General features: G+C 47.1%; 1 long non-coding RNA gene across 1 annotated transcript; it reads right to left on the bottom strand.

Annotated features, from left to right (window-relative positions):
* Positions 1-18,568: 18,568 nt before the first annotated feature.
* LOC146802309 (uncharacterized) lies at positions 18,569-70,111 on the bottom strand. Its single transcript, XR_014967728.1, has 2 exons — positions 69,990-70,111; positions 18,569-20,264 (listed from the first exon to the last, which is right to left on the bottom strand). It is a non-coding gene; the product is annotated as an uncharacterized LOC146802309 (long non-coding RNA).
* Positions 70,112-72,089: the final 1,978 nt, after the last annotated feature.

Genomic DNA, 72,089 nt, shown 5'->3' with positions numbered 1-72,089 from the left:
AAACCTGAAAAGTGTCATGATGAGGGTGGAGCCTAAATTACGCTGCTCCAATGATCCCATCTGATTCCCAGACTAATTCCGGAGTCTGCCATTCATTGACCTTTGCATGATGTGGCAAAGATTGGATGATTTCAACAGTCGGAGGTTTCAGGGTCCTTCACTTAACCTATTTCTATTTTGGGGCCTGATTACAAAGGCAGTCGGACACGTCATTTCCGGCAGGTGTCCGTCCGACAATGTGTTGAAAGTTCCACCTGCTCGATTACGATAGAACTGCCATGCCTGTGGTCCTAGAATGCCTTTTTCAACAGCAGCTTGTGCTGCGGCCCAGAAAGAGGGCCGCAGCACAAGCCTCTGTTAAAAAAGGCACCATGTGAACATCCATGCACAGTGTGCCAACAACCATGTGGTGCCTGGCGCACAGTGCATGGATGTGCCTGGGGGTACCACAGGTACCCCCCAGACCATTGTACGGGGGACGAGGCCTTGCTTGGTTGCCCCAAATTCCTTTTCTCATAGCCTGTACATGGCAGTCGGCGTGCCTTGAACAGACTGTTGGAAAAGGACATCTTGATCCCTACATCGGTACCTGCACAGGCACCGCCCTCTTTGTAGGAAATAGGAGTCCGACCGATGCCCCAACGGGATCCTTGATCCTGTCGGACGTGTCGGTCTTTCCCCCCCAACAGTCAAGCTCCGACTACCTGCATCCTAATGCAACGGTCAGACTGATAGGCTGGATGTCAGAGGGAACGCTATCAACCCCATCGCCATAATAAGCAGGCCCTTAGGTCAAGTGGTTAGATACATTTTCTTAGGTGCCTGAATGTCTTAGAATACCTAACCAGGTAGGTTCATCTTCTGGATTATGGCACACCTTTTGCAGCAGAGGGATCTTTTAGTGGGAGTTTGTTACTGTGACCTCAGAAAACTTAGATAATACTAAAGGAATATGCTAGGAATACGTGAGTCACAGTAAAGGTTTGCTACCTGAGTTTTTATCCAAAATGTCAACTGTGATGATTTGGAGAACAAACATGGTTTGTTTCTCTGTTGTGTGCCTAGTTCATCAAATGCTTTTGATACAGGCTTTAAATTATAATCTAATATTGAAACAGAAGGGTGCAATAAACAACTGCTCCATCTAATTGCAGATTTTTGACTTTATACCACTATGCAAAGTCAGTGCTCTCAGGAGAGGAAACGACAGACATGCACACAGAGGGATTAAGAGACAGAGCAGTCAGGTGTTTCAGGAAGGTGGTGTATCACCTTTGTATGTTAGAGGCAAACTGAGGCACGTTTATGCAAATAACTCTTAAATGAGCCCCCCACAATGTCCGGAAGTACCGTAAAGCCTGTCTGGCACTGACACAAAACCAAGCCTTCATCTTACTGTAACACTAGTCCCACGAGTCTCTATCTCGCTCCTCCTCACCTGCTGAAAACCGTGTCTTTAAGAAACCGGTCTAACCCACTTTTTCCTCTCCTTTTCTTTACTCGTTCACCTGTAAAATGGACCCAAAAGAGAGAAAAACACATTACTGGAAATGTCCTTTTAGGATATTTTTCCTTTCCAAAGTGTAGTCTCGGGACAGTGAAACGAAAGGAAGTCTTTTTTTTCCAAATTCCATCAAAATAGATAAAACAAGACAGTGTGGTTATATTCAAACACATTAGCGCAATGTTACAGTTTGCGAGTGAAATGCTACTTTTGTTTTCTCATCTTTCTTTCAACAGCATTGCTTTCCCCTTCATCCTGAGGCACACACAGCTCTGGAACCACACCCCAGAGAATGCAAGCTGTGAACGTGATGTCCTGGTGTTTTGCGGCTGAAAAGATTAATATCACAGCCATCGTGCCCCTCAGCTGATTTCATGATAATTTTGCACAATTTTCTTGTTACCAGAGAAGCAAGTGAATTGACACCCCAGAACACAACACTCTCGACCATCTCATGGATCGTGGTAACAGGACACACCTTTTCACTCTCTCACTCATACCCATTCACAATAAGATAACCAAGAGAGACAAAGGAAGTTTTAGAATATTTATTTAAACTATCATGCTCTAAAATGCAGTATTCTTGCCACAATCAGAGAACAAATGCATACAAAAAATACTGATAGCATAGTCAAACCATATGCGATAAAATGTCCTGTCATGTTATGAGAGAGCAATCTAAACTCCCCTCCCCTTTTACCGAAAATAAATGATTATATATCAAAGATCTCTGGGACTAGTGGCGGACCCCGTACCTTAGGATATATACAGATGGATTTTCTTCATTTCAGCTGACGTAGCAATCTTGTCTCAGAGCCCTCGTTCAGTGTTTGCTTAAACTCTTATACTCAGTTATATGACAAGACGTGTGCTCATAAAGAACAGCGGCATTGTCGTGTTATGTCTAGATGCTAGTGGCTGACTAGAGAGAAAGTAACAATGGGCATTGTTGTTTGACCTGGTCTATGGTGTTCAGACTAAATCCCAGGAAGAAAACAGAACACGAAACATGCACAGGTTTGGTGTGAAAATATAATATGGCACAAACGCAAACGCTTTTATATAGTAATGTGTGCAAAAGGAAATGCGGCCTACAATGTGCAAAAATAGTCTAACATAGGGAAAACTACAATGGGCCATATAGGAAATGTACACCCGTTTCAACTGCTATGCAGGGACGGAGGAGTAATGGGGAAGCAAATATGACATGGCCTGTCCCCCCTTTTAAAAAAAGTACCTGACCTCCAGTCACACACCACTCTCTGTGCCTTCCCTTCCCTCTCCTCCAGAAGCTGTTCTCCCTACATTCCATCTCTCACAAAGCCCAGTCAGAGCAGCCTGAAATTTCTTCAGGAGGTAGCAACAGTGAGTCATGGGATCTATAACACAACGTTGATGTCACAGCAGTGAAATGTTGCATTTAGAATGAGACATTGACGTTAAAGGTTCCCAGTGACAGCCACACATAATAAAAATGGCTTTCTCTGAAATCCTGCAAGAACTGGGCCAGCAGCTGAGAAATTCTAGCAAGGGGCAAATACCTTGCATCTGGTTTGATTCTACCCTTAAACCTTTCCCCCAGCTGTTGTTCACATCACTTACTACAGAGCTTTGTAGGAGCAACAGGATAACGTGTGGTGCTCTTACAACTCCAAACATCTATAAATATGGGAATCAATAGAATATTGGGAAAGGATGTAGCCTAACAGCTAAAGCGGCCAATCTTAAAGCTGGGGAACTGCGTTGAGTCTCTGCCGGGACTCTCAACATCCTGTGATTCTGGGCACATCACTTAATCTCCCCGTGCCTAACAAAGAATGAATGTGTCCTTCTGTAACTCAACCAGTACTCATGTAAAGCTCTCTAATACCTTTGGGTCAAGTTTGCGCTATATAAAACTCAGAGAAGAGAAAAGAAAAAGTATTTCTCTGTTTAAAAAGTTTATACCTCCAACCTCTGTGTTAATGTGGAGGGAAACAGAGTCCAGTTTAAGAAGAAAAGCAGACAGGGTCTCCAATTTTAAAGGCACAACCTGAGGCTAATTTACCACACTAGAAGCAAAAGCAGCCCCTTATTTGATATCTGAGTGTTAGAATGTGAAATAAAATAAAGAAGGGGCAGAAGGGTGCTTAGCCCCATAACCATGTCTGTTGCTACGATTACTGAAGCACCATTATTCATCCATCATTGTAGATAAACCCAATAGAAACTCAAGGATGCTACGCTTTGGAATAAAAATCTTCATAGTGTGAAATAAAGTTTAAGGGGTATATTCACAAGAACGTGTGATAACTACCGCAAGAGTAGCTTAACGCTACTCTCAACATCGCAGCCTATCGTGGGAAAATAACCCTGTGTCAACGGGGAATTCACAACAAGGTGGCCCCATGCGATAGTTTGCCGAAACCGCTGCCAATGCCCGTGATACAACCACCTCGACGGAGATAAAAACACAAACCCCAATGCCGATAAAAACACAAACCCCAATGCCAAAGTGCGATAAGAAAACAGTGACAACCAGCGCGAGGGCAGTAATACTCACGCGTAATGCGGGAAAAAGCACAAGAACAGCATACGGAAAATGCCACAGAAAAAAATACATCAACAGCGGAGTAACGCGGATGCACCCTGCCGGCTGCAGAGGACAACATGTACACCACAACATCCAAGCACCATGGGAGAACAGAACCGACAGGCACACCACATGAAAGAGATAAGTAGCAGACAAATCAGAGCCGCAGGAGCATACGCACATAAGCATAAGTGCACCTCGACATTGACAACATCCCGGTACAAACAGCAACCCCTCCACAACTGAACACAGGACACAACTGGTTCCGCAAATGTGCACAACATGGCAAATCACATCTGAAACTGCAAGAAAATGTAACATGACAATGTACAAGTACAATCTGTAACCTGCAAATATGTTTTAATCAAACATGCAATGCAATTGGACAGCTTCTATTGTCCCATGAGTGCCCTGGACGGCCACAATGTGACGTGCTCATGAGAAGTAAGTGTCGATGATGGAGTTCCTAAGGGCCATTCCTGCTGCAGCTGCAGTTGGATGTGGGCCACCTGCCCCAACGTCACCATCATCGTCCGGTACCTCTGGAACTGGGATCCATGGGGCATTGTTCGGAACACAGATGTTGTGCAACATGCAACGATCATCTTGCACACGATGTCCGGGCTGTACAGGAGCTTTCCACCTGTGCCGTCCAGGCACCTGAAACGCTACTTCAACACGCCAAATGTGCGTTCAATGATTCCACTGGTGCGTATGTGGGCCGCATTGTACTGCCTCTGGGTGGGTGTGTCCGGGTCTCAGAGGGGTGTCAACATCCAAGAGCAGAGTGCATATCCTTGATCACCTGTGACAGTGCAGGGAGAAGAGTCAATACTTGGTTTGGCAGGATGTGATGGCAAGCCCACTAATACAATGACGCATGTGCTGGCTGTGTGTGGGGTGAGTGTAAGCCAGCCCTCAGGGAGTAGCTGGTGCTGCAACAACTCCAACAGTCATCAGGCACTCAGAAATGCAATGTTAGTACAACAAGGGGGAATGACTCGAGTCGCCAGGGCTAGTGGGCCCGGATGCACAGCGGCCGACATGGGCCCACCGCCACGGGTCGCTGACCTGCGGGAGACTGAGGTAGGGTCATGAGGGCAGAGCAGGGCCTCACATGTGTCATGGGTGCCTTCCGCGGAGTGTCACCGGGGAGAATGGGAGGCCTACCCCCAGGGCATGATGCAGGGGGCACATGCCAGCTGTGTCCGGCAACATGGTGGATATGAATGCCACAGACCCAGGCCAGACACCAAGTCCGTACCTGTCTGTTGCTGATGACAACCCCAGGCCACAGGCTCAGACACCAACGATGTTCCGCCGGAGGATGACGGTCACTCATGGCGCTCAGGGTTAGTGGCACCACGTGTCGCACGCCTGCGATATGGAATTATGCCTCACTCATCGAAGGGAATCTTGTGCTGTGGCCGCTGCCACAGACTTGGGGTCACTGCCATTAAGGACTCAGGACACTGTTCCACATGTGGAACCTACTGGGTCGAAGAGGACACCGGTGGAGCATGTAAATTAGTAAGGAGTGATGGGGACCAGCGTCGGGGCGCCAGCGATGGTCTGCAGAGGGTGCAGAGGTCGCGGGACTGGGGCTTGGTGCTTGCACCGGCATGTGTTGGGCTCTCTTTGACACACAACGGTGTTGGCAGGTGAGCAGTGCGGCACTGTTGCGCTGGGATGGGCAAGCCTGGTCTGTGCATCAACATCCTGGGGTGCAGCAGATGCACAGGGTCGCAGGCCCTGCTGCTCACGACGTCGGCCTTGTGACCGGCCGCGTGGCTATGCTCTGTCAGTGACGCTGGCTTTCCCGGGAGTGGACCACGTCCTGCGCAATGGGATTTATCACCACACCTCTGCGCAGCTCTGGCGTACTCAGGGCCAACCCACTATGCTCACGCACACAGGGGGGGGATGCAGCGTGCAACACTTCTGCTATCCGTCCCACGGCCTGGGGTGACATGGTTGGGTCCACTGCTCACTACTCTCCAGTCACCAGCAGTTGTGGTCTGCATGGACATAACAGTTGTTTGCATTCCCATGTCTGTCCTGCACATCCACGCCTCACTTCTCGTTGTGTACATTCCCACTCACAGGTCACTTGCATCCTTGCACATGGCTGCATTTCGCTTCTCCACACGTTCAGCCGTTGTGTGGCTGTGCTGTCATGAAATGTCTGTGCTTGGTGCAGGGGTAGCCCAGGATGTCCATGGAGTGGTGTTGTGTCTGGTAGGTGGTCGTGTAGTTTGACATGTTGTATGTGGTTTGGTCACGTGTGCATTCCCACAGTTGTGCGTTGTGTGTTGGTAGCTTTGGGGTGTGTGATGTGTTGATTTGGCACTTACCAACAAGCAGTCCCGTTCATATGTGCCATCCTGGAAGCGCTGGTTGATGACGGACTGTCGGAAGATGAAGGAATCATGCACACTGCTGGGGTAGTTGGCGACAACATTGGTGAAGAGTCCCCAGTGGCCCACTGTTGCCTGCACATTGATGGAATGCTGATGCTTTCTGTTGCGGTAGTGGTGTGCAGTATCCACAGGGGACACAAGTGGGATATGTGTGCAGTCGATTGCCCCCAGCACGGCCGAGAATCCGGCTATGGCGTAGAAGCCTTGCTTTGTCTCCAGCTGTTCCTGTGCAGTGTAGGGGAAGTGAAGGTACTGGGGTATGAAGCGGAGGATGGCATCCAGGACAGGTGTGATGAACTTTGATAAGGCTGGCTGTGAGACCCCTCCGGCTCAGGCAGTTGTTGGTTGGAAGGTACCAGAGGTCAACAGGTGCAGCACAGCCAGCAGTTTTGTCTGTGGAGGGATGTTGGTTCTCCACTGTGTTGGGACAGCTGTGTCACAGCCTGTGGGCGATGTGAGTCATGATGCAGAGGATGGTTGCCCTCTTGAGCCTGTAGTGGGTAATGACTTCCTCGGGCGTTAGGTCTTATGAGACTGGTGCGTTTTTGATAGGATCGCTGTCTTACTCTGCGCTGCCTCTGTGGTGGTCCAGGGGGGTGGGTCCGGGTCCTGGGGGTGGTGGCGGTCCTGGGGGTGGTGGCGGTGGGTGTTGTGGCCCTGTTGGTACTCCGAGCTGCATGATGAGTAGCTCCATGGCGTCGTTTGTTCTTCGGGTGCGGCTGTGTGCGGGGCTCAGTTGCCTACTGCAGGTAGTCGTCCGTCTTTACACCTGCTTGAGGCAGGTGTTAAATACCTGCGGCTACCACAGCTTATCGCCTGTTTTTGGTTCGCTTCGCAGATCTGGCAGTTCGTTGTGAAAGTGGTGTTGTGCTTAGTTGGTGGTGTCTGCCGTGGTGATAAATTTAGGGGTAGTTATCGCGGGAATACTGGTGATATCTGCAGTTTGCACCAGCTTGTGAATGGGGTGTTAGGACTATCTCCACTTTTGATGGGTTAAGGTGGAGATAAATCGGAGATAAGTCCTTGTGAATATCTCCCTATGTTGTTTCTCAGGATCAATCAGTACATTTGTAGAGCACACTACTTACCCGTGAGGGTCTCAAGGCGCTGGAGGGTGGGCGGAGGTGCTGCTACTGCTCGAACAACCAGGTCTTTGTGCCACCAGGGATGAGGCGCAGGCGGGAGCCTGCGGGGGGAGGAGGGCCTCGAACTCGCAGCAGCAGCGAGAAATAGGAGCAAGGGACACGAGCACAACTGGTGCAGCTGTGCGGCGTGGGGAGCGACCTGCCTACAACAGGGTGAAGGGTCGTGCTGGATCATGCATCCCTGAACTGGGTGTATCATAGAGCAGTGAGATAGGTGTTTAACTTGACATTATCTCTTATAAATGTTCGGAGATGAGGGGAATGTTTGTAAAATGTTAAGCATGTTTTCTAAACATAATTTCTTGTGTATACATAAGTAAATGTGATGCAGACCTACCAAGACATATGGTGCCACTGTGTGTCACACAATATGGGCTCCCATCACCCGATGAGGAGCTGAAATTACGTGGCGAATAAAAAGGTGGCCTAGAAAACCCTGCGTGCAATGGGTTTCCAGCTCGTGTCTCCCTGCACGGCCGATGTCCATTACAGGATGTGAAAACACTGAAGAGCTTTTGCCTTTTGTTGGTGGATGTAGGGGTTAGACGTTCCTCCCAAGCAGTGCTCAGCACAAAGTCCTGCCCCTCTAAGGCCTCACCCCCCCTCCACTCTGTGGAAAAATGTTTGATTGACAGATTTGCCAATGTAAAGATAAATGGAGTGTAGAACTGTAAATGAAAATATATACACAACAAAAAGATTAAATTACACAACGGCATGATACAATTATTAAAGCCAAAAATTAGAAAAAAAAAACATTCCTTGTTAAATTTATACGGTGCCATAATGCCTTGTGTCATCTACCTGAGGAGAGAGCCAGTGGTTGGTAAAATGTCATCTTCCTGCCGGTGAACCCTCTGTTACAGAGATATTTAACCGCAGAGGTTAAGAATGTGTGATCTTGAAAGGTTGGGAGGCGTGCCATTGATACTAGTAGTAAACCCACAAACCTGTGTATTTCTAAGTGTTACCAAACCTTTGCAAGGTACATTCCAACTCTTCATATAGCCAAGTTTAGGTAAAAAGTAAATTTGTTTGTAGGGTGTGAATGGGGAGAGAACACTTTGAAAATCGGTGGGGTTGTAGATAATTGTTTTTTCTGCTACATTTGGGGTTTCTTCGCAGTAAAAAATGTTTTCTCTGTTTAGAAAAAAAATCCAAAGCATATTTAAGTGCAAATATGCTTTTGCAAAGAGTTTACGCATGCATCGATGTATTCCTGTTACAGTATTGCATGCATGTACGCTTGTAATAGTTACGTAAGCAAGATTGATTTGCACAGGATAAATGACTGTCACATTTTTCCAGGACAATGTCTGAAATACTCGGTAATTTCAAAAGCAGATGGACTTTCATCACAAATGTAGGTGTGAGCCTACAAGAGTAAATTTCAGACTTTTTTTTTAGACTTGAAACCTTAGTGACCTAAAGAAAACTCTAACAAATATGGTTTGAATCCCGTCAGTAGGGGCACTAGCAAGAAGCCCAGAAGATGGCATTACTGTTTGTTGGAAGATGGCCCTCTCTGAAGGATCACCCCAAACTTTTTGCCTTCCTCCTCCTCTTTTGGCTTTTTGTTGGCTATAGGACTCTGAGCACTTTATCACTCCTGATTGGTGTTACAGTGCCTGTGCTTCTCCCCTAAACATGGTGACATTTATGTTTACCTGATTAGCATATTTAATGTATCTGTAAGTTCCTTATAAAGTGATATACCATATACCCAGGGCCTGTAATCTAAATGCTACAAGTAGGCCTGGAGCACTGATTGTGCCACCCACAAAAGTCACCTTTCAAACCGGTCTCAGGCCTGCCATTGCAAGGTTTGTGTGCACAGTTTACTGCCACTTTGACTAGGTATTTAAAACCACTTACCAAGCCTTAAACTCCTGTTTTATTACACATAGGTCACCCCTAAGGTAGGCCCTAGGTAGCCCTAAGGACGGGGTGCTGTGTAAGTAAAATATAGGACAAGTACTTTGAAGTTTTACATGTCCTGGTAATGACCATGAGCTAAATAAATTTTTCACTGCTGTGAGGCCTACTCCTCATCGGCTAGCATTGGGAATTTCTTAAAAACACTTTTAAGCTGTAATTCCTGATTAGAAAGGAGTAACTAAATAATGTTTCATATCTTTGGGACCGTAATGATGAATCCTCTTTAGTGGTAACGTTGGTTTTGACATTATTTTAGAAATGGCACTTTTAGAAAGTGGACATTTCCCTGCCCTTAACTGTACTCTGTGTGTCTGCAGCCTGTCTCCAATACACTTCTGGGCTGGGTGACAGCTACACTTTGTGCATTCCCTATAGACAGCCACAAACACAGGAAGGTGGGGCTCATCTGCATTCTGAGTCCGCACACAAAGCACTGATTTACCACCCACAGATAGCCTTGCAGACAGGACTGGGTTGAAAGGGATCCTTGTGCACTTCAGAGAGCTGCTTTGAAGTCACCCTCTACATCAAAAGCAATTTAAGTTATAAATGCGGGGGCTCTGATCCTACCAAATCAGTACACTTCTGGACCTGGGAAGAACTCTGCTGGAGTCAAGACTGCTGTGCTGTAAGGATTGCCACTTTGCCTTGGCTCACTGTTGTGAGGAACTGCATTTCTGCTTTGCTCAGCTGCCCTGCTATCTGCTGATATCTGCTCTGCTGAGGATAAAGACTGCAACGATCTCACTTGAACCAAGAATGACTCCAAGGGCTGGCTGGCATGCCTCCTGTTTTCTGATGTCTCAGGGACACAAAAGACTTCTTGAAACTCTCTTGGTGCTGCCAGTCCTGGGCCTCAGAAGTGGGTTCTGCAGCTGTTTTCTGCAAAAACCCGACACATAGTAACCACTGCGCCAGTCTGAACTGACGCACTGCCCTTCAACGCAGAGCCTGTTCGCCGATAGCAGTTTCACAGCCTGCGCAGTCCAACGATGATGCATTGCGTGGCTCAATGACGACGCATTGCCTTTATCTGTATAAAGCTCGATGACGACTATGCAGGAACCCACTGCGTGAATCGGAACCAACCCATTGTGCACTCGACGTCGACCCTTGCTCCATATAAGGTACTTTTTTCAGCGGAACCTGCTTGAGTCTCATAACCGGCCTGTCGTCCATTGGGGTCAGCCAGAACTTTGGATTTGAACCGGTCCCTCGCAACCTCAAGTAACCTTTTGACCATTAATGACTTCTAAGCACTAGTTTTACATTTATTCTTTAAAATTCATATCTCAATTTCTACTACTTGGATTTTTGTTGTTTTTGTTTTACTCAGAGAAATATTCTTTATTTTACTAAGCGGTACAAAAGGGGGTGGTGATGGACGGAGCATCAGAACCAATCAAACACTCACACCCAGTCAACAGATCTGGGTTTAATCCATCACCGTTCTTTAGCCCACTCTGCCACCCCAGTTCAGACATGGCCATATGCAAATCAGTCTGACCCTGTGCCTCATGGGAACAGTCCAGCCCGAACTGCCAAGCCATGCCTTCCCTGGAACGGAAACAAGCTTCCTAGGACCGGTTTCTGGCATTTCAGCCGTCTTCAGCCAGGCTTGCTTGAATCCAGTGGCAAAGTGAGCAAGGGACTCACGTCTGAGCATACCCTGCCAACTTATGGCGAACAAAGCGGTACAAAAGGGGGTGGTGATGGACGGAGCATCAGAACCAATCAAACACTTTGTACTGCTTTGTTCGCCATAAGTTGGCAGGGTATGCTCAGACGTGAGTCCCTTGCTCACTTTGCCACTGGATTCAAGCAAGCCTGGCTGAAGACGGCTGAAATGCCAGAAACTGGTCCTAGGAAGCTTGTTTCTGGTCCAGGGAAGGCATGGCTTGGCAGTTCGGGCTGGACTGTTCCCATGAGGCACAGGGTCAGACTGATTTGCATATGGCCATGTCTGAACTGGGGTGGCAGAGTGGGCTAAAGAATGGTGATGGATCAAACCCAGATCTGTTGACTGGGTGTGACTGTTTGATTGGTTCTGATGCTCCGTCCATCACCACCCCCTTTTGTACTGCTTTGTTCGCCATAAGTTGGCAGGGTATGCTCAGACGTGAGTCCCTTGCTCACTTTGCCACTGGATTCAAGCAAGCCTGGCTGAAGACGGCTGAAATGCCAGAAACTGGTCCTAGGAAGCTTGTTTCTGGTCCAGGGAAGGCATGGCTTGGCAGTTCGGGCTGGACTGTTCCCATGAGGCACAGGGTCAGACTGATTTGCATATGGCCATGTCTGAACTGGGGTGGCAGAGTGGGCTAAAGAATGGTGATGGATCAAACCCAGATCTGTTGACTGGGTGTGACTGTTTGATTGGTTCTGATGCTCCGTCCATCACCACCCCCTTTTGTACTGCTTTGTTCGCCATAAGTTGGCAGGGTATGCTCAGACGTGAGTCCCTTGCTCACTTTGCCACTGGATTCAAGCAAGCCTGGCTGAAGATGGCTGAAATGCCAGAAACTGGTCCTAGGAAGCTTGTTTCTGGTCCAGGGAAGGCATGGCTTGGCAGTTCGGGCTGGACTGTTCCCATGAGGCACAGGGTCAGACTGATTTGCATATGGCCATGTCTGAACTGGGGTGGCAGAGTGGGCTAAAGAATGGTGATGGATCAAACCCAGATCTGTTGACTGGGTGTGACTGTTTGATTGGTTCTGATGCTCCGTCCATCACCACCCCCTTTTGTACTGCTTTGTTCGCCATAAGTTGGCAGGGTATGCTCAGACGTGAGTCCCTTGCTCACTTTGCCACTGGATTCAAGCAAGCCTGGCTGAAGACGGCTGAAATGCCAGAAACTGGTCCTAGGAAGCTTGTTTCTGGTCCAGGGAAGGCATGGCTTGGCAGTTCGGGCTGGACTGTTCCCATGAGGCACAGGGTCAGACTGATTTGCATATGGCCATGTCTGAACTGGGGTGGCAGAGTGGGCTAAAGAATGGTGATGGATCAAACCCAGATCTGTTGACTGGGTGTGACTGTTTGATTGGTTCTGATGCTCCGTCCATCACCACCCCCTTTTGTACTGCTTTGTTCGCCATAAGTTGGCAGGGTATGCTCAGACGTGAGTCCCTTGCTCACTTTGCCACTGGATTCAAGCAAGCCTGGCTGAAGACGGCTGAAATGCCAGAAACTGGTCCTAGGAAGCTTGTTTCTGGTCCAGGGAAGGCATGGCTTGGCAGTTCGGGCTGGACTGTTCCCATGAGGCACAGGGTCAGACTGATTTGCATATGGCCATGTCTGAACTGGGGTGGCAGAGTGGGCTAAAGAATGGTGATGGATCAAACCCAGATCTGTTGACTGGGTGTGACTGTTTGATTGGTTCTGATGCTCCGTCCATCACCACCCCCTTTTGTACTGCTTTGTTCGCCATAAGTTGGCAGGGTATGCTCAGACGTGAGTCCCTTGCTCACTTTGCCACTGGATTCAAGCAAGCCTGGCTGAAGACGGCTGAAATGCCAGAAACTGGTCCTAGGAAGCTTGTTTCTGGTCCAGGGAAGGCATGGCTTGGCAGTTCGGGCTGGACTGTTCCCATGAGGCACAGGGTCAGACTGATTTGCATATGGCCATGTCTGAACTGGGGTGGCAGAGTGGGCTAAAGAATGGTGATGGATCAAACCCAGATCTGTTGACTGGGTGTGACTGTTTGATTGGTTCTGATGCTCCGTCCATCACCACCCCCTTTTGTACTGCTTTGTTCGCCATAAGTTGGCAGGGTATGCTCAGACGTGAGTCCCTTGCTCACTTTGCCACTGGATTCAAGCAAGCCTGGCTGAAGACGGCTGAAATGCCAGAAACTGGTCCTAGGAAGCTTGTTTCTGGTCCAGGGAAGGCATGGCTTGGCAGTTCGGGCTGGACTGTTCCCATGAGGCACAGGGTCAGACTGATTTGCATATGGCCATGTCTGAACTGGGGTGGCAGAGTGGGCTAAAGAATGGTGATGGATCAAACCCAGATCTGTTGACTGGGTGTGACTGTTTGATTGGTTCTGATGCTCCGTCCATCACCACCCCCTTTTGTACTGCTTTGTTCGCCATAAGTTGGCAGGGTATGCTCAGACGTGAGTCCCTTGCTCACTTTGCCACTGGATTCAAGCAAGCCTGGCTGAAGACGGCTGAAATGCCAGAAACTGGTCCTAGGAAGCTTGTTTCTGGTCCAGGGAAGGCATGGCTTGGCAGTTCGGGCTGGACTGTTCCCATGAGGCACAGGGTCAGACTGATTTGCATATGGCCATGTCTGAACTGGGGTGGCAGAGTGGGCTAAAGAATGGTGATGGATCAAACCCAGATCTGTTGACTGGGTGTGACTGTTTGATTGGTTCTGATGCTCCGTCCATCACCACCCCCTTTTGTACTGCTTTATTTTACTAAACCAGCGTGGAGCCTTTTTGTGTTACTTTCAATGTGTTACTGTGAGTGTTATGTACAAATACTTTACACATTGCCTCTTAAGTTAAGCATTCCTGATCTGGGCCAAGCGGTCAGAGGGTGAGCATAGGTTAATTTAAAGTGTGTATCTAGCTCACCCTGACTAGGATTGTGGTCCCTACTTGGACAGGATACAATCCTCTGCCTCCCGTGATGAGGGTACTCTGATAAAGTGGCTGCCCTGTAGTGGCCTTCCTAGGCGTGATAGTTTGTTTCTTTTACCATAATTAACGGTCTCCTTCTTAATCTAGCACCAGCGATCTGCAATTACATTTACATTGTCTAATTTGGATTATCACAGAACTGGTGAAATAGAGGATTAGAAATGCTTAAGTTGTATTAAGAAATTTGTTATCATCCTATTTTAGAATACTTGGTGGACAGCTAAGGTTGCTTTATTGGACTTTGCATTTTTCTTAGCCAGGATAGTCCTGGAACAAGTGTTAGGACTAAAGATATATTAATCGCAATAGCGGACCATCTCAATCAAGTGGCCATAGTGCAAATACTTTAATAGCCCATTTGCTCATTGTTGTTAATGAAGTCCATCAACGTTCCCATTGTAATATATTACTTATAAATAGCTTTTTGCTCCCAGACCAACAGGAAAGTAGAGATTCAAATCTGTGATGATGTATTTATTAGAATTAGAAATTTCATGTAATTTGGATGGGGGGGGCTTCAGTGCCAGATCTTCAAATGTATACAGAGTGATTGAATAAGATATAACACAGACTATAGCTGATACACCCAGAGTCAGTTGCTTGCAAGTACTTGAAAAAGAGCAAACGACGGCTAAAGGTCTCCTATGCAGTGCATGCGCCCTGCGTAGGCAAGACCTAATAAATAGGTTTACTGCTTCATCACTTCCAAGGGTAGTGCATATGTCAGAATGTGTCCACACACAGGCTCTACTTCCTCAGAATCTGTTCTCACAGGGTATGGATAATCCTGGAACAACGGATGACAGGCTAAGAGCTCTGAGCCGAGGGCTTTACTGTTTTTTTTTTTTTTTTTGAATGGTTGCTATGTAGAGGGGCAGGTTCCACCAATCTAAGCTGTCTGCCCGTGACGTGTCACGGCTCTGCACCACCGGTTATTGCTGGCACTGGAGCCAAGGCCAGACTGCCAGTTTTTTCCACTGGGCATTTTCCCATGGTTTGGAGCCTTTGGGTACCGGCTTTTAGGGCAGGGAGGCATTGATGGCACCTCCATCACTTTCTATAGCAGGCTCAGCGGAGGCTACAGGAGAGGGTGAGAAAAGTCAGAGGTGGGAGTGAGAGGGGAACGGAGAAGGGCTGGTTTGAACAGCTTTTATCAGTTGCCTTTGGTTCCTAGACCAGTCCTTAATTGATCTGAAGCAACCCTAGGTCCTGACCAAGTGATTACATTTTAGAATGATGAGGTCTAAACATTGACATGAGGTATTCCGCATAAACTGCCCAGTTCTGAAAACCGTCAGCAGAATCCCACCCAACTGCTTTCTGTGTGCCATCACAGCATAAAATACTTCCCTGAGGTTCTAAAGCCAGACATCACTAGGAGTTCTACCTTTTTACTCCAACTCACGACCTAACATAGTCTTGTATGTGATCTGTTACTATATCTGCAGATGCTTAATTACTTACAGGCGTGTGAGAATGGAGTCACCTGGAGTATTCCACTGCCATGGTGTGACTGGCAAGGACAGTTGGCAGAGCTAGTGGACTGAGCATGGTGGGTGTCCCTTTCCCTGGGGAGGCTTTATTTCTCCTTCTACTTAGCCATCTATTACTAGCCGTGTTTATCTAATAAAGAGCCAACAGAGAACCTGCAGTTTCCAGTGGGTTTCTACACCACCTCTTTGGATTACATCCCTGGAGCCGGGTGAGAACCAAGGATGGAGAGATGTGAACTTTAGGAACTCTTAACAAATGTGAAAAATAAAGAAAAACAGGGGGGAAGGGAAGGGCAGCCCCACCAGTGCCATCACAATATGTGGGTGCCCAAGAAGAATAATAATCCACATTTGTAAAGCGCAAACAATCACCCGTAAGGGTCTCTAGGCGCTGGGGGCCGTCTGGAAGATAAACAAGCTATTGCCCAGAGTCACATGGTGCTGGCCTAATCTGCCGCCGACGCCGGGGATCGAGCCGTGATCCCCAGATTCCGGAGTCAGTCGCCCTGGCCGCGGGCCACACCTCTTCCTCTCTGAAGTTTGTGTAGGGAGAAAGAGCTGCAGGCCAGGAAGCCTCTCCTTGTGCATTTCCAAGAGAAATAGTGGCTGCAAGAAGTGGTGAAGCTGTTCCTAAGAGAATCTGGTTCCACATGCTGCATAGCTGCCAAGGTATCAGATTGCTTATGTGAGATATTGTCATAATTTCAGTGTAATTATGAGTGACATTCAACGACTATGAGTGACACTTTCTCGCAAGCAAAACCAAGCAATCAACTGCGCGGCAAGGAAGAAAAAATATAAGGAGTATGGTGCTGATGCTCTGCGTTTCATCGTTCTTTAGACAGGATGCTGAAGAAAAGTACCAGATAGCCTGTTTTTACTAGCAGCATGAAAGCAGGAGGCAGGTGTTGCTTACCTGACATTAATGTGCATAAACCAAAGGAGATGCCGGTTCCATTATCATGGGATGACGTGAGTCACCCAAAGTGGTTTATGAGATGTCCATCCATTTGAAAGATACTGTTTATTTTAGGTATATTTTTTCTGAATGCTTTGCCTACAGCAACTTTGTATGCATAGAGACATCTGGCTAGCCTAAATCTCGTTTTAAAAACAAGCACTGGTAATGCTAGTAGGTCTCACCTTTAGGAACTATTGGCATCGCTAATGGTTTTTAGCAATGTTGTACAGCATACTCAACACAGTGCAGCAGGGCGAAAGAGAAAAAAAGGTGCTGTGATGCAGTTCATGTGGCCACATTATTTTGTAGGTAAGGGCCAAAAAAATGATTTTATTTGCTGACCCAAGATGAAAGGGTAATTTTTGTTTTTCAAAGTAGATTAGTTTCTTTCATATATATGTGGGGAAGCAACACTGAGGGCTCAGGTGGGGGAGGCTAGATGGGCAGAAGCAACTTGGAAGGAGGGGGAGAAACACTTGCGGAGAGATAGCAATGTGGGAGAGAAAAAGCACGTGGGTGAGTGAGAGAAGCACACAAGGGAAACTGCTGGAAAACACATGCACTCTTGCGAATGCTTAAGCAAAAAGAAAAAAAAAGTAGTCCCTTAAAAGCAACAGTGGAACGACACAAGCAAAGAGACAATGATCCATGGGAGGGACAGACACAAGATGAGCAAGGCTAGCCATTGAACAAGAAGCAAGAAAATCAGCGCCAATATTGCCAACCAATGGTAAGTTATGGGCAGGCCTTCAGCCCACTATAAGCTCTGGTCGCTTGACAATGGGTCTTTTGCAACCAGATAGCTATGCTGATAGCATTGATCTATAAAGAGGTTCAGGAAACCACTTCTCCCCAGACAACCCAGATTCAACATACAGCTAAGAAGGAGATGAACTATTTTCAAAATAATCACTAAAAATTATCCTAGGCCTGAAAGCCTTTCTGTAAAATAGCAGGATGTGCAATATAGCTACATGTTCAAATAGTCAATGCATACAAGTCTCTGTTTACTACTGGACACAGTGATCGCCTTATTTCCTAATTAGCTTAATTCCTTTTATAAGCTGTAGCTGCCGTTCCGGTAGGGTGTGAGAGCCTTAACACATTAGAAAGGTTAATCTGTGGAATAAATCTGAGAAAAAGATGGCTCGATTATGCACCATCACAGGATTCCGGGCCAGTGGATCTAAAAGTACATTCCCACTGCATTCAATGTATTTAGTGAACAAATATTTAATACTCGAAAAGGCAGCCGGGTTGTAGAGGATTGCACTGCCAGGACTAGTCACAAAGGTAACAAAATATTGCCCACCTCAGATGGTCAGCTGCCACTTGACCACAAAATTAAACATTCATTCAAAGGGTATGAGAGGCAATATATATACAAGGTAAATCATATAGTATGCACAAAAAGCGAAGAAAAGAAGTCCACGTTGCTGTATGTAGCCTTAAGGTGTCTTTATTATAGATGTGCTTGGCTGGAGGACGAGACGCCACCGGATACGGCCCTCACACAGAGTTTTTTACACAACTCTGAAGAAGCCCATGTCTGGGCGAAACGCGTTGGCTGTCCACTTATGAAAACCAAGCACATCTATAATAAAGCCACCTAAAGACTACATACAGCAATGTGGACTTTTCTTCCCTTTTTGTGCCTACTATATGATTTACCTTGTATGTATATTGCCTCTCATACCCTTTGAATGAATGAACAAATATCTATCCATGTGGAACAATTGTAAATGATGGTTACCCGAGGAAAAATGCCAAGATGATTTTATTGTGTTAAGATTTTATTTTATTGTGATATTAATTCATTTATTAAAACTAGAAAATAGAAAACCGAACTAAAGCTGATATTTGATGCCAAATAATGTATCTTGTCACAAAAAGTTGGTTTTTCAGGGCAAAATTATTATATTTTCAGAAAATGCCAAAATATATTGTGAAAATAAAATGAAAAGCTGGTCTTGAAGAACAAGAATATTTTCTGAAAACAGCAAGCTGGTTTTTATGACCCACTTAGTGCATTGGTGGAAACTGACAAGCTGGTGTTCAGGGGCAAAATATGTGCATTTTTCAAAATATATTAACGTTGATAGTTGTGGGATAGCTCATGCAGAATTTGGGACACATATTGTAAACATAGGTCCTAATTAAGAGCCGCACTGTACTGTCTGCATTACATTTACCTCTACCAGCCCCAGTAACATGCAATTATAACTTCAACCCAATGGAATCGTTGATTACAAATTCCGCGGGGTTTAACACTTACATTTTCCACCTGCTCTGAGCAGATGGTAAATATATTTGGGGGCTTCTGGGTGGGGTGTACGGAGTGTGTATTCACCACGCTTTAAGAAAGAAAAAAATGGCAAGGCCTGGTAGCCAAAGCCTCGAGCAATTTCACAGTGCAACATTTCCACATGATAGAACCAGGGCTAGTGTTCATATACCTGGTAAATTCGAGTCAGGAACACTTACCACACTGCATCATTCAGCCAGAAATGCATCTGGTAATCCCACTCTGCCCAACTGGTAACCAGGACCACACTAGTATCATTTAATTGGTTCCTGAGGACACTTGCCTGTGTGTTTGGAAATGATTTCTCGTTTCCTGGTCAAGATCTATAGATTAGTAAGACATTGCTGTCTACCTGCTGTCAGAGGACTGAACATTCCATGTCAATGGAACCTAAAGCATATGGTGCTATCTGAGCCCGAATGATAACTCTGCTTTATAAGGGAATGCATATACATTTGATAATCTGAGGAACAGATTAATTGCCCAAATTGATAGGTCTGTGCCATTTTAAATTCTCCATTGCCACCAGACTGAGAATATATTTCGAAAAACCAGAATGTGAAAATGAAAGGATATGCACGTTAGAGGTGAAGGTATAAGCCTTGCGAGGAAAGGCAGAATGCCAGGTCAAACAGTTTTTAAGTGACTGTAAACACCAGCTTAAACACCTCCATGGAGTAAGAGCTGAACCTGGCAGACGAGGAGTCGTCCTTCAAAACGGCTTGGGATATCCAAGGCTTTTTGGCAACTTCTTAAAAGAAAATAATGGATATTTCACATCTGATTCCACAAAATTTGTAGTAGAACTATCAGTGGATGAGTGGGGCACGTTTCCACTTTTAATTATTCTGGTGGAGGGGGTGAGGGCACCGCAGAAGGTTCTCTGGGTGACTTCTACAGGTTCCTTCGCCAGGGGCTGAGCCGCGTCTGTTCTTTTCACAGGCCTCTTCGGAGTAACTGTTTTTTTCTTGGGACTAGGAAGTAGAAGTATATCATATATACATTCGGAAGCCTTCTTTGCGCTTTCCACTGGACTCTGGGAGATGTCAACATTACTCTCTGGAAATAATTTGATTACAGAGTTTTCTAGGTTCTGGTCTGCGTCTGCGAAACTCAAACTAGTAAAAAAGGGGGGCGAAGGATCTTCATCTGCGAACAGTTCGATTGGAGAGGTAATCGATTCAGAGAGCCAGTTAAAATCCAGGCATATTGTCGCTGTGTCTTTTACAGGTTTCTGAGATCCAGTCTTAGGACAAGCTGTGTCTGGATCCAGAGTCAACGCCTCTGTAGAGAGAGGAGAAAGAACAGAAAATTAATACGGTTACTGAAACAAGAGACCACCAAGAGCTAACCAAGCTCTCAGAATGTGCCTGCACTGACCAACATGCTATTGCGAGAACAGCTTTAAAAGCCTTCACTGTCCTTAGAACCATTCTAAACATATAGCGAAAAACAGTTTTTGACTGCACTGCTAGCCGCTTCAGGAACGGAGAACGAAAACATTCTGTATCCTTTCACAGATTAATAGAACATTCAAAGTTGTTTAAACTGTTAAAACCTATGAACTGTTTTAAAATGTAGAATGTTTTCAGCCCTCTGGAGACTAAGCAGAGGTTTTATGGTAACCCCAGCTCCAGACACAAGCATTAACTTTTGAATTTTCGGAGTTTCGTCTTCATGTGATTTCACCGCGGTCTTTCTTCATGACACATTATTTATTGCATGAATGTTTTAGGCTGTGTGATGTACACGGATGGAGCTGTCCTGAGGTGGTGACGTCAGATGTGTGACGCAGAGCCGCTAATCTCACATCAACATGTTCAGGGAGAGAGGCCAGTTGTGACCAAGAGAAGTAGTTTGGCAGAAACCAGAGGGGTCTATAGTACTATAAGAGTTCAGGAATAGGACCTACATATCAGCAAATATCTTGCACAGTGTGTATTTAAAGTCCTACTGTGAGAAGTTGGCCTGGTATATGCTGTTCACTAATTAAAGTGACCACCTTGTACCATGCCAAGCAACCCTTATGGTGTGGTTGTAAGTCAACCTTTTCGGACCAGCTGCCCTAGTGGTAGCGTAGGCTAAGCAGTCTTTCAGGCTAAACTCGTTTTGGCATGTAAAGCAAGCCGTTTTACCATATGTAACCCCCCTTTATACCAATGAAAGGACACCACACAGATATATATTCAAAATATATATGTATTTATTACTCAAAGTATCCCCTAGACTCTTTATGAGCACAGGAGCACAAATCGTTAAACAAGAAAGTATTACAATATACAGAAGTTGCACTTTATATGGATAGGCCCTGGTGGCCGCTTGAACCATATACTAAAATAGTGGTATAAGTACCACGACTAGGAAAGGAAGAAGGCCTAGGGCCTCTAGAATCGCTGGGCCTACAAGGAGCTAACTTCAGTTAGTGACCAGGAGGTCCACGGGTCGCGTGTGCAGTGAGGAAAGTTACACGCGGGCTCCCATAGGTTTTCAATGGGTGCGTAAAAGTTCAAAAGTTACTGCTAAAAGGGTCTTCTGGTTGAACTACGAAATCAAGACTTCAGATCTAGACATTAGAGATGTTACTCTACACTCGTGCACCGGAGTGCCAGCTTTACCTCACCCACAGGAAGCGGGTGCATAGGTCTCGAAGTGCGTCGGGTTTCGTCTATCTGTTCAATGGAGCCTGATGACAAAGATGCTGCAGGCAGTCGGTCCAGAAGAGATGCGGTGGATCCAAGGGTGGATCGGAAGTGTAGAAGACCTGAAAGCAGAGGGGACAGTGTTCACAGTCACTAGCCAGTGACCGGCGTGGCACCAGGTAGGTACCAGGCGATGTCGGGTGCAAACAGGTGAAGAGGTGTAGCTTGTCTCTGCAGCCACGTGGTCCCTGAAGGTCGACGACATCCAGGAGTCGGTTCACGAGCTGTCCCATGCAGGCTCTCGCTGTCAGCAGTGTCGGCGACTCGAAGGAAGCAAACAAGCCTTGGCAAAAGCAGGAGTCGCAGGAATCAAAGAAAGCTTGTGGTTCTGACCAGCAAGGTCAGAGGGGCTGCTCCTTGGGAGGGCAGCAGGGGCCAGTCTGGAGCAACCAGACCAGTGTCGTAGTTTTCAATTAGGTTCGCCAAAATGGCCACTAGCCAATGGGCCAGAGACCGGGCAGGCGCGTCGAGTCGCGAAGTGCAGAGGGGCCCCACGCAGATCGTGGAGATGCTGGAGGGCTCACCTTTGGTGCTGATGCTGCTCGGATGTTGGGCTTCTCAGGACCCAAAGCACAACTTGGAGGGATCCTCTGTCGTCGCGCTTGCAGCTTGTCGAGTGTCTTTCAAGATGGCTGGCTCCACGTGTCTCGGTGCCTCCACGGGTTCCTTCTTTGCAGGGACTGTGGATTGGGCTGTGAGAGGTCTGGAGGTCCAGTTCTTGTCAGGCTCTGGGCTCGGGCTCTGGCAGGAGGCGGCGGCAAAGCAGACATCGACTCGCTGGATGGTGCTTGCGTTAGCAAGATGGTCACTCCCTGACCACAGGGGAGATTTCCTTCAGTCTTCTGTGCAGCAGAACGTCGAAGTTCCCGTCTTCTTCTTAGTTTCAAGTTGATTCCAGGATGTCTGAAGTCTTAGGACACAGCTCCTACCTTTAAGCGGATTCTAGGGGCCGGACTACCTGCTAGGTCCCTCCCTAAGGGTGGGACCAGGAAGGGGGGTGGTTACACCCCCAATCCTTTGTCCAGCACGCCCCAGGTCCGGGGCTGGTGTGCCCCAGGACCGGTTTGAACTGGCATATGCACCGAGGCTCCTTGTGAGCCTCAGGCATGTCTGATTCTATTCAAGCCCTACCTGACCAATACACAAAATCCTGTCTGGGGTGGTGCTCGCACCTCCCCTGGCAGGAAACCCTTTGTCCACGTCTCCCAAGCTGGAAGGACTCCCAGCAGCAGGAGGGCAGACTTGTGTCTGTGGTGGCAGCATCCATTTTGTGGAGCTGAGGCTATGTCTGATTTTACCCAGGTTTCAGGATCTGTACATGTCGTGTCCCTCTAGAAGGGTGGAATGCTAACCCCGTCGCCAGAACTGGCGAGGGGTTAGTATTCCAATTCGTATGACACCTTACTCGACATGTTTTGATAAAGCCAAACCAAAGATAGCATTTAACCGCGAGGTTCATTATGCACTTAAGAGTATATGGTATGACGATATCTGGAAACGGTAGAAGGAAGTTGTTCCGACCACTGCAGACAGGCTCAGCTCATGCCAGAGCATTATCTCACATGGAACCAAGCACTCTGCCTTCAGGATTGTTAAGGCCTGCCATAGGAGTGACTTATAGGTTAACATGTGTCCCATTTAAGGTTAGGTATAGGTATACTACACCTAAGTAAGAGGTGGTTACACCAACTTACCCCAGCTGAGTGATCAGCCAGTTGTGTCAAATTGTTAGGCCAGGCCAGGGGTGGCACAATACATGCTTCAGCCCCTGGGAGGCCTTAGATACACCAATGCCCTGGGTACCTAGTGTACACTGGTACAGGGGGCTCACAGGGTGATCCAATTCCAATTGGTTATGTACCTAGAGTACATGGAGTCCATTTTAAAGAGAGAGCAGATAGGCTGAGATCCTGAATGGCAGGATCTCAGGCCAACTAAGTCGAAAAACCAGCTAGACACTAGGCAAAAAGTTGGGGGTAACCATAGTCAGATATCCACCTTCCTACACAACCCCCCCCCCCCCCAAACGAAGGGAGATAAGGCTGACCTTGACCAGGTAAGCCTATATTGCCTAAGTAGCCATATAAGGAAGAACCAGCACTGGCATGGTTACCCCCTGTCTCATGGTCCACTAAGCAATCCCTCACCCTAAAGGTATCAGAGGGTCTCCACCATAGGGAATCTCTACCTTTGGTGTGTCTTTGCAAAGTAAAAGGCTGGTGTTGAGATGGAGTACTGAAGTGAGTGTCCTCAAAGTGAGGCCTCAGCTTCCTCCAATCATCCTCCACCATGGATGCCTTTCTTTCTTTCACTGAGTTGCAGTGTGCTCTCAGGGTCAGCCTCTGGCTACCTAAAGCTGGAGGCTGGGTCCCTTTTGTGGGCTTACTGGAGGGACAGGTCAGGTTTGGGGCCCTAAGGTCCCATGTTTGCCTGTGCCCAACAGAATCCCTCTGGGGGAGGTCCCTAACTACCTGTGAGGGGGATCCCTCAGAAATGTGTTTAACCATTACCTGGCTAGGGCTACTAGCCAGGCAATCCTCATTCTTTTGATGGGGGGGGGTTCTTGTGGACAGGGGCCCTCTTGGGGGTCACTGGCCTCCCTGACCTCTGCAGCCCTGGGCTGACTGAGGCAGGGTAGAGAGATGCAGGCTACCTGCACCAGACTGGGTCCCACCTTGGAAAGGTCCACTGACATCAGAGGCTCTGCCAGGCCAGGCCTGGCTACCTCTGGGGCAGTTCCTTCACAAGGGGTGGGGTCAGATCCCTGGGGAGGCTGACCTTTTCCTAATGTCTGGGGAGAGGGAGACTTTTCTTCCTCCCCACTACTCTCTGTTTGTGTGGAGTGATCCTTAGGTTCAGGCTTCACTACACCTATGTCAGTCTGAGTATGGACTGAGACCATTACAGTCCTGCCAACCTTTTCAGGGGGGCACTCAGTTTGGGTTTGAGTTGTGACTGTCACAGCTCTGCCAGTCTCTACAGGGAAGTCTGTCTTTGCCTGGGTTGTGGCTACCACTGCCCTTCCAACCTTTTCATGGAGGAAATCTATTTGGACAGGGGTTGTGGCTGGCACAACCCCACTACCCTTTTGTGAAGGGCCTACCATTTTAGAATGGGTGTTTTGTTCAACTCCAGCCCAAGCTGAGAGTTCTAAGTCATTCCCCAGTAAGCAGTCTACAGGTAAGGTTGGGGACACTGCCACCCTTTTAGGGCCAGTGACACCTCCCCAGCTGAGCCATACCTCTGCCATGGGATGACTGTTCTGTTTGCCATCAATGTTAGTTACCTGGTAGGAGAAACCAGGCACAAGCTGCTCAGAGGGAACTAGCCTATGGGCCACCATAGTGATGCTAGCTCCAGTGTCTCTGTAGGCCTCAGCTTTTGTACCATTGATGTAGGGCTCCTGTCTGTACCTACCCAAAGTGTTGGGACAGGCAGTGAAGTTGGCAAACCCCATGCCACCATCAAAGACAAGAGTAGTTGCTGTAGGGGACTTGGCTAAGCCAGGGTCCCCCTGTGTTCCCCAAGTAAACCCACCCAAATTTCTGGGGGCACTCCCACCACCTGGGGGATTACTGCTGACAGTAATAGGTGGTGTGACAGGAGTAACTTTTTCGAATATGAGGGCCAATTATACCATCAAATACAGGGCACTTCGATGGGCAGCACCTTTGCCCCGAGTGTGGCCTGTATCTATATGGCAGCTTTTGAGGAGAGAGCCATCCACCACGAATCGAATCCCTATAGATCCAACATCCTACTGTGGAAGAGATTCATTGATGATATTCTGATTCTGTGGAAAGGTGACCTAGTCCACTGTGAGGAGTTTTGCAAATGGGTTAACACCTTAAATCCTTACCTGCGGTTTACCCATACCATTTCTGATAAACAAATCCCTTTTCTGGACCTCTTCATCCTACTGAAAGACCAGACGATGAGCACCACACTCCATCGTAGATCCACCGACAGGAACAGTTTACTACACTTTGAGAGCTACCACCCTTTAGCTCTTAAGCAAAACCTCCCTTTCGGACAGTTCCTCCGTATCAGGAGGAATTGTAGTTCACTACTTGACTTCATTAAGGAATCTGCGATTCTGACTAATAATCTCCTGCAACGGGGATATCAGAGTCATGATGTTAAGAATTCATTCAAACGTGCCCGCAATAACAATAGGGAAGGGCTACTAGAACCAAGGGAACGTACCATTGAAGACTGCCTCACATGTGTTTCTACTTACACGCCGAATTCGGCACAACTTAGAAGCACCATTAAGAAACATTGGAACATCCTCAATACCGGGTTTCTTTCATTGACTACCCCGCGGTTTGCTTTCAAACGTACTACCAATCTGAAGGACAGGCTTATACACACAAGACCAAAACCACCTAACAACATCAGACAGACCACCCTGTGGAACCTCCCTCCTGTTACGGGCCATTATCCTTGTGGCTCCTGTGTGGTATGCCCTCTCACTAAAGTTACGAAAAATATTGAATTTCCTAACGGGTTCACATGGCAAAACAGAACACACACCAATTGCAACACCCAAAATTGCATTTATCTGATCCTATGCCCTTGCAGTCTCCCCTATATAGGGATGACCACTAGATCAGTCAAAACTAGAATTATTGAACATCAGAGCAATTTTCGGTGCAACAAAGATAACACTAAAATGACAAAACATTTCCTTGATAAGAAACACTCCCCTGACTCTTTTCAGTGGTTAGTTCTCCAATCTTTCAAGACCATCAGCAAAGCTAAATTGTTCTCTCTTGAACAAAGGTGGGTTATGAGACTATCCTCGCACCTGGCAAGGTTGAATGAAGACATCCCATGGGCCAGCCTGCTGAACATGTGAACCAATTCATGAATCCAACTCCGGCTCACACACGATTAATCGTAGATGGGTAATGATACCCCTGAACGGGTCCCACATCACTGATTACCTACCTCCACACAGGTACATTTGGGCCGTTTTCCACCTTTGCATCACCCGTGACCCCCCTGTTAATGTTTGACTGTGGACAGTGTCCTCTTTTCCTCTACCGACCCCTTTTTATGACGGAATTCTACTTGCCGTTTCCGCACCTTGAATGATATAGCCGGTGACCTGCACGTGAATTTTTGTATCATGCTGTGTATTCACGTCACCAGATTCGAGGCGAATCACATGACAATCAACCATGGGTTCCGTGATGGCTTTGTAATAGTTTCATGTTACCTGTGAATTGTTTTGACACGGATAACGCTGGGGTTTTTCTTTCTTTTACACTTCTTAAAACTTTAACCTTCTTGGGTCTTCTAGCTAATAAGCAGTAATATTACGCATCTGTGATCACCTTTTAACAGCCGGGTTCTTGTTTATCGAAACCTCAGGCACGTTGCTTAGTGACCGTTTCCTTGAGATAGAACCTAATACACCACCACCTATTGGCTGATATCTCTACCAAGGAGCGTCAATAGGACGTCGACTCTAACTCTACCGGACATACGGGAGCCTATCAGAGTGGCTCTACCCTCCACACACGCTACCGTTTGACGGGTGCCGATGAGCCTCCCCTTGTGATTGGCTCCCGGTAGCTATGTCTTCTCCCCGCCAGAAACCAGGGTCGTCCACCGAGCTGGCGCGGACGGAAGATAGGTTCTGAGTCTCTCCACATCGCGGACGGCTGTGAGTATTGACCACTGTCGTGGGGGCCCGAGATACTCCTTGCCTTTTCTTTATTTTATTTTCTTGATCCTGTACTGAGGGCAGCTTTAATACGCGATTGCCATGGGGGCTACAGAGACTCCATTCTGTTTCGCTTGATCCTCCACTGAGGGCAGGTTGAATACGCGATTGCTATGACAATAGAAGGTAGCCATTATGACTATTTAAATCTTAAAGATACCCTTTTATACCTTTATCTCACCTCTAGATGCCATTGATTATCATTTTTAGTGAATTTAACCAGGTAACAGTGCCATTCCAAGATAACAATGTGTAAGCCTTTATTGCACATACACGACATTGTTGATATACACTCTATGTACGGGTGCTTTTGTGTCCACAGAACACTGTACTATTCAGTGTTAATGTTCAGCGCCTGCTCGCTGGAAACGGACGCCCTGAACACCAGGGTGAGTTGTCTTTCCTCTTCAGGCTTTACATATTTTGGCATTTTTTTAACATATCATTTCTGCAACAGCCCTTATCTGACATAAGTAATATGTCACTTGAGTCACTAAGAAGTTTGTTTGCCACTTCTTACCATGTTATGTACCTACACATCACTTATACTGCATGACACTTTCTTGGGTGCAGTTTATGAGGCGATTTGACTTTAGATTGTTTGCAGCAAATATGTCTTTATGACTTGTGTGTTTGTCCCTTTGTCTTCTCTTTTACAGGCATTACTATCTTAATTTTAAGTAAACCACTTATTAGGGTGCTGTATCAGTGGTAAGTATTAGTTGCTACCACCACCAATAAGTGTGTGAACTTTTTTGGTCCTGAAGAATTGCAGTCTATTTGACCAATGCAAGAAACATGTTGACCACTTGAGCGTAATTCAGACACCCTCACTGGAAGATTACGCATGTTTTTGTTTTTAATTAAGAGTGGGACCTTTCTTATTAAAACTTGTTATTTAGGATCTCCACTACTTACTTTTAACACACTTAGTCTCACACGCACTTCACCATAGGGCCCTCACTTGCACTCACCAACCGGCAATGAAGGGAATAAAGATCTCCACTAAAAGGCGCCTTTAAGGTCGCCGATCGGGGATTGCAGCACCGCCCCGATTCGGAGCAGACCTGAGGATGAAACTTGACATCTGGGCCACCTGCTGACGATACATGACAGCGAGTCTGCTGGGTGTGTGAGGGTCTCTTTCCTAAAGGAGGAATCTCCTCCTGACTCATACAATTTAATAACCGTTGACAGCCTCTGTAGGAACAGCATACCCTTATACTTTTAGGAGTAATTGGAGGAACAGTTTTGTTTTTAGCCTTTGGGCAACTGCTGTCAGTTTTCCAATGCCCAGGAATTTTACATTCATGGCAGTACGGCTTTTTACCTGTGGTAGAGGAGGGAGCTTGGGACCCACCACCCTGTGTGCAGTTTTGGGGCCCTGAGGAAGATTTCTCTTTTGTTTTATCCCCACCCTTCTCTTGAGGTTTGGTGGTATCTTTCTTTTGGTCACCACCCTGATTTTTAGGCCTGATCCTGGTCCTGACCCATTTATCTGCCCTCTTTCCCAATTCTTGGGGAGAGGTCAAATCTGAGTCTACCAGGTGTTGATGGAGGAGCTGGTTTTGACAGTTACTTAAAATCTGTTCTCTCATCATCAAATTGTACAATCCTGTATAATCTGAAACCTTACTTCCCAGCAACCAACCCTCCAAAGCCTTAGTGGCACATTCAATATATTCAGACCAGTCCTGAGTCTGTGTCTTCTGGGTATCTCTGAACATTAACCTGTACTGTTCAGTGGTTAAGCCTAACCCCTCAACCAGGACACTCTTCAGGGTTCTGTAGTTTCTGACATCCTCCTCTCTAACAGTGAGGAGTCTATCTCTGCCTCTACCTTCAAAGGAGAGCCATAAGATTGCTGCCCACTGGTCTTCAGGAACCTGCTGCACTTTGCAGGCTCTCTCAAGAGCAGTCATCCACTTGTGGATATCATCCCCACTTTTGTGGGGGGCACAACCTTGGACAGGTTCCTATTATCAAAGACCCTATCTTTGTCCCTAGGGACATTGCTGCCACCAGTGGGTATAGACCCACCCTCTCTAGGTTGCCGAGCCTTGCTCAGTTTCTCTTCCATCAGGGCTACTTCTAGCTCCTGTCTCCTGATCCTCAGCTTGGCTTCCTTCATTCTGGCCTCATGCTCCCTCCTCTGAGGGCTGGTCATCCTTCTTCTGGAATGACCCTGAGAGCCTCTAGAGGCATGAGAGGCATTAGAGTCACCTGAGTGATTCCTCTGTCTCCCAGACCCCTGGTTAAGTCCACTGGGGAGATCCAATGGGGGGACCCCATTGTCTTTCCCAAATAGCCTTAGGTTAGCTGGGCCAAGTATAACACTTGGCACTGGGCTAGTTCTCCCTTCATCCTCACTACCATCAGTATCAGTACCCTTATCACTTTCATCCTCTGTAGTCTGATTCTCATCTAAGGGGTGACTATTGGAAAGGAGTACTTCAGTAGCATCTTCAGAAGGGGGGCCTCCTGTTCCAGTCCCTGAGGGGCCTAACTGGGAGGCTTTCTTGAGAGCTCTCTGATCTTCATCAGCTTGTAAGAGTTCTCTGAGTTCAGCAGAGGTAGGGTTCCTGGGCTGTTTAAGGCCCCTGATATTTGCCAACTGCCTGAGCTCATTTTGGTTTAGGGTAGCAAAGATGGATGGTGCCCTCTGGGGGTCACTCTCGACAGAGATGGGTACATTGGACCCCTCTGCCCCAGCCATTGCTCTTAAGTGTGGGTGGATGTGTTGCAACTACCTACACTTGGGTTTTCCTACCAAACCTATCTAGTAGTTGTAGTCAGGGTGTGCTACTCCCTTTGCTCTACAACAACTAAGTTCAGTAGAACTTAAGTATATAACTTATCTTGTTTTATATGTACCTACAGGTACCTGTGTGATCTTTCAATTGGTAACAAAGAGATTACAACGGTAAAACACAGCAAGCTCAAATCCCATCCGCTGCTCACCAATGTGAGAAGTTGGCCTGGTACTAATTAAAGTGACCACCTTGTACCATGCCAAGCAACCCTTATGGTGTGGTTGTAAGTCAACCTTTTCGGACCAGCTGCCCTAGTGGTAGCGTAGGCTAAGCAGTCTTTCAGGCTAAACTCGTTTTGGCATGTAAAGCAAGCCGTTTTACCATATGCAACCCCCTTTATACCAATGAAAGGACACCACACAGATATATATTCAAAATATATATGTATTTATTACTCAAAGTATCCCCTAGACTCTTTATGAGCACAGGAGCACAAATCGTTAAACAAGAAAGTATTACAATATACAGAAGTTGCACTTTATATGGATAGGCCCTGGTGGCCGCTTGAACCATATACTAAAATAGTGGTATAAGTACCACGACTAGGAAAGGAAGAAGGCCTAGGGCCTCTAGAATCACTGGGCCTACAAGGAGCTAACTTCAGTTAGTGACCAGGAGGTCCACGGGTCGCGTGTGCAGTGAGGAAAGTTACACGCGGGCTCCCATAGGTTTTCAATGGGTGCGTAAAAGTTCAAAAGTTACTGCTAAAAGGGTCTTCTGGTTGAACTACGAAATCAAGACTTCAGATCTAGACATTAGAGATGTTACTCTACACTTGTGCACCGAAGTGCCAGCTTTACCTCACCCACAGGAAGCGGGTGCATAGGTCTCAAAGTGCGTCGGGTTTCGTCTATCTGTTCAATGGAGCCTGATGACAAAGATGCTGCAGGCGGTCGGTCCAGAAGAGATGCGATGGATCCAAGGGTGGATCGGAAGTGTAGAAGACCTGAAAGCAGAGGGGACAGTGTTCACAGTCACAAGCCAGTGACCGGCGTGGCACCAGGTAGGTACCAGGCGATGTCGGGTGCAAACAGGTGAAGAGGTGTAGCTTGTCTCTGCAGCCACGTGGTCCCTGAAGGTTGACGACGTCCAGGAGTCGGTTCACGAGCTGTCCCACGCAGGCTCTCGCTGTCGGCAGTGTCGGCGACTCGAAGGAAGCAAACAAGCCTTGGCAAAAGCAGGAGTCGCAGGAATCGAAGAAAGCTTGTGGTTCTGACCAGCAAGGTCAGAGGGGCTGCTCCTTGGGAGGGCAGCAGGGGCCAGTCTGGAGCAACCAGACCAGCATCGTAGTTTTCAATTAGGTTCGCCAAAATGGCCACTAGCCAACGGGCCAGGGACCGGGCAGGCGCATCGAGTCGCGAAGTGCAGAGGGGCCCCACGCAGATCGTGGAGATGCTGGAGGGCTAACCTTTGGTGCAGATGCTGCTCGGATGTTGGGCTTCTCAGGACCCTAAGCACAACTCGGAGGGAGCCTCTGTCGTCGCGCTTGCAGCTTGTCGATTGTCTTTCAAGATGGCTGGCTCCACGTGTCTCGGTGCCTCCACGGGTTCCTTCTTTGCAGGGACTGTGGATCGGGCTGTGAGAGGTCTGGAGGTCCAGTTCTTGTCGGGCTCTGGGCTCCGGCTCTGGCAGGAGGCGGCGGCAAAGCAGATGTCGACTCGCTGGATGGTGCTTGCATTAGCAAGATGGTCACTCCCTGACCACAGGGGAGATTTCCTTCAGTCTTCTGTGCAGCAGAACGTCGAAGTTCCCGTCTTCTTCTTAGTTTCAAGTTGATTCCAGGATGTCTAAAGTCTTAGAACACAGCTCCTACCTTTAAGCGGATTCTAGGGGCCGGACTACCTGCTAGGTCCCTCCCTAAGGGTGGGACCAGGAAGGGGGGTGATTACACCCCCAATCCTTTGTCCAGCTCGCCCCAGGTCCGGGGCTGGTGTGCCCCGGGACCGGTTTGAACTGGCATATGCACCAAGGCTCCTTGTGAGCCTCAGGCATGTCTGATTCTATTCAAGCCCTACCTGACCAATACACAAAATCCTGTCTGGGGTGGTGCTCGCACCTCCCCTGGCAGGAAACCCTTTGTCCACGTCTCCCAAGCTGGAAGGACTCCCAGCAGCAGGAGGGCAGACTTGTGTCGGTGGTGGCAGCGTCCATTTTGTGAAGCTGAGGCTATGTCTGATTTTACCCGGGTTTCAGGATCTGTACATGTCGTGTCCCTCTAGAAGGGTGGAATGCTAACCCCGTCGCCAGAACTGGCGAGGGGTTAGTATTCCAATTCGTATGACACCTTACTCGACATGTTTTGATAAAGCCAAACCAAAGATAGCATTTAACCGCGAGGTTCATAATGCACTTAAGAGTATATGGTATGACGATATCTGGAAACGGTAGAAGAAAGTTGTTCCGACCACTGCAGACAGGCTCAGCTCATGCCAGAGCACTATCTCACATGGAACCAAGCACTCTGCCTTCAGGATTGTTAAGGCCTGCCATAGGAGTGACTTATAGGTTAACATGTGTCCCATTTAAGGTTAGGTATAGGTATACTACACCTAAGTAAGAGGTGGTTACACCAACTTACCCCAGCTGAGTGATCAGCCAGTTGTGTCAAATTGTTAGGCCAGGCCAGGGGTGGCACAATACATGCTTCAGCCCCTGGTAGGCCTTAGATACACCAATGCCCTGGGTACCTAGTGTACACTGGTACAGGGGGCTCACAGGGTGATCCAATTCCAATTGGTTATGTACCTAGGGTACATGGAGTCCATTTTAAAGAGAGAGCAGATAGGCTGAGATCCTGAATGGCAGGATCTCAGGCCAACTAAGTCAAAAAACCAGCTAGACACTAGGCAAAAAGTTGGGGGTAACCATAGTCAGATATCCACCTTCCTACACCTACCCACTGCGCCCACCGTGCTCTTTATGGCGAGGGCGTAGGCTGCCATTTTGCTGGTCCGTAGTGGTGGGACCACCTCATCGTTTGAGCAGTGCTGATTGAGAAGTTACTGTTACAAGAAGGGGGCAGTATCCTGAAAGATTGGTAGGTAGACATAGAGGACAGGTTGAATGCGCAGCAGGAGTAAAAAAAAGTATGTCTGAGCAAAGGGTTATTGGTACTGGACTTGTTTACTACCTTTGTTGAGGCTCACTATGAGTGTCCAGGTATCAGACCTAGTATTCCTCCCCCCGACCCCCCCAAGAGTTACCCATGCCAGGGGTAATCACTAACTCTGGTGGGGGTGTGGGGATTACCAGTTTTACATAGATTAATAAATTAACAATGGAATGGGTCCTTCCATACCAAATGCCCCTGGTGAGTCCTCAATCTCACCTTTCAGCTCATTAGTCGGTCGGAAAGATAACGGATCCAGGGAATTGACACCGATCTTGAAATCCTGATGGGGCCGCTCCCATTCGAACTAAAGGGCCACGCGACACGATGACCCAAGTGTCTAAAGAAAGAGGTTCCCTGGGCACAACGGGTTTGGCACTTAATTACAGAGATGTTTTTGGGAATTCATGTTTGCCCCAGATTCAGCTGTGAGTTTCGGTCCCAAGAGTAAAGAAATGTTTACAGTTTGAGAATTCAGATTCAGTCAGCTCAATGACAAGAGATTATGGATCATAATCTGACTGTACGGTATGCAGCTTCAGAAGAATAAACGTTTTACTACTGACCAGTATAGCTCTAAAATGCTGACAGTAAGCCGGAGCGCTGTCCAGCAGGGGTTTCTTTATGAGGACAGGTGAGTGTTTTACAAAGCTGAATGTAGACCAAGCACAGGCCTCTAGCGCCTGAAGGAGCGCGAGGCCAACCCACTCCATCCAATCCTGGCGCTGGTCTCGTGCAGCATGAGAGCAGCTTCTGGATTGGTTGGAGGGTCCTTTCCACAGTCTTCAGAAGGACAGCGAATAGGGCGTGGAGTTCATCGGAAGAACAATTTTGTTGTATTTAATTAATATAATGAGCAATGCATGTACTGTTTGTTTTATTTTGGAGGGAGGGGTTGTTTTTATTTGGCCATTTGAGAGAGTTTTTTTTTAGCTTAGGCTTTCTAAGGAGGGAAAATCTGTTTTTGTTTTTTTGCAGGTGGTGGGCACTTCTTTCGACCCAGCGCCTTATCACTCTGAAAGGTCACCAGTCACTCCTGGTTCTGGCCAAGCAATGCGCCATACAGCGGTTTACTGAGCTAGAGGGCAGATTTCCACTTATGCTTTATGTAGCGTGGAGTGGTGAGCCTCACAATTTCTTGGCCAATTCCTGCACAAGAAGAGGAATAATGGTAGCCTGATCAGGCTTCCCACTCAATGATAGTCTGCTTCTTAGACGCGTCCGTACAACTTCCTTTTTCTGATTTAATCTGTATTCAATATTATGCCACAATGTTCAATCAAATACAATTTGGGATGCTGTGTGAAAGATGAATGTGCATGAATAACGAACCAAAGACAGCTTTGAAGCAAAAGATGCTAAATATTTTATTGCTTCCATGTAATGTACTCAACAGTGTATACCAAAGTACAAGACAATACCATCCTAACTATCACAAGCTAAGGCCACCTCCTTCTCTGACACGACTATGCAGGAAATGCCTTTGGAGTAAGTCTTTTGGTGGATGAAGTAAGGTGCTCTACCGGGTGCATAGAATCCAAATTTCACAGGGGGAGATGGCATCCTTGTCAGTTGGAGTCATCAGAGTCCAGACCACAGTGTTGGTCATCATTGGTCAGACTGTGACCAGCAAGTCCATGTGGCAGAGAATGTCATTAGGTGAGGTGGTGCTGTTGCGCCAGAGGGCCAGGTGCCAGGCCAGGTGACCTGGGAGATGTGGATGGTCCGCTGACTCTCATGGTCTTTTCCGTGGACGACCCACCTTCCTCCGGGGACCCTCAGATGCAGGCCTTGACGATGTCTGTGATGCTCCGTCGGAGGAATCCTCCTCCTCCTCCTCCCTCCCTATGGCTGGTGCTGGTCTTCGCCTGGTGTCACAGGGAGGGTTGCCCATGTTGTCGGCAATCCAACAGAGTGAACGGCTCATGTCCATTTGCAACGCCAGGAGCTCAGCCAGTCTTGCCTCCATCCGTCCTTGGTGTTGTTGTTGACTGGCATGTTGCTCGGCACATCGGGTCTACGGGACCCCTGAGGGATGGCATTAGCGTGGTTGTCTGCCTCCTCCTGGGTGCCCAGCAAACCTTGTCCCTCCTGGTCAGACTGGCTGTGTTGTTCGGTGCGAGCAGGGCTCCTGGGTGTCTCCTGGGATGTGGCAGGAATGGGGGTGGTGGTTGGCACAGATGTACCTGACGCAGGTGCTGCAGGGGCTTGGGCACCAGAGGGGCCAGGTTGGTCGGGGTCATCCACGGAGTGGTGAGAGCCGCCGCTGCCGGTGGGATCATCTTCACGCTGAGCCTGGGACTGTGATTGTTCCCCCCCATTGTTGGGGGGAGGTCGATGACGTTGCCCTGTGTGTGAGAGAGAGACAATGTTAATGCTGTTTCATGCCACATCCATGTTTCATACATATTCAAGTAGTCACAGTTCCTCCAGGTGGTTGGATGTGCCTAGCATTCCTCTCAATGTACACTTGGGGATGGGTATGTTGCGGGGGACAGCTTGGTATGTGCTCCTGAGTGTTTGCCAGTAGATTTTTTGCTGGGATGCTTATTTGGCTATGGATTGGTCTTGTTGTGTCACATGTCCATTGTGAGAGTGGGTAAATCCGTTGCCTGCCCCGGGGGGGGTGTGCTTGTGTGAGGGGGGGTGTGTGACCAGGCCTGCTGTTGTGTGTAGTGTGATTTGTCATTGGGTCTCCCAGGTGATGTGTCTGTCCCCTCATGGTGCATGCTGGCATGACAGTGTGTGTGAGTTCCTGTGCTGGGTATGTGAGCTAGTGGAGTTGTTGTTTGAGTGTACAGTGGTCACAGGAGGGCCTTGTGCTGCCTACAGCAGGGCCAAGTGTCAGCTACCTTGTCATTACTTTGCCAGTACCTGTGCATTGGGCATGGTGCATGGGTATGTACCTAGGCCATATGAGCTGTGGGTATTGGTGTCTGGTTCTGAGTTGCACAATGTGTTGTGTGAGCCCCACCCTCCCAGCATCCTGGACATCCAGTCTTGGGTTTGTGGTTGGTGTGGCCTGGGACATGGCATTGCCTTTATTTGTGAATGGGTCATGGAGACGTTAGTGGCATGAGCGTGGTTTTTAGGGTGTGGTTGTGTGCGGTGAGGGCTTGGGGGTAGGTGAGTGCATTTGTTGTAGTTGTGGTGTGGATGCCATTCCCCCCATGTTACGTGAGTTGTTTGTGTACTCACCAGGCTCTGCGACTCCTTCGACTCCGTGTACTCCCACCGGCGGAAGCGTGGCCATCACCTTCTCCTCCCAGGGATGGTAATGTACGGGTCTGCGGGGCAGCCCGCCTCCAGTGATATTACTCTGGGCGTATTCCTCGTTCATTTTCCTCTTGACTGCCCTGCGCAGATCGTACCACCTGGCTTGGCATTCATGCCTGGTCCTTCGGATGGGCGCAACAGCATTCACCTTATCGAAGATCCTCTGCCACAGGCTTGTTTTTTGGGCTATGCTGGTCTGTCTGACCAATGTTCCAAACAGCTGTGGCTCGACTCTGATGACTTTGTTGACAAGGAGCTCCAGCTCCGCCGTAGTGAACTTTGGATTCTTGTCAGTGGACATGGTGTGGGGTGTGGGTGTGGATGGTTGTGGGTGTGAATGTGACGGTGTGTGTGTGAAGGTGAAGAGGGGGTGTTTGTGAAGGAGGTTGTGTGAAGATGGTGCACTCAACACAGAGTCATTCAAGGCCACAACTGTTGTCCATTATTATCTTAAATTTATTCCAGATAGATAAACACAAACGGCAAACAGCCAACGCGTTTCGTCCCTTTTGCCAAGGAACTTCTTCAGGGCTAAAACTCAAATAGCACGATTATTATTTACGCTGCGGACATTTCACCATAAATTGGGATTATAATTGCCAAGAAATCTTTTACGACATCACTCTAGAAATTTTCCTTGATACTACTTTTCATGCTGCTATGGTTCATCCCGAATACTGAATTTACCTCTGTATTTCTATCTGATCTGAATATATTTGTGCTGAAATATTCTGCAGCAATTGGATTTTTCACCTATGGACACTGTTCAAATTGTTCTTCCAATAATAATCGTGCTATTTGAGTTTTAGCCCTGAAGAAGTTCCTTGGCAAAAGGGACGAAACGCGTTGGCTGTTTGCCGTTTGTGTTTAACTATCTGGAATACATTTAAGATAATAATGGACAACAGTTGTGGCCTTGAATGACACTGTGTTGAGTGCACCTTCCTTTTTCTGTGAAATCTTTTGGACCTTAAAGCATCAATCAGCGACGGATGCTGGAAGTGGATGCACCGTTTTTTGATAAACTTAATTTGGGAATTTAAGTGCTTAACCTTTGTCTGTCGTTGGTGGCTTTTTTTCTGTTTATATAAAAGGTTGTGTGAAGGTGTGTAATTGAAGGTGTAGTTTAGGTGTGAGTAAGGTGCAGTTGTTTGTCTGTGGTGTCTGTGAGCAGTGGGTCTGTTGCAATGGCTCATGGGTTGTGTGTGTGGGCCCTTTTTATTGGTCCAATTTTTGGGTGTGGCTGTGTTTGAATTTGTGGTGGGTGTGTTATAAGAGGTGGTTGTGATTTGGTCCTCTGTTTGGCTGTTTGGATGTGGCAGGTCAGTCATAGAGATGTATTTTGTCATGTTGACGTGTTTTGTGGTGTTGTGCGAGTCGAATTGACCCTCCTTGTGCTGTTTTACTGTGTCCTGGTTCTGTACGAGTCTTTTTCGCGTAGGTACGGTCCGTACATATGCGATGCTGGGTGAGGGTGCTGGGGTACGGTGTTGGGGTACGGTGCGTACGGGTGCGGGGCTGTGCTACGGTGTTGGGGTGTGGCGCGTACAGGTGCGGGCTGTGCTACGGTGTTGGGGTGCGGCGCGTACATATGCGGGCTGTGCTACGGTGTTGGGGTACGGTGCGTACAGGTGCGGGGCTGTGCTACGGTGTTGGGGTGTGGCGCGTACAGGTGCGGGCTGCGCTACGGTGTTGGGGTACGGTGCGTACAGGTGCGGGGCTGTGCTACGGTGTTGGGGTGCGGCGCGTACAGGTGCGGGCTGTGCTACGGTGTTGGGGTGCGGCACGTACAGGTGCGGGCTGTGCTACGGTGTTGGGGTACGGCGCGTACAGGTACGGGGCTGGGCTAAGGTGTTGGGGTACGGTGCGTACAGGTGCGGCAGTGCTACGGTGTTGGGGTGTGGCGCGTACAGGTGCGGGCTGTGCTACGGTGTTGGGGTACAGTGCGTACAGGTACGGGGCTGGCCTACGGTGTTGGGGTACGGTGCGTAGAGGTGCGGGGCTGTGCTACGGTGTCGGGGTACGGTGCGTACAGGTACGGGGCTGGGCTACGATTTTGGGGTACGGTGCGTACAGGTACAGGTACGGGCTGGGCTACGGTGTTGGGGTACGGTGCGTACAGGTACGGGACCGGGCTACGGTGTTGGGGTACGGTGCATACAGGTGCGGGGCTGTGCTACGGTGTTGGGGTACGGTGCGGAGGGGGTACGGTGCTGACATACGGGGGTACGGTGCTGACATGTGTGGGATGAGGGGGCTGTACGACTCATATTCGGGCACAAGTTTACCCGTGTACATGTAGGCTACAGCGTTCGCTCCGTACGGGGCCTTTTACATGCGGTTGTGTATTCGGACGAGCAGTACGGATTGTACTTGCGCGCTCGGACTTCTGTTTTACGATTTGCACGTAAAAATGTCCGGCTCCCTATCGGACACTTTTCCCGATGCTATTCGGACGTAAAAATTTACGGCTCCCTCTCGGACCATTTTCCCGACGCAATTCGTATGTATTTTTCACGTACGAATCGTACTTCGCAGTTTGTACGGTACTTGTACGATTCGTACGTAAAAATATACGGATACGAGTACGGACGGTAAATTTTTTAAAGGGATCGGAATCGGCACCATAGTTGTTTAAAATATCAGTTTTAAAATATATATACATTTAAATAGTAAACATTAAAATGTTTACAAATTACTATTAATTAAAAAAATAAAACAAACATATATATGAATATATATGTATTTATTTACATATATCTAATGTAATAATATTAATAACATAATATTTAAATTTATATTATAATGTAAAACTTTTAAAATAAAATATAAAAAAAAAAATATGTATACATATATTCAATAACATTTAAAACATTTTTTTAAATAAAAATAAAAAATGAAACAAAATAACAACTTTGAATTTACTAAAAAGAAATATTAAGGGGGCGTGGCCAACTGCCAAAGGGAATGGCCGCACAGTAACCGAGTTCCGCTGCGCCACTCCCGAAACATCCGAATAATGTCGTCTGCCCCAGCCAAATTTCCTTTACAGGGTGCTTAACAAAGCTCACAGCCGCTGCCCCGTGATCGTATGAACTTTGGGCCAGATTGAAGGGGCCCCTGTGCTGATTCGACTGCCGCTCGCACCTCCCGACGCGGCTGCGCTGGAGGGGTGAATCGCTCCTCGGCAGAGGAGCTCCAATTGACGCAGCAGCTAAGGCCTGGGCCGTGGGTCACGCTGCGGAGGCGGACGATCGGCGCTCACTCCTAGGTGCCATCGGAATGCACAGGAGGCAATCGGCGGAGCTGCCCTGAAGGTTGGTGATCACCGGCTGAGGCCAATTCCTAACATAGCCGCCATAGTCCTCAAATGATTGGAACTCTGAGCACGGAAGAGGGCTTCCCTGCAGCCCGGGAGAATAACGCTGACCTTGTATCACCCGCCCAGACCCATCCAAAGTTAGACCTGAGGGCCGCCATCGTGGCTGAAGGCACATCTGCAAGCGAGTCCGGAGAAGGGGGTCGCGAACTGAAGATCCCCCCTCAGGGAGGACAGGGTTTGGACGACTCGCGCAATTGCCCCTGTGGTGCGCTGGTCGTTCTGTGGGGCCGAACCATCCTGCTTGCTACCCGCTGTGTCTCCTCAGATTATATGTGAGTAATCCGAGGTGTTATGCTGTAGTGCGGCCATGTTGCCCGGTCGGGAGGGGCGACGTGGGATCCCCTTATGAGGCGGCCATTTTAGATCTCCGGGGGCAGTAAGCGACTGGTGCTCCTATTGGTTGCCCGTCTTCGGGCTGGATTTCAAATGGAGGCAGCGGGAGTGTCTGTAGGTGGACTATTAACACTGAGGCCTACTGACCAACGAGGATCAGGGCCTCCAGCTACTAAGTGACTGAGGGCGGCCAGGACTCTTGATGCTGCTGAGAGGTGCTGCCTAGTGGTCCATCGGCTCGGGCGTTGGGGTGCTCTCTGCCAAAACCGACAGGCCGGGTGGGGGACCCCACAGCAGGCGGCGGGGAGTAGCTGGCGCGTTCCGGACCTCCATTGCACCCTCTCTGGCGGATGTAACATGGCGACGGTCCTCAGCGGGCGAAGTGCCACGCAGGTAAAGCTAGACAAGTTTGCGTGGCAGAAGAACCAAGAGGAAGGCCATGGCACTGCCGCGACCCAAAGTGAGAGCCCAGAACCCACAAACAAAGACATTTTAGCAGCAATAACCACCGTACAGACATCCCTCGAAACTCGGATCGATACGGTCACCACCGAGGTTGCCTTGATCAGAGAAGATATCCGGAAAATGGCGGATCGAGTTAGCTCTGTCGAAAGCATCACAAAAGACTTGGTGGATGACTCGGCCCTCCTCAAGTCACAGGTTACCGACATTCAAAATTCTCATGAGGCGCTCGCCCTGCAATTGGACGATTATGAAGGCCGAATGAGGCACAACAACGTTCGGATTCTTGGAGTTTCAGAACGAGCGGAGGGGCAGGCCACCGACCTGTTCGTTGAGGAGCTGATCCTACAGCGACTTCAACCACGAGGTCTATCCAAGTGTTTCTGCATTGAACGAGCTCACCGTGTGCCTGGGGGTAGGCCGAAGCCGGGACCTCCCCCGACTACTTCTTGCCCGAGTGTTTAACTTTCGGGACCAAGATGTGATCCTCCAAACTGCGCGGGTGGCCCCCCTGCTAACAATCGACAACAGTAAAGTGCCCTTCTTTCCAAATTTCATCCTGAGAGTCGAAAAACAACGTCCTAGCTTCCTGGAAGTGAAGCGCGCTCTCAGAGACCAGGAGGTCAAATGCGCCATGTTGTTCCCAGAAAAACTCTGGGTTGAATCGGATGACAAGTTATGGTTCTTCACGAGACCCGAGGATGCCTGGGACTGGCCTGACGGCTGACGTACAGTTGGATAGCGGTCACACAAATCTGCAATTGCGACCGGAGTGGCCAGTGACTGGCATCAGCAACGACGATCCCCTTCTCATTCTGATTCAGAGACTCAGAGACTGTCTGCTGAGTCTTAGACTATCACACTCAGGTGGGGAGAAGGTGCTGTACTCAGGATGTAGTACTTCCCCGCATTGACTGAAGGATTCAGACTCTTTCTGAATGATCCTTTGTTGACCTGGTATTTCTGATGCATATGCTATGTCTTGAATTGTGTAACCCGACATTCGTTTAAGTATGTTCCGCCCTCGGGGCTTAATGGCCGGGGCTCGTCTTTAGGTGTGTAGATTGTTGCTCTAGGGAGTGGGGTTGTTCACGTACCCGAAGTTGATGAGGGAGGGCGACAGGCACTCTGCAAGTTGGGGGTGGTTCTATTCCCGTTGTGCAGGGAGGCAGGGTGGGGGGTGGGGCCCACATTGGGAGGGGGGGTTAGGGGCTTGCTGTTTGTGTTTCCTTTGTTTTTTGTATAAGTACATTGTCATGCTTGGTTCTCCTGTGAAGCAACTGGTCCCACTGTCTCTTGTGAATGCGAACTCCATTTGAGACGTTCTTGTCCACCGCCTAGCTTTGACCATGGGGTGGAGGGGTGCTCTTGAGGTCCATTTTCTGCTGGTTCCTCAAGATGATTTATTTTCCCAACAAAACAGTTAGATGGCATCTGGAGTAGCTCTCAACCTATTGACCTGGAATGTTAATGGCCTGGGGGACAAAATTAAGAGGAGTATTGTGTTGCAGTATATGAAACGGCATGATTTGGACATTGTGATGCTCCAGGAGACGCACTTGGTTGGGAACTCCTGTGGGGCCCTGAATAGACGGGGGTACGGAATGATTGCTCACTCAGGATTGTCCTCAGGCTCGAGTGGGGTGGGGATCCTCCTCCGCAAACGGCTGCCCATATGTGATACACAACCCTTAGACTGATGCGCAGGGTAGATGCTCCACTGTCACGGGCATCTGGGAGGGACAGGTCCTTAACGTAGTCTCTGTATATGCCCCCCTGGGTTACAGCGATTGACATTACGAGACGTAGGGACTTTACTATTGGAACTACCCTTAGGAGTACTGATACTGGGGGGCACTTTAATTTAACTATTGATGGCTCTAAGGACCGTCTCCCACCCCTCAATGATTCATCACGGGGCTCGCAGCTCAACGAGTTCGCCAACGCCCTCGGCGTCATGGATGTCTGGAGATGGCTGAACCCGCTCCACACTCACTTCATGTTCCATTCTGGGGCTCACAATAGCCAGTCTCGAATCAACTACATGTTTACACATGCACAAGACATTCATGCCTTCACTATGTCCAGATGTTTAGAATGCGGTATCTCTGATCACTCGCCCATTCTCATGACTTTCGGCCTGAAGCAGGCCAAGCGCCATGGTACCCTTACTGTACACCCATGGGTGCTAAAGATACCACACATTAGGGAGGCGGCACTTAAAGATACTGACTACTACTTTGCGGAAAATGTGGGGTCCGTTGATTCTGCAGGGACTCTTTGGGGAGAGTTTGGTGCTGTTATCAAGGGCTATGCACAGTCGTTAATGGTGTGACATAGTACTGAGCGCTCCAGGAGGGTGGTAGAGATGGAAAGAGATATTTTAACCAGGGAGGAGTCCATTGCACGCGCACCCGACCCTGAAGCACAACATATTTTTCAAATTAGATGGCAGGATTACAGGCAACTTCTCTTAGAAGATGCCACAGCGCGCTCCCTAGCTACCCGTCACAGAATCTATGAGCAAGGTGAATGCACAGGTAAACTCCTGGCGTGGCTGAAACGGAGGGAACAAGCCTCGAGATGGGTTCATGCGATATCTGGCCCAGACGGAACACTTCTCACTGACCCCCAACAAATTGCAGACGCCTTTGCTGCCCATTTTGAAGTGGTCTATAATATATCACGGACATCTCAAGTCCCGTGGTCGGCTGACCTACTGGCTACTATAAATGTGGTGAGCCTCTCCCCACATGATAGAGACACCCTGGAAGTGGACATCACCGAGACGGATATTCAGAAGGCCATACAGGATGTCCGCTCTGGTAAAGCGATGGGTCCCAACGGACTCCCTATCGAGCTTTTTAAACCAATGGCTTCTAAATTAGAGCCTCACCTGTTGAACATGTATACGGAATGCTTTGAATCGGGACTTCTTCCGGCCGACATTTGGACCGTCTCCATTGTGGTTGTACACAAACCAAATAAACCAGCGGACGACTGTAAATCCTACCGGCCTATCTCCCTCCTCAACGTCGAGGAAAAGATCCTGGCCAAACTACTGGCCAATCGACTCCTTCCTTATATTACCGGACTGATCCATCCGGACCAGTCCGGATTTATGCCGGGGAGGAGCACAGCCCGAAATCTGCGATGGGTGAACGGGGCCCTTGGTAGACTTGGAACTATCAGGGAAGAGGCGATCTTGCTGTCATTAGATGCCAACAGGGCATTTGACATTATTAAATGGGATTTCCTCTTTGCTGAATTGGCTTGCTTGGGTTTTGGACATAGGGTAATAAAATGGATCGGGCTGCTATACACGCAACCTACCGCGCATGTCACCATCAATAACCACTGCTCAGCTACCTTTTCCCTCAGGTGGGGCACGAGACAAGGTTGCCCGCTGTCTCCGCTGCTATTCGCCCTTGTATTGGAACCATTGGCCGTCTGGGTTAGGGGTGATCCAGAAATACGGGGACTAAAATGGACGGTAGACCATGAAGACCGCATCTCGCTGTACGCGGATGACATTCTTCCCTATTTGGCCTCTCCTTCACGATCCCTGCGGCGAGTACTTCACATATTCCACATATTTGGTGCCCATTCCGGATACAAGATTAACAGGTCTAAATCCTAGATGTATGTGCTATGGAGCGACCCCCCCTCCAGTCCTCGGGGTTATACTATTCCGGTGGTGTTTCAGGGCTTTCGGTACCTGGGTATCTTTGTGACCCCGGATACTAACCTGTTCTTTGAACATAACCTGCTGGGGCCCCTCCAACATCTCAAATCGGATGCCCTACACTGACGATCTCTCCCTCTTACTCTCCTGGGGTGGGCGTCACTTCTTAAGATGCTCGCGCTCCCGCGCTTCGTGTATACACTGCAGAACACTCCCATTTGTATCCCAGACTCCTATTTTTCCAAAATAGATAGCGTTGTGCAGGGACTACTGTGGGAGGACCGTCCACCACGTATAGCAATGAATAAACTCACCATGGGATGGTATGACGGTGGCATAGCGCTACCAGACATGCGACTTTATTATCAAGCTTCACAATTGACCGCAATAAATAGATGGGTGTTTGATCCACATGACGATCCAAATTTCCGTAAAGATCACTGGGTCCTGGGGCAGGGTGGCTACAATAGGGCACTATACATTAATCCCCGTAAGCTTAACTTGACAGGCCCTACAGCCCGTACGGTCGAAGTCTAGCATGGAGTCATGAGGAAATTGGGTTGGCACAACTACTTGACTAAAGCTATGCCACTCTGGGAACCCGAATTATTGGGACAGCTCAGTAAATGCCCTGGGTTTGATAAATGGGACACTATTGGGATATCCTTAGTAGGGGACATGTGGGTGAAGGGGAAACCAGCCACGTTCGTCGAACTTCAGACTAAGTATCAGTTGACACACACTGAGACCTTCAGGAACCTCCAGATCAGTCAAGACATCTCTGCGGCCCTGCCTAAGGGGCTTCCCCTACCTGAGTCTTTCCCCCTAGAGGACCGGTTGATACTAGACCCCATGGACCAAAAAGCAATATTCCTCACTTATAACAAATTAGTAAATAATCGTACCGATCCGATGCAGCGACTATGTGTGGGCTGGGAGTCAGACCTAGGAAGCATCGATGATGAAGACTGGCGCGACGTGCTGGCCTCCCCTAGGGAAGTGGCCATCCATTTTCAGTTGAATGAGACTCTCACTACATCTCATTCAGCTGAAAATTTTCCACCGAGTCTATTTTGATGCTAAACTCCTTTTTAGACTGGGTAGACGGCCTGACCCTCTTTGTCTCCGTCACTGTATCAGACTGGCACCTTCGTTCACATACTACAGGAATGCCCACAAATCAAGTACTACTGAGATAAAGTCACACAGCAAATGGAAAAAGCATGCGATAAGTCCCTAAAGCCATCTCCCCAGCTCTATCTCCTCAATATATTGGAGGCTACTGAACTTTCCCAGGCAGAGCAGGCGTGGGCGTCGATGGGTTGGGCCATCACAAAACGGAATGTTGCACAGAAATGGGGGATGGCTATGGTCCCAACTCTGTGCGACTGGCCAAAGACATAAATAGTGCAATGATTGCAGAGAAGGCTGTGTTCAAGGGTAGGGGCTGCCCCAGGAAATGGGACTACAAATGGGGGAAATGGAACAAATATAGAGGGGATATCTGCATCTCTCCTACTATAGAACTGCAGGATGAAAGACACACTTTGGTATCTCTACTTACAGATAATGATGAGCCCTCATCTCCGACACACTAAGGTGGATATATCCATAGGGCCTCATTCCTTTTATACTTTACTGATGTGTATACTTCCTCTGCTTATTGATTCGTCACATAGGTGGCTGGACATTACCCAGGGTCGGAAAGTTATGGAACCTGTGATTATTGTCATGTTGTTGTAAGGAAGATGGAGTCATGCATTGGGGGCCTGACTATTGCTTTGCTATTGCTCTGTACCGATATCACTTTGTTGAAAATAAAAACGGTTTATTTTTTAAAAAAAACTATTAAAAACTTTAATAATTATAAATATATTTATTTTAAATAACCAAAAACATAATAATATAAATTTAAATAATATAAAGTAAACTACAAAAAATGTAAATTAACACATATACTATTCCCACTACGATTTATACAAGAGTAGACAACGTCTCCTACTCAGGAGGTGTAAATCTACAAATCCCACTACTCTCAATGACACAGTAGAGAAAGTGTTGGATAGCGGAGAGGTCAAATTAACTATTCCCACTCCACTCAGTTCATCTGCAGGGAAAGTGATGGATTGCGGAGGGGTAAAATTTACTATTCACACTCCAGTCAGTTCAACAGTAGGGAAAGTGTTGGATAGCGGAGGGGTAAAATGTACTATTCACACTCCAGTCAGTTTAACAGTAGGAAAAGTGTTGGATAGCGGAGGGGTAACATTTACTATTCCCACTCCATTCAGTGCAAAAGTAGGTAAAGTGTTGGATTGTGGAGTGGTAAAATTTACTATTACCACTTAAGTCAATGCAACATTCGAAGCAAACAAATTATCTTCAACACAATAAATAATCTCAAAAACATAGTAAACAAATAAAAAGATAAATATGTTAAAAAAATACAAATATATTTTATATTAAAACTTATATCAAATAAAGACATATTAGAATTAGGGCTCCCGGTTTTATGGTATTTGTTTTTTCACATTTCCGTCTGTATTTATCCATATTTATCATTTTATCTGTATTTATCCGCATTTATTTTTGTGGCAAGCAAAAGAAGATGCTTCAGCTAGTATTTTTTCACATTTGTTTAAACAGACAATGCACACTTTTTGCCGTTTTTTTTATAGTGTGAGTTTGCCCCAAAGGTATTGAAGTGCTTTTCATGAGCAACAGTTTGATTTCACAAGGTCATTTTCATTTTTACAGACACTGGGAAATTAAGGGATTTGGCCAGAATCATGGGATGGTGAGTCAAACCCGAGACTTGAGCCTGTATGTTCACGTCCATGGATGTTAATTCACCCCAATGCTATGGGTAGTGGAAGTGACATCACAATCCTTTTGCCATCACAGTGTGACACCCAATCTTAGCCCCACAGAAGTCACTTAATTCCTGCTGTGCGGCGGAGAAAATAAAGCTTAGTGAACATCAAGGAACATAAAGAGGGCTCTTAGATTCCTGATTCCCTCCTTTTTCTCCCACACCAATGATAAGTCAAGTCGGGTGGTTCACTATCTGTATTCCACACTAAAGCTAATTCACCACAACGTTCAAGTCCCTCCAAATCTACCCCTCTCATTTCCTCCACCCACCACCTTTTTGGTTGATGTATACACCCATTGTCCTCTAATTAATAAAAGAAATGTAAAGACAGATCCCACTGGTTGACACTTTAGGCCACCAAGATTCATGCACTTGTAATGGGCTCCAGCTTTCACAATACAATTAAAGATCAGGCTACAGAAATGTGGAACACTAACGTTTAGAGCTGTCCCGCTGCTTGCCCAATTCTTTGCACTTTAAATTATGCCTTCGGACAGGCAGTTCCTACGAGCTGATGGTGAGACAACAGAGGACGAGCTTCATGTGTTAACTAGATGTCGAGGGGGGGGGGGGGGCAATAGCTGCCACATTAACCCTGTGGCATGGTCAATACGTATGTGATGTATTGATAAAGGCCGATAAGTGCTCCCGGCCTGCTGCTGTCTGGGAGGTAGAGGGGCTCGCTCATTGACTGATCAGTCTCTCTTGGCAACAGAGTGCTGAGCCCAGACTCCGGAGGGCGGGTGATGTAGAGGGGAAAACAATCTGCAGGACATCGCCGTAGCAGTTTCAGACTTCTTTCCTTAGCCCCTGTGCGCCTCAGACTCTGATTTTCCAGAGGAGCACAGACACCATAAAACCGGTTGGTAAATATATTTCCATTTCTAATTAACAATACAGACAAAGTAGTAAAAGTTTTCCGTCTGTATTTATATGTAAAATCTGTGTCAAAGGAAAACCAGGAGACTTAATTATAATGTTAAATACATATCATAAATAACTACAAATATTTTTAATAACATAGGGCCTCATTATGAAGGCGGTCCGACCACCATTCTGTTGGGAACGGGACAGCTCGACTAGCTGTCGGTGGTCCCGCCATTGGAATTAGGATGCGACCGCCTTCAAGGCAATCGCAATGTGTATTCTTTGTATTGTGGCTGGTGCTGCGGGCTGCAGCACACGCCGCAATACAAAACAAGCATTGGCATAGCCAATAGGTCTCGCCTTTGGGACCTTATAAGTGTTTAGACATGCAACAGTTGCATAACTAAATACTTATAAGGTCCCAAAAGCGAGACCTATTGGCTATGCAAAGCGGCCGCGAAAGTGAAAGTAATCGCGGTAAAGCGCGTCGCGCGCGCCCGTGCACATGCACTGTAGCTCTAGGCTGGCCTGGTAGCACTTTTTGGAGCCCTCTCAATAAGTCTCGCCAGACCAGCGCATGCGCTGGGTCAGGCGAGACCTAAAAAGGACATCTAACACATCTCAGAGGTGACCCTCAGGGCCCATCTCGGAGGTCCAGAGGGGAAGGTTAACCCAGTATGGGCTGCCAAGTAACTTTCATCCTGCATTTTCATGGCATGTTAACCACCATGAAGCGGCCGGCAGAAACTGACATTGTAATCCCTCAGGCGATGCCGGAGCAGGGACTCCCACCATTGTAGGGATTACAATCAATCCGACAGTCGGATCCGTAGCGGTCGGTCTCGCCGACCGCCCGCCACACTAATGCGTTGGGCAGACAAGTATGGTTCGCTGATGGCAGTGGGACCGCCACTGACGGCCTGACGGTGGCGGTCCCACCACCATCGTAATGAGGCCCTAAAATGCACAGTTTTGTTTACCTGTATACAAATATTTATTACAAATAATTTCAATTTAGTTACTTACCACTATATACCCCTACAAAACGCACAACCCGCACCTAAAACTTAACTTTAAAAAGCAAATTATTTATACTATCAACATAAATATTGATCAACAAACTAATTATCATTATTAAAAAACGAATTATTAATTAAATATAAATTATGTACCTCCCACAATATATCCCCACTAAACACACAACACACTCCTAAAAATTTACAAAAACATTATTACGCAATTAGGAAAATGAATTATCAATTTAATAATTATTATAAATTAAAAAAATACTTTTCTAAATTTTCCTCCCACCATATATCCTACAAAACCCACAATCCATAACTAAAATTTAAATAAAAAAAGTAACAATTAACAAACTTTATCAATGAAATATTTATTATTAATTAGAAATATAAATATTAATTACTTAGGATTAATTTACTTCCCACCCTGTACCCCTATAAACCCCACAACCCTCACCCTGAATAAAAAGTAATTACATAATTAACAAAATGAATGATCAATTAAATAATTAATAATAATTAACAGTTAATTACTAATTCAAATTAAGTTACTCCCCACCCTGTACCTCCTATAAACCCCACATTCCCCACCTAAAAAAAGAATTACGCAATTAACATAATTAATTCTCAATTAAACAATAATAATTAACAACAAATTATTAATTAATTAAAATTAAATTACTTTCCATCCTGTACCCCCATAAACCCCAAAGCCGGCACATAAAAATTTAAAAACAAATTAATTAACATTCGGAGGGGAAAGCAAGCGATGCTGGCAATAAGAAAACTGTCTACAGGTTATATATCTCTGATAGCTCGTTCAGTCCATCCACTGCAGTGTTGAATTTAACAATTAGCATCGCCTCTCTTTGAAATCTCAGTCCACAGTGGACTGTGATATCAAAAGTCGATAAAGATTCTAGAGGTGGCGACTTGGACAGAAAACTAATGCTAAATGTTAAATTCAACACCGCAGTGGATGGACGGAACGAGTTCTCAGAGATATACAACCTGTCGACAGTTGACCGGTTACTCACCGGTAATATTCATTACTCCGATTCGTAGCCCTCCCCGTCCCAGTCCAGGTTCATGTAGTTAGGACTGGGACGGGGAGGGCTGACGAGGAGGTAATGACCGGTTACTCACCGGTAATATTCATTACTCCGAGTCGTAGCCCTCCCCGTCCCAGTCCAGGTTCCCATCCCTCCCTCCCTATTCAGCTTCTTGTGCTTGGTGGTACAGGATGTGGATGGGCGGGTCACATGGTTAAATGCCTTAGGGTGTGGGTGTGGCCTGGAGGGAAGGGATGGGTTTTTAGTTGCTTGGAAGTTTCTGGTGGGAGGAGCTATGCTCATGTAGTTAGGACTAGGACGGGGAGGGCTGACGAGGAGGTAATTTCTTATTGCCAGCATCACCTGCTTCCCCTCAGAATGTGCACATGAGAAGCGTCATGCCGGTAGAGAGACTCTATCATTTTTGAAGAAGAGCAAAGCTTTTAACCCCACTTGCTTGATATTACCACACAGTGGCGACTTGTCATTTTTTTCAATAAACTTTATCTATTCTTTAAGTCCAAGTCTCCATGCTCCTAAACTCACAATGGTCCCTTTTCGATTTTACCAGGACCAGCTGCTGTCGAATCATGCTCGGGAGACATATATGTTGAATTGGATTATAGTAGTAGTAGTATAATACTTTATTCGATAGCAAGGTATCATAAAAGTAAGTACAGTACAACATAGATCGAATTAGATTGAATAAAAACAATTTCATCATAAATTGATATAATTTGCTAAAAACAGTATACAAATACACACTAAAAAGAAGCATTTAAAAGTAAGTTTTCTTAAAATTCATGATTAAGAATAAAAAGAACAACAAGCCCGGGGAAATGTAGCAGGGCCAAAGATGTCAATTAATAAGGTGCTAATTCATAAAACGGCACAATTACACATTTTAACGGTCTACCCAATACTCAATTCAGCAAGCTTGGTTCGTATTTGCCACGCTTTCCCCAAATATTTAGCAACCCCACAAATTACCATCAGAGATGTAGTATCCGTTGTTAGGATACGAAGGGCCACTGAACACTGCCTAGTTCCCAATTTTCTACACACTGGGCTTAGCCATCTTTTCCTTGGCCCCCTGTATGCCCTACAGGCAAACAGGAAGTGGCCCAGTGATTCAGTTGGGTTAGAGCACCCCGGACAATCTGCTTGGTGGAGCTTAAAATTTTTCCAGCTACTCGTAAAGACATTCAGGGGTAGCGTACCATATCTCATTTTAAGGAACAAAGATCTATCTCTTGGTGTAGAGATAAAATCAAGGAACGATTCCAGCTTCGGTACTGGCTTACGGGACAAAAATTGGTTGGTTAAAGCGCCCCACTTGGGGTTTCCCAAGTCCCTTGCTTCTATCCTCGCCCAATATGGTTTTTTAATGGTATCTTTTGGCGGGGGCTGCTGTGATAGCCATTCTTCTTTTAACCCCAGATTGATTACCAGGTCCCTTAAATTTTTCAGCCAAGGAATCACCCCAAAACCATTCAAATCAATGAGTTCATCGAGGACTGCGGCATAGTTGCTAAGTTCCGGCGTCCTTCTAAGACGAACCCAAAACAGTAAGGGCCGGAGTCCGACAATATCTTTAATATCCTTTTCCCTATTTCTGAAAGTTTCGATCATTTTCATGCCCACTTAATCCAACTGGCTAGTACTCCAGCCCGGGGTTTTGTCTCCTTAATTAAATTTTTTTTTTAAAGGTTGGCATAAAGAAACTGACTCAGATTAGTGACACGAGCTGATATCGAAAGGATGCGCAGGTACGCGCATGACATACGAGGATGACAGCAGCCACCATATATTCTAACTACAAGTACCAGAAGCCTTCTGGAAACTGCCACATCCTTGACGTAATACGGCGTCTCATGGCAAGAAACAAAATGGTCCATGCAGCAGACTTGTTTACGGAAACAGACTAAATGGACATGGGGGACGGGTTGAATGTGGCCGTGGACCTCAGAGCAGCCGAAGTCTCAGGCGGGAGGGAGGGGAATGGGGCGTAGTGGGATCGGTTACTGCTGCCTCTGAGAGGAAGGCTTTGGGAGAAACAGAAAGGGGGGATATTTAGGAGCTTAGGATGAGAGGGGGCTGGGAGGGGCTCTAGGGAAATACGTGGTCGTCGATTTTGGGGCTGAGCTGGACCCAAGTGCAGTATAGTCTGGCGAAGTCCCCAGGGGAGGAGAGAGGGAGGAGTCGGCGTTTGGGGGTAGGGGCACAACCCTTGGGGATTCTGGGGGCAGGGAGGTGATGATTTCCCAGGGGAGTTGAAACCAGAAGGGGGAGCCATGCAGGGGAGGGCCATGATTATTTCTCAATCATGGAACGAGGGGGTGAGGGGTTTAAGCGGGTGGATTAGCAAGGGGATGCATATAGGGCTTAAAGTGGGTCGGCAGGGATGGGGCAAGGGGGTTGCTGCGGGTAGGAGCAGAAAGAGGTATGGTGCAGGGCAGGATTGAGCGCCTCTGGGAGTGAGGCAGAGGAGGGGAGGTTTAGTGATCAGGAGGTGGATTTTTGGTTTAGAGGGAATGGGCAGAGAGCATATAGGGGTAGTAGGAAGAGAAGGGAGGTGGGGGTGGGAGGGTTACACGGGCCCAGCACACCAGACCAGACATTTAGATTTCAGGTGGAGAGGCACCGGTGTGGTGCGGACTTGGCAGAGCTCAGGGGTGCCAAGGAGAAGGGAGGGTGGAGCCTCGGACGGCGCACCCGTTATCAGTGAGGTATCCTGCCGTGGTTGGCAGAAGTAGGCCCCGAGCGGTCTCGCTGACCCCAACACCTGACAGACCTTAGCGGTCAGCAGGGCAACAAGGTTGCAGGAATACGCAAACAAGGATAGAAGAGGATTTCAGGCGGGTGCAATCAGCACCGCCTGGGGCAAAAGAGTTGGGGGCCCGATAGTGGCCAGCAAGGAAATTATTGCGATGTGGCGCGAGGAATTAGACTTTGAGCATTCAGAGAAGAAAGTGAAGGGGAAAGGGGGTGCCCACTAACATGTCTCTTAGTATATTGCAGGTTACAGGAATGGCGGCGGAGCCTGCAAAACGGCAGTAAAATTGTCATGGGCCACTGGCGAGGTGGACTGCGGCGACACAGCACCCTCCCTGGAGCCAGGTAAGGCACAAGAAAGGGGGTGGGCGAGCAGGGAGACAACTGACAGGGGAAAGGGGCGATATTGAGAAAACTGATAAAGGGGGAGAGTAAGGAGCTGAGGATTAAAAAGTTACCTTACATGGGGGTTACTAAGCCCCTAGGAGTGCATTTCATGCTGATAACTAAGTAGCATATATGGAAGAGAGAATATGTCGAAATGGTCAAGTTACTGCATAAAGAAGTACGCGCAAAAGAGGGGTCTAAAGAAGAGGAGTGGGAGCTGGCCAAGAGGCCGAGGGTTCCATCCAACAGTGCAAATTGGACAGCTGCCTTTGGTAATGTGTGCAAGCATATACTGGGAGACATATCTGGATCGAGGCGTGGCTCTATTTAAATACATGGACGTTATTAAGAAAGCACAGGTTACTGGGGGAGGGTATGTGTGGGCACAGGACGATGAGGAATTTAGGGCTCGAAGGGCTTGCACAAGGGGCTTGGCCGAAGGGCTTATACACCGGTCACAATAGATAAATTGAAGCGGCTTTACAGGGTTCTGCCAACCAGAAGGCTGCAGAGGGTTGGCGGAAGGTTTCTGAGGGGATTTTACGTATAGAGGAGGGGGTCCGCGGGTCGGAAGATGGGCTGAATATTTGCAGCCAGCAAAGAACATACTCACATGGTACGGGGGAATTGGTTAAAGCAGTGAGGGAGGGTAGGATGGCGGGCCCCTTAAACAACTGGCATATAGGGAATCTGATTTGCTTGTCATGACAGAAGAGAGCTCAGTGAAGGGTTTTTTAGTAAAGAGAAAGAGGCTGCGGTGGAATATTCCCCAGTTGACATGGCCATGTCACGGGTTGTGATGACGGGCGCAACAGCGGAAATGGTAAAATGTATTTCACCCACTGGGGTGGTGCTAAAGAAGGTACAAGGGCAGTTCCGGCTTATTCGGCACATGTCATGGCTAGAAGGGAGCGCAGTGAATAATTTTGTTGTTAAAAAAGGGGCTACTGTGGCATATTCATCAGTTGACGTGGCCATGTCACTAGTGTGACGGCTGGCGCAACAGCATAAATGGAAAAATGATTGATTCACAAATTGGGATGGTGCCTAAGAAGGAACGCGGGCAGTTCCGGCTTATTCAGCATTTGTCACAGCTAGAAGGGAGCCTCAGTGCATGAGCTTATTGATGGAAAAGAGGCTATTGTGTCATAATCCTCAGTTGACGTGGCCATGTCACTGGTTGTGGCTGCAGGCGCAACAGCATAAATAGCAAAATGCAACATAACATTAACGATGGGCTGGTATATGTCCGGCGCATTATTACAGTGTTTTTGGCACGTTTCTGCAGGAGATGTATTCAAAACGCACGGGGCACGAGTTGGTGATGCATGATTTCATTACAAGACCGGAGGCTACATTATGCAATAACTTTTATTGCGCCGCTCAAGATGCAGCCCTTTAAAGTGTAACAAATACATCATAATAAGAACATTCCAAACAAGACAACAGAGTCCCATGGTAACCGCTAGACTTCCTCTTTTATTCGCTGCTCAGGACAGTTAAGTATACCTTTTTTTACTCTCCCATTTTATGGTTGTATTACGACTGTTTATTCATATATTTTCAACTTTATTCTTACCTTAGTTCAAGGTAAGTAACCTTATTTCTACCCATAGGGTTTAGACTTTATTACCCTATAAATCATAAGGTTTATACTTTATTTACCCTATCAGGTAAGTTTTTATTCCCTTTCTAAACCCTTCCAATTTATGGTTGGGCCTTTTTCCTTGTTTCTTTCAAAGTTTTTGTGCCTTTATGTTACATGGATTAAGATGCCTAGCTCAAACGCTTCTAAAACCCTTTCGTTTTATAAGCGTTTCATAAGCAATTGAAGCGAACTGACTCCGCTTCGAATTAGAAAGATTTAACAGGACCGAGACCCAGACTGAAGCGGACTGACACCGCATCAATTATTATACGTTCTCCCCCCTCAAAGAAATAATGTAGGAGTTATTTACTTTTAAGCAACTCCTCGTGCCGCCAACGTTCCTTTCTGTAAAAAAGCACACAGTGAACCATCTCCTTGCGATCTACTTCCGCGTCAGGGATTGTGACCCGCTCGCCAAAATGAGCGGTCACAATCCCTCACGCGTATCGTCGGTGACCCACAAGGCATAAATTTGGTACGAAGGAAGAGAGGCTCGTTTGTGGCTCGCGCTGTGGGTTCCTATAGCAACGCACAGCGCGGAGCTAATGACAAGAGCCTTCCTCTCTCCACGAAGCCTTTACTAAGGAAAACAACAGAAATTTTGGAGTTTTTACTCGGTTAAGTCCTACGGGGAAAGTGTAGCTCGACTATACTTGAACTTACCTGTTTATTTATTTAAAGAAAAAAAAAAAAGGCTTATACTAACCATTAATTAAGGGGAGAATGACAGAGACTAATGACTCTAATGACATTGACATGTCTAGCAATATACAAAGCCTTACTGAGAGCTCCTTAATGAGTCTCTTCGAAAAACAATTTAAATCCTCATTAAAGGAAGCAGTTGAAGCGGCACTGATTAAGAGAAAGAGGAATACCCCTGAGGATGATTCCCTTTCTTCAAGTGATGAGGACCCCCCTCCTAAAAAGGACGGTAAGGTGTTAAAAAAGACAAAACACCTAGAAAATCAAGAGAAAGTTTGCATTTAAAGCGATCATATAATAATTATTGGTAGCCCTTGCGCTACAAAAGATCAAGGTGTCCTGAGCGGCACAAGCAGATTGAGCAGCCTTCTTGGCGCAAAAGGTTCAGGTGTCCCGAGCGGCACAAATAGACAAGGTGTCCTTCACGGCACAAAAGATATCACCTCTTTTGATGATGATGATTATTTCTCACACATTGATGATAATGACGAGCCTGACGAATATGTCTTTGACCCCTTAGAGAAGATGGACGACCTCCTTGATGAGGATTCTAACCAACCCACCACCTCAGGTTCCATTAAGGATCCAACGGGGGTGGAGATGTTTAATCCATCAAACATTTCTCACCCTAGAGGCTCTGACTGGTGGCCTCTTGACCACGTGGCCAAATTTATTAAATTCTGGATAAGAAAGCACCTTGAGAGGGACTCACGTAACCTATTGAGGTCCGAATGCCCTAGACCCTTTTTAGATAACTAGGCAGGCATGACCCCTAATTTGGACCCGGAATTATTAACCTTCCTCTTCAAAACAGGAAGAGACCCTCGTAAAGGCCTTGAACGCTGTCTTAAACAGTGTCAGGATAAGCTTTTGGACACGTTGGGTCCTCCTGCCAGAATCATGGACTTAGCAGAAGAGTCCTCCTTAAACGGTACCCCAGTTGACACAGAACTCTTAAGAGGATGGAGTCAACGCGCTGTTTGCCTCCTCGGCAATGCTAATGCTAGCCTTACATCTGAAAGAAGAAGAGGCATTCTGATGCGCATGAACGCAAAATTAGGCGATCTGGCTGATAAAGATATTGAGGGAGACCCTAATGGCCTCCTCTTTGGGGAGTCGTTTATCAAGATTCTTGGAAAATATGTATCCACCTTCTCAGCTTTTAATAAAGCACAAAGCAACATGAGACGTATGTTCGGGGGAAGATTTTTTGGAAGGGCTGACAGGGGAGGACCAGCTGCCAGCCGTGGATACAACAGGTCCTATTTCTACCAAAACCAACGTGGCTACGGAAGATTCTTCACAGGGAACAACTCTTTCTTCCCCCAAAGAGGTCGCAACTTCCGCCGAGGTTCAAACAGTCGCGGAAGATTCCAAGGACAAGGAAATCAAGGTAACTACTACTACTCCTTTTTGTTTCTTTCCCCCCAAAGGTAGGGGGAAGACTTGCTATTTTCAACCAAAATTGGTTATCAATTACAAACGACCCATGGGTTCTAGAAACCGTAAAAGGATTCAAAATAGAATTCACTACAATTCCTCATCAGAAAATAATTCCAAGGGAACTTATTTTAGATCAGGATCAATCCGCCCTCGTCCAGGAAGAGGTACGCCAAATGTTAAACAAAGGGGCAATTTTCAGGGCTTCAAACACTGCCCCCGGTTTTGTGAGCACTATTTTCCTCGTGAAGAAAAAAGACAAAGGTTGGCGCCCTGTAATAAACCTAAAACTCCTGAACTCTTTTCTCGTCTACAGGCACTTCAAAATGGAGGGAATTCACCTTCTAAGAGACATCCTCCAAGTAAAAGATTGGCTCATAAAATTGGATCTCAAAGACGCGTACTTTACAGTCCCCATGAATTCGGATTTGCAGAGATACCTAAGATTTGTATGGAAGGGAGTGACATATCAATTTCTTTGCCTTCCCTTCGGCCTTTCTTCAGCTCCTTGGTGTTTCACCAAGATCTTGAGACCGGTTGTAGCCTCCTTAAGAAAGAGAGGGGTCCGTTTGATTATTTATCTGGACGACATCCTTTTGATGTCTCAGAGCCAGGAAGAATTATTAATCCATATGAAATGGACTGTGGACCTTTTGGAAAATTTAGGCTTCATTATCAATACAGAGAAATCTGTCATGACTCCCTCACAGAACCTGGAGTTTTTGGGATTTCAAGTAAACACATCCTCGGCTCTCTTACAGCTTCCTTTAAAGAAATTATCAAAAATAAAGAAGGAAGTATCCTATGTTCTTTCCAAAGACTTAGTGAGATTAAGAGAGTTAGCGAGAGTAATAGGTCTTCTTTCCTCATCCATTCAAGCGATCTCTCCAGGACCGCTTCATTACAGGGCCCTTCAGAGGTTGAAATCTTCGGCTCTCAAGAATGGTCTTTGGTACTCAGACCATATTCCCTTATCCACAGAGGCCAGAACCGACCTCCTTTGGTGGAGGAACAACCTAGAGAGCTGGAACAGGAAAGCTATATTTGGAAATTCGCCGGATCACATTTTAGAATCCGACGCGAGCAGTTCAGGTTGGGGTGCCAGGTTAGGAACTCTAGAAACAGGTGGGAAATGGTCCCTAGAAGTGATCAACTTGCATATAAATTGTTTGGAGATGATGGCCAGTTTGAATGCCCTTATGAGTTTCAAATCAATTCTAAAAAACAGTGTAGTCTTGATAAAAATAGACAATTTTACAGCCGTTTCTTACATCAATCGTTTGGGGGGAGCAAGATCTATGACCTTGGCGGATCTAGCTCAGAAAATTTGGTACTTCTGCTGGAGTAAAAAAATTATTCTAAAGAGCAGAATTCATTCCGGGTCATCTGAATACAAGGGCAGATTGGAATTCAAGATTCCTGAGGGACTCAAGCGATTGGAAACTGAATCCTTTAATCTTCAAGAGAATTCAAAACCTTTGGGGCCCCTTCGATATAGACCTTTTCGCCAGCAGACTGACGTCCCAGATAGACCAATTTTTCAGCTGGAGACCAGACTCTCTTGCTCTAGCGGTAGACGCACTTCTCCAACCTTGGAACAATCTCAATTGTTATGCCTTCCCTCCTTTTGCTCTAATCCAGATAATTCTTCTGAAGGTTCGTTCAGATCATTGCCAAATTGTTCTAATCACTCCTTTTTGGAATTCACAAATTTGGTTCCCAGGTGTGATGGAATTGGCCATGGAAGTTCCTCGTCTTATCCTAGGGAGTTTAGATCTTCTACAGGGTCTGGAAGGAGAATTACACCCTCTTCTTTTAGAAGGAAACATGAACCTTCTTGCCTGGAAGATTTCAGGGAATCTTCAAGATACTCAGGTCTTTCAGGAGAATCTAAAAGCCTTTTGGATGAATCATGGGCCCCCGGAACCAGAAAAAGATACACCAGTGCTTGGAAAAGATGGTGTAGTTGGTGCATGGAACGGAATATGGATCCCGTGGAAGCACCTGTAGTTGAAGTAGCAAATTTTTTAGCAGATCTCTTTAATTCAGGACTATGCTATAGAACCGTTAATTGCTATAGATCTGCAATTTCAGCAGGGCATTCCTTGTTAAACGATTTCTCTATTGGTACCGATCCTTTGATCCGCAGAGTAATGAAAGGTATTAAAATCAAACGTCCTCCCAAACCCAAATATGATTCATTCTGGAATGTTATCCTGGTTTTTGACCTTTTTTCATCCTGGCCAGACAACTCCTTTCCTTACAAGGAAACAAATATCCACTAAGCTAGCTACTTTACTTTGTCTTATTTCTTTTAGAAGAGTATCCAATGTAAAAGCCCTAGAAATATGTAATAGATTTTACTCCCCTGATGGAGTAGTTTTTGAAATATGTAAAAGGACCAAAACCATGTCTGAGAACATCTTTTATCCCCTTTTTCCGAACTCTCCAAAACTATGTGTAGTCCGTTGCATGAAGGTTTATGATCAAATGATGAGTGCCTTTAGACCTCGCAGTGAAATGCAATTACTAATTTCATATGTAAAACCCTTCAAAGCCGTTTCTTCGGCAACTATTGCTAGATAGGTAAGGTCTGTCATGTTTGAAGCAGGAATAGATTTGTCTAAATTCGGCGCACACTCCTCATGTGCCGCTATGGCAAGTAAGGTATTTTGGGGTGGAGGATCACTTTGATATTCTTAAAGCAGCTGATTGCTCTAACGCTTCAACTTTTATTAAATTTTACCTTAAACCTGTTGAACATGTAAGCAATGTTGCACTGGAGAGCTTTGAACTTGCATAATGTAGCCTCCTGTCTTGTAATGAAATGACGATTCTCCAATTATCATACAGAGAGAATCTTGATTTCATTAAAGACAACGGAGGCTGACATTATCCCCCCCACCACTCCCAGGTGGATGTTCTATTAATGTCATACTTTGATATTGTTTATTTCTCTTGATGTAATGTGCCATTTTCATGAAAACTTTGTCACCTTTTATGGTCAATACTACCCTCTTTGTTTTTTCTTTCAGATTCTTCTTCGTTATAACCCTTTCTTTTCATGGAGGAAGTTTAAGCTACAGTTACCTTTTTCTTCGCAGCTCTACGAGGAAGTCTAGCGGTTACCATGGGACTCTGTTGTCTTGTTTGGAATGTTCTTATTATGATGTATTTGTTACACTTTAAAGGGCTGCATCTTGAGCGGCGCAATAAAAGTTATTGCATAATGTCAGCCTCCGTTGTCTTTAATGAAATCAAGATTCTCTCTGTATGATAATTGGAGAATCGTCATTTGGATGATTTCTTATGCGTGGGCACGGAGTGCCAGGTGGCCCTGGAAAACTTCAAAGAGCTGATGAGGGATTTGGGAGTGCTTTTGGCCTCTGGGACGACAATGGGGCCCAGCATGGGTATGGAAATTGATTCCAGGATAAGGCAGGCACGCTTGCCAGAGAACATATATTGAAAAAAATATATATATATTTTGGTTTTGCACAAGGAAATGCTGGTTCGGGATAAAATCACATTCAAAGAGATTCAGGTGTTGTTGGGAATTGGGAAATCTCGAATTTGCATGTAGGGTAGGGAAAGTAGGGAAGACCATTCACGGGAGATTAGTCAGGGTTTTTGGTGGGCCGGAGGCCGCGCCACCACCATGTGCACTTGTAAGCAGGGGGGGAAGAGAACATGAGAATGGGGAGGGTCTTTTTGCAAGGTTTCAATGGATTTCCAGTGGGGAGAGACGACAACCTGCTATGGGAGGTGCACATTTTTCTCTCACGCAGCAGGTAGAAAGGATTTGGCCTCTACGGACAAGACAGATGGTGTGATGAACAGTGGCCGGGGTAATGGGAGGGTGGGGGAGAGGAGTATCGCATTTCTGGAGATTTTTCCTCTGGTAGTGGCAGTTACATTGTGGGGAGTGATGCCCGCCCACAAGACAGTGACCTTCAGAGTGGAGAATATGACATTAGGGGAGATAGTGAAACGACAGTCAGCAAGGTTTGAACAGGTGTTGAGATTTTGGGGGGTGTTTGTGTTCAGCTGTTTGCGCCATGGTATAGTTTTCGAAGTTTTACATGTGCCAGGTTGACAATGAAGTAGCGGAGCTGGGTCTTGTTTCACAGTGAGGGAGATTCTGGGGGCTAGCCAAGGACGCCGTCGGGACCCTGACGCCCATGCCACAACAGTTGGGGTACGTAGACAACTCAGGATGCTACAAGTGGCGGTTGGGTCCCTGGCTAGAACCACTAGGGTAGCGTATAAATTACCCTAGAAGGAGTTTTTGATCTCAGGCGCCCAGCGGCGTGCCAAGACGGAGCATAGGAGGGAATATGTCGTTCAATTCATACTGGGTATGATTGAAAGAGTTTTAGCGAGTTACAATTGCAGGGAAGCTTGCCGGAATCCTCTTTGTAGGAAAACTATTATGGGGCTATTCACCATCAATGAATGAAATGGGGATGCGAATGCCGCCAGCGATAAGGTCAGTCGAAAGGGGCTAAGAAGCCTTCGTCTTGGCAAATTGCTCAGTGAAATAATCCATGCAGTGCCATTTATTTGCTCGGACGGGTTTGAGACTGGCTTATTTTCCACATTGATGGTGGGGATGTTTTAGAGGCATTCTAAGTATCTGAATTGTTGGGGGGGCACAGGGGGTGGGTGGATTCTGAAAAGGGGGTTGTGCATAAGGAAGGGGTTTCATATTGGGCTGGGTAGATGAAAAGCAAAGCAAAGGAGTGTGGGGAAATGGGTGTCACTGCAAACATCCTTACCTAAGAGAACTTGTCCTTGTAGAGGGAAGAAAAGTAGAGGACAATCTCCAGAGGGAGTGGAGGGGTTAGTTTTTGCGCATGCAAATGGAAGCAAGGTTATGGCCTTTCAGCTTTGGTTAGCTTTGGGAAAGGCGCTAAAGAATATAGGAATCGATGGCAAGGACTTTGGGACAAGTTCTTTCAGAATTGGTGCAGCGGCTGCAGAGAATAACCGGGGATGGGGGGGACATCATGCAGCTGGGTAGAGGGTCATCAGACTGTTGCAAGCGCTGCTGGAGGAACAATGTTGTTGGTATTGGCGGGGTTGGTAATAATGCATAAGTTCACTCAATTTTTCTTGTTTCAGGTTCGGTGGCTGCACCCTGTCCCCCCTCCCCCACACTCTCCGTGGAGATGGCAATTTGGGGTAATGGGCATTCCTTTGTGAAGTGGGCCCAGGTTCAGACATCTGGAGTTATTTTTGCAATTTAGGTTAATAAAAATCAGTTTACAGGATCATGGAAGGGTAAAGGGGGGATGTTCGGGGAAGAATTTATTTATTGCCTGACTGGAATACTGGTGGCAGGCAGGTGCCCAGGTATTTTTGTTATCCGTTTAGGGGAAAATGACTTGGTTAAAGAGAAGGGCGTCGTTTGATGAGGAGCATAAAAAGGAATTTGTCACGGAGAAAAAGGAAGTGGTTGGGCTGCTTTGCCATGGGGATGGAATTGGTTTCCCGTAGAAATTGGCATGGGGGTTGTTAAGCCAGGGGCAGTGGAAGCCAGGGGCAGTGGATAGAGCCAAGAGATACTCAACACAGAGATGGTTCACCTTTGTAGGGAGCTAAAGTTTGGTAGGATGGCATATACGGAAATGCGTTTTGACATGGCAGAGCTGCTTACGGGTGATAGGGTTCACCTTTTGTGATGGGAATGGTCATGTAACTCGTGGAAATTAGTGAAGTTTTTGGCTAGGACTCCGAACATTAGAAGCCACCAGGAAGTGAGACCTATGAGGCGGGGGGCAGAAAAAAGGGGGGAGCCCCCCCTTTTTTCCTGGGTGGCGGGGTTTTTAAAAGTTGGACAGGGTTGGCAGAAGTTTTTGGTTAAGTGTTGGAAGTTTGTGAGCAGGGGCAGGGAAAGGGTCGGCAGGTAGGCTCAGTTTCAGAGTAGACGTTTGTTAGTTACAGTTGCAGAAAGGCAGGTAGGGGATTTGAGATTTATTGGAGAGCAGGAATGTTAATTGCACTACTGTGTAATGTTGTTGTTATGTTAACGGCAGGGTGGGGTCACGTCTAAGGTGATCGTAGGGGCGGGGGAGGATTAGGGGTCAGCTTATTTGATGTATAGTGAGGTGTTAGTTTTGGAAGGCAGTGGCCAGGTTTGTAAATGGGATATGCACCTGTTTCAATAAAGCAGCCTTTTTCACACACAAATTGGTCTCGGTTTGGCTTGCCCCCCTCCCTCCCAAGGGGTGTTTGGGGGGCAGCCGAACACCATGAGTTCTGCCCCCCGGGAAGATTGGGAGGGGGTGGGGCCGGCCATTTAGCGGCATTTTGGAATTTGGGCTGGTAAATTATAGCCCAATTATAGCCCAAAGTAATAAGGGCTTACGCAGGACGTCCCCAGCCACCATTTTAGTTTCTGGTGACCTGGTGGCTCGGGGCAGGGTAGTGTAGGTAGTTTAGCTTTTTGCCCGCCCTCCCATCCCTCTTTTTAAGCTCTTGGTTTTGGGTGTTTTTTTTTTTAATTTCCTGATGGCTAGGTTTGTTGAAGACAGGTGCATAGGTTTGTTTGTTGTACAAACTGTCGCTTGGAACAGGTGCTGGCAGGGTTTTTAAAAGATGGCCAGGGTTGGCAGAAGTTTTTAGTTAAGTGTTGGAAGTTTGTGAGCAGGGGCAGGGAAAGGGTAGGCAGGTAGGCTAGGTTTCAGAGTAGACGTTTGTTAGTTACAGTTGCAGAAAGGCAGGTAGGAGATGTGGGTTTTATTGGAGGGCAGGAATGTTAACTGCAATACTGTGTAATGTTGTTGTTATGCTAACGGCAGGGTGGGGTCACGTCTGAGGGGATCGTAGGGGCAGGGGGATTAGGGCTCAGCTTATTTGATATATAGTGAGGTGTTAGTTTTGTAAGGCAGTGGCCAGGTTTTTAAATGTGATATGCACCTGTTTCAATAAGGCCGTCTTTTTCACACACAAATTGGTCTCGGTTTGGCTTGCCCCCCTCCCTACCAAAGAGAGGTTTCCTGAAGTAGTTTTTCATATACAGCGCAGCTGTTAGATCCTTGGTTAATTACATCAAAGCTGTTTGACTTCCCGTAAAACCTGAGGTCACTACCAGTATTTGGGTTCATTGGCGTGCCGTGGAACCTTGCGGTTGTTGTTGTTGTTTTCTTATATGCAACAGAGATTTGCTTTGAGAAAGAATAGCTATTTTTAGCCCAGTCTCGTACACATGTGTTTCCTTTAAAGAATTGTGGACCAGCACATTTTTCCTGAACATAAGGATTTATACAACTTTCTGATATTTGTTTTGTTTGTCAAAAACGGAACACTTTACCATGGAATAATAGCGTTCTCCATTCTTTTCCCCTTTTTTAGAGTTTATGCAAGAACCAAAACAAAACCCAAGAGGCATCACTCGCAGACAAAAACAGCATCTAGTATATTCTGCCTCACCAAGTTCACTGAACAGTTAAATTCAACAAATTAATTCTTAAATTAATGCCCTGCTGTTTCCACCATGTGTTTAGACCCTCTTTGACACATGATTGCAGTCCACAGACAGATTGACACAATTTAACAAACTCAAGTAAGTGGCGCGTGATTGCACAACTTGCTGTTCCTGCCTGCCGAATTAAAACTATAACCTGGTTCATTACAGGCACCAGTATGGTGGGACTGATTTCTGCTTCTCCTCTCTTTTTTTGTCCCTCCTTAGTAGATTGTAGCATCCGGACTAAAATAATATAGTTGATTTATCATACCGATCAATGTATCTCAAACAAGGTAATTTTGAAAACCTCAAAAAATGTATGAAAGATGTTGCTGGTGAAAAATGTGATATACATGAGGTAAGAAAGGAACTTTATTTCTTCTCTTTTTTTTACAGCTTTGTTTGATGTTTTAGGTCCTGATGAGAACCCATTTTAAAGTACACTTGGGTTCGAAACGTGTCGACCATCATGCGACCAAACAAACACGATAAAATATACTATCGGGCTGAACCCCTTCTGCTTGAAATGGTGTAAAATGTTGTTAATATGTTTTAAAATAGGTAAGGGGCCTGGAATAGTCCACTGTTTGGTCTCTGCCCAGTGTAAGGTTGTGCAAATCCTTGATACATTCCAACCTTTTAGGGCGTTGCTGCACTGTTCTATTTCACTTATTACTTATTTATTATTATCTTTTTCTTTTTTGTTATTGAATGTGTTCACTATTTGTATAGAAGTATTGAACTTATAATTTATTTGTTTGTTTTGTCGAATTGTTTGTCAATGCCCACGTCATGTTCAATGACACAACTTAAAAACTTTATGTGTATCATTGTGTTTTAGTTCAGTTTGTGGTCTGTCAACAAATTTCTATACATGTTTTCCTTGTGAAAACCAATGTAATCAATTTATCATTGGTACTTTCAAAAAATGAATGTTTAGAAATGAAAGAAAAGAAGCAATAAACAAATGTTTTCTTCAGTCACACTAAGTGTTATGTGTGCTCTAAGGAAATTTTAACCAAACTAGCATCAGTATTGGCATGTGTGTTGATGTGTGCTTGTATAAAGTGGCCTAGCCTTACTGACTAGGGCCAAAACCCTCTTTAGTTGTACACATTTTTTAAGTGGCATTTCTAAGCGAGTTATGCCAAAACCCCCCTTTACCATTGGAAAATGTTTGCCATGGGGAATCCATTGATAGGAAACATCATGAGGCTGCTCCACAGCAATCCACAATTGAGCCCAAAATGATGTCAACCATTTCCCCATGTTAACCTATGGGTAGAGCAAGCCTCATAGGCAGTGAAAACACACGCAGCTATTTCCCACTACTTTGGCGTATGTGCGCTAGTGCACACACAAACCAGCGATGGCAGGCTGTACACATAGTCCCCAGGACCAGGGGTGCAAGGGCGCCTCCCCGAGTCTGGAACAGCAGACTAAACCCATATTTAACAAATACGTGTGTCAGTACTTACGCACGACCATGCGATGGCAGGCAGCTCACGCAATCACAGGCACCATAGGTGTGGCAACTGGCTCATAAGCTTAATAACAATAGCTGCTAATGCACATACACTGGTGGGTGATGGCAGGTAGACCAGACCATGGGCTTACCCAGGCGCTAGCACCTTAGGACACAGGCCTGCCATGACATGCCTGACCCAGCTGTTAGGATACCAGGGGATGCAGGTATGCACTTACTGATCCGCGATGGCAGACCAGGTACCTAGCCACAATGCCGTAGGTGCAAGGGCACGTTCTGTAGCCTGACACATATTTGAAACAGCATAAGGGCCAATGCACACACCCTGGCTCGGAATGGCAGCCTGAGTGCATAGTTAACACCATCCAGGTACAAGTCCGCACACCGTTGACGTGTTGACAAACCGTCCTATGTTTCTGAACATTGTCTCAGCGCCTCTTCCTAGCCTGTGCAGGATGGCGCACACACATCCCCAATGCCTTGACCGTGAGGATCTGCTCAAAGCCCTAAGGTCACACAAGAGAATCGGCATCACCCCAGGAGTAACCCACGGTAAGAGCCAAACTCAAAGGCAGGGGAAGCACCCACATGGGGGGGGTTCCTCCTTACCAGGGCAAGGAACATGTTTATGTTTATGTTTATGTTTATAGGTTTATATAGTGCTCGAATGCCGAGACGTCTTGGTGCTGAAGTGTAACAAAGGAGGGGACAACAAAGATGCTCATATGGTATCAAAAAGGCGAGTTTTTAGCCCTTTCCTAAAAACCTGGAGGTCAGGTTGCAGTCTCATGGCTAGAGGCAGATTATTCCACAGTCTAGCCGCGCAATATGTTATAGACCGACCCCCCCCCCCCCCATCGTGACTTTTTAATTTTAGGGACCCTAACAAGCCCCTGTGTAGCTGATCTAAGAAAGCGTTCAGGGACGTAGGGTATAAAGAGATTACCCAAATCTTCTATAGCGCCACCATGTATTGCCTTGTGCACATACGTGCGCGCCTTAAATTACACTCGTTGTTTAATGGGCAGCCAATGCAGGGATCTAAGTGCTGCCGAGGTTGGTTGTCCTCTATTGAGACCCAACAGTACCCTGACCGCTGCATTCTGTAGCGACTGCAGCTTCAACAGCTGACACTTGTCAATCCCCAAAAACAGGGCATTGGCATAGTCCAATTTAGAGAGAAATAGAGCCACCATCACAGTTTTTTGCAGTTCCGGAGGTATGAAAGGGAGCACTTTTCTTAAAGTCTTCAGAAGATAGTAGCATGAGGATATCAAGCTATTTACCTGGGCTCCTAGATTGAGTTTATCATCAAAAAGGAGACCCAAATTTCTGACTTTTCCTACTGGAGTCGGACATGTACCCGCCTCAGATGGCCACCATGAGGAGTTCCACAGGGGCAAGCCCGGGCCAAACTCCATCACCTCCGTCTTATCCGTGTTTATCTTGAGATAGTTCTGACCCATCCAGGACATGATCTCTGTAAGGCAGGCATAAAATCTGCCTGCTGTATCTCCACACTGATTGTTGGAAGTTAGAACAAGTTGGGAATCGTCAGCGTAAGAGACTAAAACAAAGCCATGTTTCCTGACGAGATCAGCCAGGGGTGTCATATACACATTAAACAGAGTGGGAGACAGGGCCGACCCCTGTGGGACTCCGCAGGGAAGGAAGAAATCTCTGAGGTCATACCCTCCCAAAACAGCCTCTGCTCCCTGTCACTGAGAAAAGATGCCAGAAGGGTATGGGCAGTTCCTCCTATCCCAATACCCCTCAACCGCTGTGCCAAAGCCAAATGATTAACCGTATCGAAAGCAGCCGACAGGTCAAGAAGTACCAAAATTGCCTTTCCTCCACTGTCGACTGCCCTACAAATTTCCTCAGCCGCCCTAACCAGCGCTGACTCCCTCGAATGACGTGGCCTAAAGCCATGTTGGGACGGGTCCAACAGACCATTAGAATCTAAATAGGCTGTAAGCACTTTATTCAGATGTTTCTCCAGCACCTTCGCTGCGAATGGGAGGCCGGCGATAGGACGATAGTTATTAACATTGGCTGGATCCAGAGTAGATTTTTTTTTAATAGGGGAGTGATGGCAGCACGTTTCCACATGGCAGGATACTGACCAGATATTATGACCTGATTCATAATCAAGGTGAGATGTTTACAGATCGGATCCGAGCACGATGCATAAAGGAGGGGGGGCATGGGTCAGTTGGTGCACCAGATTTCAAAGAAAGCAAAATGCCATTGACCTCATCTATGCCCATCGGCTGAAAGCTGTTCAGCCTACATGAGGGTTGAGTGAGGGGCACTGACGGGTTCTGAACTTGTGTGGCATTGGAAAATTTACCATAAATTCCCTTAACCTTCTCTTGAAAATGTTCTGCGAGGGCATTACAGAAAGTCTGGTCTGGTTTAAAAATATTGACTTGCTGAGGTTTCATCAGGGAGTTGACTGTTTTAAATAATTCTCTGGAGGAGTTACCCGCCTCCTTAATTTTAATTGAGAAAAAAACTTTTTTAGCCGCCACAATTGCCTCCTTGTATTCACGGGTAGCAAGATTATAAAGTATTTTCTTCGCGTTATCATAGTTGATCCTCCAAAGGCGCTCTGCCTTTCTGCAGACAATCTTTACGTTTTTAAGTTCAGTAGTGTACCACGGGGAAGATAGCTTCACTTTCTGTATCTTTACTAGTTTAACTGGCGCAACCTTGTCAGCTGCTTCTAAAATCCAGTTGTTAAACTGCTGTATTGTGATATTGGTATCACCCTTTAGGCTAGTGGGGCATGAACCTAATACTGATTCAAAAACGCCCTCCTTGACTTTGTCCCAGCGTCTGATGGGCATTTTAGTCAAACTTGCTTGTGCTGTGGGCTGTCTTTTCATACTTTTAAGCTTAAAATAGATAGCCTTGTGATCAGTCCAAGGAAACTCCACTTCCTTACAGAAGGAGATGTCTGCTTCGTTAGTAAAAATCCCATCCAGCGTATGTCCAGCTGTATGTGTAGGCCCTAATATTATCTGAGTTAAATTGAAGGCTGCCATATTGTCTAAAAGTCTCTCAGTTTCCGCATTCTTGTTTAACTCCAGGTGATAGTTGAAGTCTCCTAAGACCGTGCAAGAGTGACAGTCAGTGTATGACCCCAGGAGCGTCATCAATGTTTGCGTGAAAGTGCCCCTTGGTCCAGGGGTCTATATATTAGAATGCCCTGGAAGATCTGTGAATTATTCACTTTTATGCGAAACTGCAGTGCTTCTGCTGAGAGAGTTAAAATGTTCTCTGTGTGAACTTTGAGATCAGCTCGATAGATAATAGCTATTTCTCCGCCTTTACCTGTTTCTCTGTTTTGCGACAGATATGCATATCCATCCGGGACTGCAATGTTCCAATCCGGGACAGAAGAGCCATCCATCCAGGTTTCAGTTAAGAAAACGATGTCTGGAGCGGAGGAGCGAATAAGATCCTCAACTTCATACCTGTGCTTAACCAAAGAGCGCACATTTAGCAGAACGCACTTAAAATATTCAAAAGTGGGTGCTTCAGGGATTGAGGGGGCTTGCATCCAGTCCTTCCCAGCAGCGCCTAACTCTAAATGCCTACCACGAGAAATCTCCTCCGGCCCTCTCCTAAGACCTTTACGCTGCCCCCTTTCACCTTTCACATGAGGATCTAATTGAAAGAGGCACCTGGGGCAACTAACCACAGCTCTCGTGGCCAAAGATTTCAGTGAGTTCTGAGGTACACAGACCGTAGGTCTTAGGTTCAAGAGGGCCTTTCTGTCGTACCTTATAAGTTTGGTTGGTCCAGGGGTTGTGGCGCTGGTCACGCTCCGGGCGCAGATGGGGTTGCCTTTGGCACGCGCCCGCTGCACGCTCGCACCATTGCGCCAAATATAGCAGCAGGGTAATGACCGACTAGAGCGCCAACCCCGTTGCAATGCGAGTCCCGGACTACTTCCGTGATTCGCAGGGGCCGGACGCTCGCTCAGGAAGTGAGGAGGGAGATCACTGAGCCGGTCGTGGATACAAGTAAGTTAAAAGCATAAAAACCTTCAGCGCCTAAGCACCCAAGTTATAGGCAATGAATTATTAAAATTTAGCAGCAGCAGACAAATCTAAAAACGAACAGAGCAGCAAAAAGTATCTAAATGTGCAAATGAGCAACTCGAAGTAGTGTTTCCTCTCGTGAGCCCAGAGCCCCACTGTTTACACATGTACCCACCCGGCCTTCCGCCTGCCACACCCACGGCACCCTTTAGGGCTTCCCTGGGTGCGGGGTGCCCTCATAGTATGGGACGACCCACTCAGGTGTTGGCTGAAGCGTTAAGTGCCAACCTAGGCAGGAGCACAATGACACCCCGCAGGCCCACTATGGCAAGCCCAATACAAGGTTGACAGGCTATTCTGTGGGTGGCACATGCGGTGCAATGGCCGATTACTAGCCAGTGCCATACCCGCCCCGGGCATGTGGTGTACCTGTTTACGGGACGCACAGAGGTACGGCACCTAAACCCATCATGTGCTCACCCTCTACCCAATGCGGGCAAGGCGGGTGGGCACACCTTCCCTCTGCAGTACAGTGGGAATGTGCCCAGATTCCAATGGTCATGCCAAGGGAGTGGGCAAAGACTAGGAGGAATAAGTGAAAAGTTTTGGGGTAAATTCCCCTAAGAAGGGCCATGTCAAGCACTGCTCTCTCCTGCTGTCAATGTTTATGCTGTCCCTGCTGCTGATATTCATGCTGTCAGTATTTCCACTCTCCCCTGCTGTCAATGTTCATCATGCTCTCCCCTTCTATTGCTCTTCATGCCATGTTTCTGCTCTCCCTTGCCGTCGATGTTCTTGCTCTCCCCTGCAGGTAGTATTTCCACCCTCTTTTTCTGTCAATGTTCATGCTCTACCCATTGCTGTCAGTGTTTTTGATGTACTCTGCTCAGTCTTCATGCTCAGCCCAGCTGTATGTGTCTCTGTTCTTTCTTGCTGTCAGTGTTCATGCTTTTTACAGCTGTCAGTGTTTCTGCTCTCTCCTGTCAGTTTTTCTGCTCTCCCCTCCATCAAGGTTCATGCTCTCCCTTGCTGTTGGTGTTTCTATCCTCCCCTGGTAGTGGTCCTATGTTGTCCGTGCCCCTGCTCTCTGCTGCTCTCAGTTGCTCCTATATTCTGCTGCTGTTCCTGCTCTTCCTAGTATAGTTACTGTTCAAACTCTCCCTTTTATGTTGCTAGTTCACCTACTCTGTACTGCGCACAGTCCACCTACTCTCAATACTCTTGTTCTCTGCTACTCTGCTACTCTCAGTGCCCCTGCTCTCTGCTGCTGTCAGTGCCTCCACTCTCTGCTGCTCTCAGTGCCTTCGCTCTCTGCTGCTCTCAGTGCCTCTGCTCTCTGCTGCTCTCAGTGCCCCTGCTCTCTGCTGCTGTCAGTGCCTCTGCTCTCTGCTGCTGTCAACGCCTCCTCTCTCTGCTGCTGTCAGTGCTTCTGCTCTCTGCTGCTGTCAGTGCCTCCACTCTTTTCTGCTGTCAGTGCCTCTGCTCTCTGCTGCTCTCAGTGCCTCCGCTCTCTGCTGCTCTCAGTGCCTCTGCTCTCTGCTGCTGTCAGTGCCTCTGCTCTCTGCTGCTGTCAACGCCTCCTCTCTCTGCTGCTGTCAGTGCCTCTGCTCTCTGCTGCTCTCAGTGCTTCCGCTCTCTGCTGCTCTCAGTGCTTCCACTCTCTGCTGCTGTCAGTGCCTCCACTCTTTTCTGCTGTCAGTGCCCCTGCTCTCTGCTGCTGCCAGTGCCTCTGTTCTCTGCTGCTGTCAACGCCTCCTCTCTCTGCTGCTGTCAGTGCTTCTGCTCTCTGCTGCTGTCAGTGCCTCCACTCTTTTCTGCTGTCAGTGCCCCTGCTCTCTT

The sequence above is a fragment of the Triturus cristatus genome, chromosome 8 (genome assembly GCF_964204655.1).
Source record: "Triturus cristatus chromosome 8, aTriCri1.1, whole genome shotgun sequence".
In the NCBI taxonomy this organism is placed as follows: Eukaryota; Metazoa; Chordata; class Amphibia; order Caudata; family Salamandridae; genus Triturus; species Triturus cristatus.
The sequence above is the reverse complement of the archived record's forward strand: the minus strand, read 5'-3'. Positions and strand labels throughout refer to the sequence as shown.